We start from the raw sequence: 72,089 nt of genomic DNA, 5'->3' as shown, positions 1-72,089 counted from the left end.
CACAGATCATTCGCCATGTGTCTTCAAGATCGTGCGTTGAGAGAGTTGGCGTCTCTGTTCCTCATCAGTGGAGTCCTGACAGACGTGCTCTCCAGCCCCAATAATCAACCCCAAAAAAAAGAGGGGAGATGTTTTCTCTCTGCTGCTCAGTGGGAACAGAAAAGCGCAGTGGGAAGGGAAGAGGAGGGGGGAGTCAGCTGAAGATTGGAATTCTCCGAGACGTGCTCGGCCCCCACCTCCACGGGCCTTCCCGGGCCAAGTTAGCCGTTAAATCCCCCTTTCTTCTTACTGATGACCCGTGAGTGATGTGGGGGAGGGGTCACAGGGTCAGTGGAGAGTGTGGTGGGGAGGAAGGGGAGGGATGATGATGGTGGTGGAGGGGCTGGGGGCAAAAACGAAGACGAGGCGAAGCCAGGCGAGGAGGCGCACTTGTCTTTCCACTCCTGTAATCCCTCCAATTTGGATTATTAAATCTAAATCTGTGTTCCGGATTCATCAGAGCCCACATTGCTCGCAAATTACTCCCAGGTGTGTCGAGGACATTGCTGCGCATGGAGATGAGAACACGAAGCAGCAGCACGGCCGCTTATGGATGCAATCACACACTGCGGTGCAGCCTGAAAGTTTGAGTTAGTTATGAATAATGAGTTATACAATGTTGCTGTCAGGCAAACCTCCAGTTTGACTATTATTTTTGCTCCCATGTGGATTGAGTAACCTCTGGGTTGGGTTTGTGAAATCTTTTAGATGAGCCGATAAAACAAAGCAAACAGTTATATAAACTCATACATTTGTCGTCCAGTTGTCAGGCAGCTGTCAGCACCTGAAAGAGGTGATAGATTGAGAGGGTTTACCGATACTGCTGGTGTTACTGTGGTAGCTCTCACTGGGCACAGTACTGTATGTGCTGTAATGTAATGTGGTCTTTTGGTGAAAAGGTGCCTTGTGAAACTGAGAAATGAGAAAAGGACAAAGCTAAAATGAAAAACGAGTGGGAGTAGTTGTTGTTTCAGTACCTTCTCTGAATGCTGAGGGACTGAATATCATATAAATATAACTTTTATATAATCAGGTAATCTCACCGAGATCAAGATGGCTTTTGCAAGAGGGACTAGAGTACAGCAGAGAGGAAGAAAACAAACATGGTCAGACATAACAAAACGAAAAATACATACAATAAACATAACCAGACAAAAATAATAGGTACTAAAAACTATTTTTAAACATTAATGGCCTTCACAGAGGGTGTGACAAATAATCGACACAACAATGCACCTGCATATATTTCGTATCAAAACTATTTGCAGCAATGTAAGTTTGTTACAGTTGCTTCGCTTGTTTGATAAAAGGTTTTTATGTGAATAGATTTACCGGCAGCAATGCAAATTTGCGACAACTACCGGGATTCTGTTGCCTGGGTTCAGAGCAGCATCTGGTGAGATAAGGTGTTGTTTACCCTAAACTAAGTTACGCTATTTTGTTGAGTTTTCTTTTAGCAAAAAATGTTGAAAGGAGTAATAAAGTCTGTCGTCTTGGTTCTGACTATGGCTCCTCCGTGTTCCTCACGAATAGGCACAATAGGCACAATGTGATTAGTTTATGTGTTTGTTTGCGCCGAGAAAGCTCCAAAAAATCAACCACGTTCTGCATTTTTGCCACATAATATTTGTGTTGTGTCTTAAAGAACCCATGAAAACAACAGTTCAAAAAAATATATTGACGTGCGAGCTAATCGCCTGAGAAACACCCTTGGTGTGTCAAGGCCATAAACCTGCATTACAGTTTACTTTGACATGTTATTAGCTATTCACTTTTAGCTCTGTTTTTGGTCTTCTCCACCTCCTCTAAACATCTCTCTGCTTGGCTGCTAAATGAGCTGCTATGTTCAGCAGCTAGTTGCTACCTTTGTCTCTCTGTTGTGTTGTGCAGGTTGTGTACACTTTTTTTAGAGCCTTTTGCTTCGAACAGCTGACAGTAATGACACTATGAGCCTGTTTACAGCTGATATTAACACGGGTCTTGGTGATCCGATCACATGTGTACAGCTCTAAATACAAGTGTAAACATCCACCAAGACACATTGTGACCTTATCACTCTAACCACTCGTCAAGGTTGTCCGGGACACCTTTGACCTTATATCTTTTGTAGTGTAAATGCTAATATGTCCTGATACGTCCTCGACAAGAACTGCGTCAACAATGCAGGACGTTATGGTGATTTTGGTGACTGCGTGCAGTGAGTTGGAGGAGACATTTTGAATTCTGCTGACAGTGATATATCTAGGTGTACCGACACAACTGCGAACATGACTAACGAGCAGTTAGTGAGAGTGTGGAAGTATTAATTGTGCATGGGGCCCTTTTACCTCCTAGCGTAAGTGACATAGGCAGTAATGAAATATGAACACAAGTGGTCAGCTGGATAGTCTGGACAGACACAGGTGTGAATGTCAGTGTGTCTCAGCTGCAGTCGACCGAAACACATGTTAATACCAGGTGTAAACAAGCTCTATGATGGTGAACCAAAAAAGCAAAAGTTGCTGACTGTAAAATCAAAACTAGAAGTTAAAACATGCTAAAACACGGCACGTTTCTGTGTCGTCACTACAAGCAACACCTTCCACGAACATGTTGTCACTTGATTACTGTTAATATAAAAATATTGGTTATAGCTTTTGGCCAGTTGGAGGCAGTTTATAAAGTTGTTATGATGAATTTGGTTGGCTATTAAAACATCCAGCAGACACGGAGTATCAATAGGATTCATTTGCAACGTCTTTCTGGCCACCTGTTGAACGTAAGTCCTACATTCACTCTCCGTTTAGCTCTGTTAAAGTTGCACACCGGGAAGTCAAACCAATAATCTAAAAGACACTAAAAGGCTCTGTTTGCTATTGCTGTACTGAAGTACAGAGAGTTGTTACATAGAGATGATACACTGACTCATGTAGTTGCATTAGTGTGAACTGGCAGGTTTTTAGAACGTTGCAGAACAGCGCATTGCAAGTAGTTGTCTGTTTTAACTCGTCTTGTCGTGAATTCCTGGTCTGTACTGGGCTTAAGAATTCAAATTTAAATTTTATTCTGTGTTTTTTAGCCGTTTTATCTCAGCATACATCTCTGCTGTTGCTATGACTACATAATAACGATAGTCATGCATTATAGTTGACACAGAGAATATTATAACATTCTCATTACTAATCAGAGGAACAATAAATCAGTGGTATGTTTGGTGAATTCTAGGTTAATTAGACCTCAGGCACAGCCTTGTCTCAATGTGAATCCACCCTTTGACTTCCTGCCCATCAGTGCTCGTACGATGCGGGGGATTGACACACCTCAGCCAATAGGATCAATGCCAAGGTGAAATGCGGCACACCCCAAATGCCTCCTAGTATTTATAGAGATGAGCATCTATTATTAGAGCTTTCTTAGCACCTGAGCTACCTTACACGTCTCCTTGTTGCTTTGATTTTGTCTCCTTTTAGCCCAAATCTCCACAACGAGGTCACACAAGGATCTAACTAGAAAAGATCCATTATTCATTTCCATGTCGCTCAGCTTTTTCCAAAATAAAATGCATGTGGCTCTTTTGTCTTTATTAGAAAAGGACAATTTGTGTTTGGGGCTATAATTATGAGAAAGTAGTAAACAAGAGCTTTGAGTCTTACGTTACAAAGACTTTTGGTTTATCTGAGCGTTGGCAATCCTCGTTATTCTTTGTTGGTAAATCCTCCGCCACACTTGATTTCTTTTTATCATTAGCGCTGAGATCAGTGTTGTTGTGGTTAATAAACAAAGACTCCAACTGCTGAGTCACCATCAGGCAAATAAACAACAACAATGTAAATGGTTTTTATTGAAGATGCCAGACTTCCATGTAATTTTAAGACGTTTTTAGCCTCCATCAGGCTTGCTGTTGTGGTAAACTGCCCGGGTGGAAACATACCAAGAAGATCTTCAGATCAGTTATTGCATACAAGGAAACACAGTGAGGTAATTAAACTTTTCCAGCAACTGACAGGCACATAATCATTGGCAAATTAAAACTGCACCTAGATTCATTTGAATAGTGAGTTTTGCCCAGAGCTCTTCCTGAAGCAAAGTCGAAATGATGCCAACAAACACGTTTCAGTGTCAGCAGCGTGAGCAATAGCTGAATGCACTATAAATACTGAGACAAAGGACAGAAAGGGAAGAGGGGGAAGAGAGAGACGAATGGGACACAGAAGTCTTGTCCACAGCAGGGTGTTTCATATTTTAGGGGCCTGCTGAATTGAGCCCAGTGTCTTGAGTGGTAGCGCGGCACTGGCGGGGTCAACACTTCTCCGCTGTGACTGAAGGAGCGTGAAATCTGGACGAGTGCACCCACATCTCCCAAATCCTGCTATTGTCTAAACAGAGAAGTGGTTGTGGGGGTGTTTGAATGTGTGTGTGTGTGTGTGTGTGTGTGTGTGTGTGTGTGTGTGTGTGTGTGTGTGTGTGTGTGTGTGTGTGTTTTGTTTTGTAGAGTTTCAAAAGTGGGGACATGTGAGGAAGCTTAAGATGATTCATATGTAGAAGTCAAACTGAAACCAAAATAAAATATGAAAAAGGGACTTTCATTTAGGTTTCCCAAACTCTCCTGCCATCGCAACCAGTAAGCTTTATTGCCCACAATGTGGAAAACTGCCCTTCACTTTCACCGCACAGTAAACATTAAAAAGCCAGTTAAGGGCCCAGTATGTAGGATTTAGGAGCATCTGTTGGCAGAAATGGTAAATAATATTCATAACTGTTTTCATTAGTGTATAATCTCCTGAAAATAAGAATCTTTGTGTTTTTGTTACCTGAGAAAGAGCTGTTTATATCTACATACGGAGCAGGTCCTCTCCCAGGGAGTCCGCCATGTTGTTCCTATAGTAGCCCAGAGCAGACAAACAAAAACTGGCTCTAAATAGGGCCATTTGCATTTTGCATCGGCCACTATAGTTCTCCTACACGCTTGGCACATGGGAGAAGTTTAAGTTTTTCAACCTAGCTGCTAGATGCCACTAAATCCTACACCCTAGATGCTTAATTTAAGATTGGCATTACAGTAGAAAGCATCAGCCCAGAGGAAAATATTGCTGCTCAGAAACAAATGAGCTTCTTAAGCCCTGTTTCCACCAAACACTTTCAGTATGGTACCTTATGAACCCAAAGTAACCCTTCAGACATGGTACCCAGACCCTAGCGTTTCCACTGCAAACAGTACTCTTAAATGTGGGCAGGTATGTTGTCCCTCACTGCTCTGTCCAGCACTCACTGTATTTCCTCCATTATCAGTCCACACACCTTGTTTATGGTCCACAGAACGAGGTTGCACACAGACATTTTCAGAACAAAATAAACAGACTGCAGTGAGAGTCTCTCTCCATGGGAAAGTTGTCACAGTGAAATTGATGTTGATGGATTTACATTGTCAACTCATGCACTGAGTAACATTACAAGTTAACATTCCACCTTAAAAGTCGCTGGCCGTCGGCCGACTTCAGCTGCTGCGAGAGGCAGCAAACAATTTTCATTTTATAGTTGCAGTTTACTAATTAAAATCTCCACGATATGAACAGAGGTCACATGAGCCTTAAAATTTCAGCCTCCTAGGGCGAAAACTGGCAGCCAGAGGGTGGGGAAATTTTTGTGGACCAACCAACAAACCAGTCAACTGGAAGAGCAAGCCGTAGAGCTAAAAACAAATCTGGGGAATAATTTAAGGTACAGTAAGACTATGCATTTGGCTTTAAAATGTCAACAACAAAGACAATGCACTAAAGAAGCTAGTTCTGGCTTTCCTTTTAAAGTGGTGCAATGCTCCGTGATCTTGCATCACACTCCGTCAACTAGTTAAATACCTGCCTAATAACATACCATGTGAAAAACCCTGAAGAGTAGCATTGTGCTAATTAGCTGTTTAACTTGCCAGTATCAAGGTGGAGGACAAAAAAATGATTGAAACATGAGGTGTACAATCTGGCATTAAGCCACTGTGTGGTTGTCTGGAATTTTAATTAACGTTTTACAGACATTTGCTTTGTCCCAACATATCCGCATGACCGTAGCATCTCATGTTAGGTTGCTGCGGTGATGTTTGCAGTGTGTAGCCATTTTCAATACAAAACATATTTAGATATTAAAGGGATACTTTTCTGCTTTTCAACTAACTTTGTGTCACAACAAAGTGAGTAGTATGAGTAAATGAACTATGATAAACTTCCCTCTGTCTCACCAGTGACCAGATCCCCTGCTCAGAATCTGCATATGATATGTAGTGCATTCTAGTAGTTGTAGATTTTCTACCTCTTGAACTGACATTGAATCAACACCACAGCTATGGCATAGGCTCTGCATCGACATGGAGCGTACGCCGCAACCTATGGTGTAGCCTGACGTGCACTTCCCCGTTAATGTAACTACACGTCGCAGTGATGCAGACCTCCAGTCAACTTTTTTAAGCTGAAACCATTTCCCTCAATGGAAATGAAGCTTTTATTTACTTTAATTTCACAGATAAGAAACAATAAATTGTGAAGACAGTAAAGTCTCCACAAAAATATCAAGTCTTGTGTGTGATTTATCCTTCAGAGATTTATACCTCGGGATTTATCCTGGCTTCATACAAGCAGAGGAAATCTCCGCTTGTCACTAGTCTAATTTATACAATGTAAATGCCATAGACTTGTGCTAAAAACGTAGTATGTTGTATTTGTTTGGAAAACGTGTTTAGTATAAGACGAACGTTTTGTCAGTGAACCTTGTGAGTTGTAATGGAGCCAAATTATGTACTGTTACCTTTGTTAAATGCTGCTGTTTCATATGAGAAGAGGAAAAGATCACTGGACACTAGGCTAATTTATACAATGTAAAATGCCATAGGCTTGTGCTAAAAACATTAGCATGTTGTATTTGTGGGGGAAATGTGTCCAGATAGACAAATGCTTTGTCTGTGAATGTTGTGAGTTATAGTGGAGCTGATTTGTGTACTTGTGTTTGAAATTGTCTCTAATAAGCCATGTTTAATGTGTGTTTAATGTGTGTTTTGAATGAACTAAACTTTACAGCACTTCACAGAAACCTCTGTCGTCGACTAGTGTTTTGGAAGTGTAACTGCAGAGTGACACAGACACACCACCACACAAGTATAAATGCTCACAAAGGTGTAGGCAACATGCGTAGGCTACAGCATAGGTTCTGCCGCACGAGTATAAATTCTGCTTAATAGGCACAGTTGAAATTTCAGATAGGTCGGACCACCGGTATATATGACTATATATCTTTAAACATAACCATTACGACTGAAAATGACAACAGTAATAAACAAGTTTGCCGATTTCACATATCTCCGCAAGTCAAATTAGTTGCCAGTTGTCTACCTGGATGTCGACTGTTGTTGTTAGCGCGGCATCACAGTGATTTGGGCTGTAGCACCAATTAAGTATTTGCATCCAGCTACTGCATAGACAGTCCAGCTTTCTGAAAAGACCGTTTATCCAGATATACCTCTTTAACAATGGCTAAATATGAGTAATGTGAAAGGTGTCGCGTGAATCGTTCATCCAGCTAGATAACTTCATCAACCAGGAAAGGAAACATGTTTATAAATCAGTATGCTGCTACAATACAAAGGTTAAATAAACTTACATTACATTACTTTGATTGGCTAATTCTTTTTTTTTAATCACAAAATCTTGAAGTTAGGTTCCTAGATGTTATTCAGCATGTTGATCTGAAACCTGCTTGTTGGCCAACTCATGAACTTTATCTGGCAGTCAACAGTGATGTGGTTTCGATTCTCTTCGATGTCACTGTGTCTTGACTCTCTGTCTCTGTACACTTTTCTATCTCTGTTTAATCTTTCACGCTTTCTTTTCTGTCATCTCCCGTGTGTCTCTTTCCGACCACATCACACTAGCTGATCACAGCGCAGGGTACATGCTGCATCATGGCTACTCTGGCCTTTCTCTGAGTCTTCCTGAAGAAGCTCTTTGAAGGTCTGGCTCTGTAGTGGTGGGGATGGAAACCTGCGTGTTTGGCCATGACCGGGGGCCTCTCTGAGACGTTCTCCATTTGTGGTTTGACCTTTTCAGAAGTGCCCGACACGTCTTTTTCCGTCACAGACCAGAGCTTGATGTTGTGTGGGAGGCCCATTACACTTAAAGACAGGTAGTTATGTATAGTAACAGTAGGAGTGTTTCTGTGTATTATGTACCATATAATGTCTTTGTAAAGTTAGTAGTACTGAATAGCTGAATGTGAAGGCACATGCCTGACAAACTCAAAAATTCATTGGGGGTTTTAATTGAAGGTTCTGATATTTTCTATTCTTTTTGCAACAGTTTTAAATTCACTTATTTGTCCCTTGTAAGCTGCTGTAAGTGAATCTGTGGCCAGGAGATTCTTCTGAGAGCGTTTTGACCCAGAAACAATGTGGCAGATTTTGATCAGAAAACCACTGAGCATGCAACTAAACCAGTGGAAGGAGTTGGCACCGAGCAGCCGACAGTGGAACATAATGCTGACCAACACCCACAGAAACCATTGCATCAACAAAAACAGAACAAACAAAAAACAATGCTCTCCGGCAGTCGTCAAAACAAATACATTCAGCCTACATTTGCCAATAAACAAGCAAACACATAATTTCATATCCTGATTCTGTTTCCTCAAAGCTCAAATCTGTCAGTTTCTTTTAGATTACCAAACATACTGTTATTATATCCACCTGTATTGAGGTCTATTTATAGTTGTTGCTATTGAGCAATGTTGATCAGGTGTACCGGGTTACGCCCGTCTGTTTGAAAATTCCATCAAATTTCTTTACTGCAATTCATTTGTGATTCATTACTTTGGCAGTGGCTGACATTTATACTGTAGCAACAACAACAAAACTATGTTGTCTCTGTTTATTCTATTGAAAATTTAATTTGAAGTTTATTGAGATTCATTGTCTCTTATACAGGAGATAATGGGCCAAAGTGGCAGAGCACAGTGACTAATGCAACATCACATAATAAGCATAGACAAATGATTTAAAATTCACATACAAAACAGTTACGTCCTGCTGTTTGAATGCTTGATGTGAGGGCAGCAGTTGCTAGGCTACTTTATACAATGTAAAATGCCATAGGCTTGTGCTAATAACGTTAGCATGAGATATTTGTTTGGAAAACGTGTTTAGTATAAGACAGTTGTTTTGTCGGTGAACCGAACCGAAATAATGACCAAAGACATTTCAGTTCATTATCTGGGGAACTTAATTGCGTGAACCAAATCTAGCCAATATATTTAGGGATACTGTAATCAAGAAAATCCTCCTAAAGATGTATATCTTATATTCATAGACCATTAAATATACACACACAGCATAATGGTTGGTTAGAGAATGGTCTGGATACATTATATGTGTTAGCAAGCTTCTGCCTTGCTGATGTGCTGTTGAGAAAGTCCCCTCTGGACACCAAGATTCTGCGCTGTAGCTGAACTTGACCTCTGATTTTACTGGAGAATGAAATATGCAAAAAAAAAAATGCAGTACACATAATTTTTGAATAACATTTGAAGGGTGTCAGAGGAGGTGAAGATGGAGGTGGAGGGAGATGTGGGGGCAAGCGGTCTGGACAGGGTTACAGTTGAGGGGGGTTATGTGAGTGGATGACAATGGTCCTGCTGTGTGAGTGGAGGAGAAAGGTGTGGGTGGGATGGGAGAGTGGTTGGTGGTTGGCGGAGAGGTTTGGGAGGATAAGGAAGGTGGGGTAGTGGAGGAGGTGGTGGCAGTGGTGGTGGTGGAGGGGGGTGGCAGGCAGGGTCAGGAGGAGCCCATGGAAATGCAGATTGCCTCTTTGAATTGTATTGCAAGGCTCAGCTTTGATGTAAAGTGAAAAAGAGAGGGATTTCATACAGACTAACTTTCACCATGCCTCCCTCCCCTCCCCTCCTGCCTCCTCCCGCTTTTAGTTCCCCACTGCTCCTCTCTCCGTCACTCTCCTCTCTCCCTTCAACTGACAAAACAGACCCTCGGGCACACTGAGCCGCCCTCTCCAAACATGTCCAGCTCTTTGTGCTCCTCACTTTCTTTGCGCTCCTCTTTTCTCCTCCATCCTCTCTAACCTACAGCAGCGCTTCACATTTAGTTGGGAGGGTTTGAGACCACGTCCATGCTAATATGGATAGCCTCAGAGGAAAGAAAAAAAACTACAACATTTGTCATTTGGTGAAAAATCTTGACAGGTGCCCTCCTGTGGCCACAAAAGTACAAACTGTTTTCTGTCAGAAGCAAATATGGACGCAACATGATGTTGTTTAAGCACAGCAAACCTCAAAGGCCACGTTCACATTACAGTCAAATGTAGCCAAAATCCGATTTTTTTGCTCTCATGTGACACAGAGTAGTAGGGACACAGAAATTTAAATTTTCCCCAGATCTGAGTCATATGTGGTCCTAAGTCCAGTACATGTCCAATCACTGGCCATGAGACAGCTGTGAGAACTATCATATCGGAAATCGTGTGTTTTTTCCACACATCCATGGTTTTTCCAGTTCATACTGTGCAGGTGAAGCTCACTCACCATACAGTGTTGGAACAGTCTGTTGAAACTGCAGAAGGCAGCTGTAACCATACTGCTGCTGTAGTAGGCTGCCCCAGAGCCTGACCGCCAGACGCTTTCTGACAGGGACAGCATGCTTACATGGCATGACATTGTTGTCATAGGGCACAGACAGAGATATGGGAATGTAGCTCTGGACACAACAGCGTTTTAGAGGAACTGTTCCTCCATGAAACCCTCCACATCGAGTCCTGTCCACAACTATGGAAAGTTATCATGATTGCAATGGTTTTATCATTTGTCACAATGATCACAAAGTAAACGCAATGCTAATGTTGATCTGAATGCAGCCTTGGAGTGAAAGAAGGGGTGGATGACTGGGTGGACTTTGACACCATTCATATCCCATTTGCCACCAATATTCAGTGTTTCACAGTGTTTCCTTAACCTCAACCAAACACATTTATTTATTTGCATAAACGTAACCAAACTTCAGTGGGGGAGGTGGAAGTTCAGAAATACTGGTCAACTTATTTTTCCATCACCAAAGCTAATAATCCCCTTCCCCACTGGACAAAAAAACGTACTCACACCAGCTAACATCTGGCTTTTGTCTGTAGTGGGAAAGGTTACCACCGGCATTCTTTTACTGGGACAAATGATTCTGCAGTAGTCACGGTTCAAGTTCATTGGCTCAAGCTCCGATCAGATAGATAGATAGATAGATAGATAGATAGATAGATAGATAGATAGACTTTACTGTCATTCAAATCCACATTGTCAACATTGCACATAAGAGCAAAATTTTGTTGTATTTGACTCTGAATAAAATATGGATAAAGCTAAACATCAGCAGCAAAAGTGCTAGTTCAAATAATAAATATAAAAATACATATAAAAAAAGTGATGGAAACATGACTACCCAGGTGGACACACAAATGTTCGCCCCTTTTTGGCACGTCCATTTGTAACTTCTGGACTCTTTGCCATCTCAACCACAAATTCTGTCCGTCTCCGTCTGAGCAGTGCTCGAACATCGTTTCAAAATTAATCCGCACTGAGTTTGATAGAGAGGCTGAAGTAACCACTGTAACAATTTTACTGGCCTTAATGCTGCTTTGCACTTTACTAACCCTGTATTCTGGTATGTTTGTGACATTGAACGTGACACCAGCCAAAAAAAAAATAAAATAGAAAGACTTACTCATCTACTGGCAACGAAAAAGGAGTAAATTGCCAATTTTAAGGGGGTTTGCCGGTGTTTAAAAATCCTGTATATGATCATTCTGGTAGATAAAGGGTAAAAGTTAACACTTCAAACTCTTCCTCTGGGCATGTACAAACTAATTCAGCCAGAGATTTTACATAAAGTCATAAGGTCATCTGGTTTTGGGAAAGACAGTTTTCTTAAAAGAGTACTCCACTGATGTAGCATTGCACTCCTGTAACATTGTGGGACTCACCATGGACTAAAAAGGATGTAAACCAACGCAGCAGAACCATTTCCCAATATTTTCAAATGTCTTCTCTCTGGATGGCATTCTGTTATGAACATCTGCTTTCAGTGATCATAAACGGTAGCTCAGTGCGGATGGAATAACAAAAATCGAGAGAAACAGATGCAGTTTCCAAAATATCAGCATCACTGGGGCACACCCAAAGAACAGAAGCTACACATTTGTACACACTCAAAAATTTGCTTAGTCGCGTCACTGTAATCTCCTCATGTGGTTCTTCATGCACTCGAGACCTGTTGATTAGGCGCCTGTTAATCCAGGCTGAATATAAAACCTTGCATTGTTTTTGACGGACAATATACTGTAACACCCCTCACCCTCCTTCTCGATTCGAAACGCTTTCCCTCCTCGCTCATCTCAGCCCTTTAGCCCTTCCTTTCACCACAGAGCTGCATTTCTGATTAGGGAAAAGAAAAGAACACACACACACACAAAACAAAACAATAGAGTTCAGGTTTTGAGGTGGTCTGGAAAATGCAGAGTGGGCATATTGAAATACAGATAAAAGAAAAAAAAGGAGAGTGAATGGTGAGCCATGCAGAAACGGTTGGCTAATTAAATCTTTATACCGTCTTTCTGAGGAGAAGCTAATCTGGTGGGTGGGAGCTGGCCTGTCCTGCTTTTAAAAGAGTTCTCAAAAAACTTTTCTTTTCTTGTTTCATGCATTCTGTCTCCGAGCCCACCCCTGGGATTCTTTAGCCTCAGTGAAATATTTTTTTTCTTCGCTGCGTTTGATGGAAGATTGAGAGCGGGGTGGACAATGCCGAGCCTCATTACTGGAACGAGGTCTGAGCAGAGATGTCGAGAGAGAATGGGAGAGGAGAAGTAAATCACACAGCGAGGAGGAGGAGGATTTAGGGCAGAGAGAGAAATGCGAGGAGTTTTATCTTACATTTGAATGTATGAATACAGTGGGTGGTAGGTGCAGGGGCGTGGGGTGAGGGGTGGAATAACAAAAAAAAACAGGAGAGGAAGTGTGCTGTAAAAGAAGCAGTTAGTGGCCAATCTCATGTAAGGAGGACACACTGAGACTGCACTTTTGTCTTCAACCCAGGGAGATGGAGAGGGAGTAGGAGGAGGGGAGCCGATGATCTGAGATCAGATGTTTCCTCCAGATAACAAGCAGCTGTGATGATCACTTCCAGACACAGACTGGGTTTTTTTTTTTTTTTCAGCAGCGGGGCCAGAGGTTGGCGGTCCACGTGCCCTGACCCTGGCCTCCAGAGCCTCCACAGCTCTGCTTTCCCCTCCTCTTTCGTTCCACCTCTCCCGCAGTCCTCTCTGACTTGGCAAGCTCAGCCAGGAGACTGTGAGGCCCAAATGTTATTTGCTAAATTAGATAATGGAGGCTGTCCACAATATATAATGGCACTCTAGCTGTTGAACAATGCTGTGGTGTATCTGGGGCAGGAGCAGAAGTCGTTGTTTTTCAGCTGATTTGATGGTCTATCTACCTTCCTATCTATCTAGATCTTAAATTCTTTAGTTAACCCCTTAAAGCTATACTGATTTATATTTACAATGGATCAAATTACCACGTGTAATGTAGAGAGAAAACCTGATATGATTTCCATCCAACACTGCAGTTCCCCTAAGTTCGAGCAAGTGTTTTAAGATCTTTAACATGATTGTTTTGGTTTTCTGGCCCACAGCTTCACTGTTTTTGTTCAGTCTCGTCAGACAAAGACAGAATTGGCAACTAGCTAGTGAACATGGTGGAGCATTTAGCAGCTGAAAGGCCTGAATTTTTCCTCTGCAGTCCCTCAGGAGTTGGTGGAGAGTGAAGATCAGACTTGCATTCATCAGGTGACCAGAAACAGACATGTTAATGCTAATAGTGCTCATTGTCTCTGTGTCTGGGTTTGCTTAAAGGGCAACTGTTTGCTAACCATAGACTGTATGAATTAATGCTCGTAGCTACAGTGACATCACCAATTGGTTTGTGGACTGCGGTTTGAAGCCTTGAGTTCGGCATTACGACCGTCGACATCTTGGTTTTTTGGAGCCAGAAGTGACCAAATTTAGATGAGAGATAGATCTGACTCACAGACTGTGGTGACACCGCACAGACAGCCTGTCACTCAGAGTGGCTCGTCCTTAATTATACATAACTTTTGGTTGATAGAAAATGTAAACTGGTGAGTTATATAAATATTCAACCCCCTGTACAGTTGTCATAGATGTTTAAATTAGCTATAAAGACCAAAACCGTTTTTTGTACCAGGCTGTAAACATGTTTATATCTGCTTTTAGGTTTGGACATTTTAACATGGGGGTCTATGGGAATTGGCTAGCCCCAAGAGACAGCCTCAAGTGGCCATTAGAGGGATTGCGGTTTTTGGCACTTTGGCGTTGGCGTCATTTTTCAGCCCTGGAGGTTGTCACTCGTTGTAATCTCAGACATCAATGTTGTGTTTGCAGCTATGTTTCGTTGCCCCAAAATCCCACCTTCTTTCGACAACTAGTAGAGCAGCGTGTTTTCGTTTTTGGTTGTTCTTGCACATACCCATATGGACACTATCAGAATTTGATCCATTTGGTGCGATAACATTTCCAAAGTCTAGGAGGGCCATGAGATTAAATCATTTTATCTAAATCATAAGTTAGCCGCTTACTCTATGGGCCTCACGATGCAGAAGATGAGGGTGACCTTACACCCGGGAAGTCAAACTTTTTTGGCCTTCTGCGCCATTAAGCAACTTTCATATGAATGAACGGGGCCCCACCTCCAAAGCTGTATCCAGTTCTCTTTATACATCTTGACACATCATGACTGTAACAATGTATAGCAGCACTTTCTCCTGTGATGAAATCCACAATAAAAGTTTCAAAACCAAGATCTTCACAATCTTACACATCACAGCAGGAATGTGATCTGAAATTGGGGAGGGATTGACAACTTCTGCAACCAAGATTACAGGTTTTCCTGACGTTGGCATGTAACCACATGAAGCAGTGTAGGCTACATAATGTAAACACTTACAGTAATGTGCCTGGAGCAGATGATCACATAAAGAAATTTGTCATGAGCTGACATCTTGAAAGTAGAACAAAATGTTGGAAACAGAGTGTTCAGAACGATCTGAAGCCTGAGGGTTTTTGCCCACAGGAATTGCTTTATTGTACATGTTCTTCATTATTTGGAAATTTGGCCACGTTTAATATGAACATCTGATATTGTAGCTTCATAATCATGTATGACAGAAAATAAGGACAAGCATTATAGGTCCCCTTTAAGAATATCTGCTTTGCAAATGTGTAATGAGGAAGGAAATGCCTTCAACACATTTGCTAGACTTCAATAATACACACATTGTGTTGTGGTGAGTAACAACTTTTGCTTGTTTACAACAAGGCTGGAACAATCATCTTATTTCACTCTGTAACACTTTGGAAGATCAACTCGTTCAAGTCTTCACTGAAGCTTTATGATGTGTACACTGAGTGAAATATTAAAACCCCAGAGTACATTTTTATGGATGCACTGTTCCATCAAATAGAGTTGCATTATTTTATGCACATTTTCCAAAATTCTGAAACAGTACTGATGCAGTACAGAAACTTTCGGGCTCTCCACCAGAACTTAAAATAAAGTTATGCGAGTTTCAACAATGTTTGGCTGCACTGAAAGAGTTTGTAATGGTTGGCCCACGGGCAGGTCGGTGAGCTAAGCTGCACACAAATGAACTGTACTGTACAAATTCACTAAACCAGACAAAAAGGCACACACACACACTGCACAGTTATAAGCCGACTGGGTACAACTCATTAAAACAAGGAGAAGAAGCATGAGGGAGGGAGAACAGAGGCAGGTAGAGAGCAGGGGAATGCAAGGAGAAGGAAGAGTTAAGTCCATTTCCTGAGTATAAATTAAAAGCGTCTTGTAATCACATTGCAGGAATGCAGTCGGTGTACACTGTTAAACACTCCCTAAGCCCTGGCTCCACTTCACTCTCTCAGCACTGCACACAAAGGAGCCTTTGTTCTCTCTGCTCTTGAAAAGCAATGCTCAGTCACTCCCTCCTCCTCCTCCTCCTCTCCGCTCTCTCGCTCTCGTGCTGTTTCTGTCATTCTCCCTCTCTCTCACTCCTCTTCTCTTGCTATCTGTTTCTTTCATTCATTCACAGCCTTCTATTCCTCCTCCCACTCTATCTCTCTAACCCTGTTTCTTTTGTCTCAGCAGTGCAGAGGTTGACTTTTGAGCTGCCGTGTAGCCAGAGGTAACAGAGGCAAACACAGAAACGCACAAACTCAATCATAATAATCATTGAGTCATGGGCTCGGCCTAAACAAATCCACAATGCCCTCAACATCACCAAAAAAACAGGATTTCTCAAAGTGCACTTCCCTCAAGATTTGCTCTGCCCCCACCAACAGCTTTTTCTGGTTAACCACACATTTACGGTAAGAAACTGGAATGGGGTGTGGAAGCAGTGGGAGGGGAGGGGGGGTCCTGGTCTTTCTCTCTCTGCGCTCTGAACCCCTCCACCCTTACTGAAAATATCCAGATAGATACACAACACACACAACACCTACCAGATGTAGCTCACACACACCTGGTACAATGGGAGCCCTTGGGTGTGGAAACTTATTTTGTTTAGCAATCAGGTCAAATGTGACAAGCTTATAAAGTCTCCCGGTCAGGACACGTCTTCCCTGGGAGAAATCCTCGCAGGCTCCTCCTCCTCCTACAAACCTGGCTGCCGTCACCCGTTGATTGATTTTTCTATTATGTCAAAATAAAGGAAACGTACATACACAGGCATGTTTCTGTGCTGAAAACAGCTCGGATTGAGTGTTCTTTGCTTTGAAAAGTGCAATGCCCACTCAAAAATAAACATGGAGCAAAGATCAGTCACTGTAACTGTCTTGGAGCTACTGCTTATAAAATTTAATCACTTAAGCCTGGTTTTTGAGTGAGTAAACAAGCTGATGCTGGTCTTTGCTGCGTCATCATTTCATGTTATTGCCCCATTTATCCTTGTTTATACAGTTTTAATGTGTGCATGTATACATATCTTTCCTATGTATTAGTATATTAACATGAAAGGACGCATGCTTCCTTTTCCTGTTCTATTCTATTACAGTTATTTTATCTTGATGATAAGAGCTAACAGTGGAGCAGTGGTTAGCATTGTTGCCTCACAGCAAGAGGGCTCCAACCCAGGTGGGGGAGCCCTTCTTAAATTGTCCGTAGGTGTGAATGTGAATGTGAATGGTTGTCTGTCTCTATGTGTCAGCCCTGTGATAGTCTGGTGACCTGTCCAGGGTGTACCCCACCTCTCGCCCAGTGTCAGCTGGGATAGGCTCCAGTCCCCCCACGACCCCTAACAGGATAAGTGGTTATGGAAAATGAATGAACAACCTGGTCTCCCCCCAGGTTAACGATGTTAACTGAGTCAGCACTGTTGCCATTGTTAGTGCTGTTTATGTAGTTAGCACTGTTAGCTACTGGCCGTCAGGTCAGCCAACCATGAATTTATAAGGAGAACTGGAAACAGCTTTCGAGGCTGGGCCCCATTCATTCCTATGAAAGTAGCTCAGAGGTGCATGAAGCCAAAAAAGCTTGATTTCGGCAACATTTAATTACCCAGATCTTCTGCATCCTGGGGCCCATACAGCAAGCACACTAGGGGCTAATTTCCTGTTTAGCCCTGTGCTAACTTGAATGGGGATAAAATAACTAACCTCACCCAACCCTCACCTATAGTCATGAGCTCTGGGTAGTCACCGAAAGAATGAGATTGTGAATACAAGCGGCCGAAATGAGTTTCCTCTGTGGGGTGGCTTGGCTCAGCCTCAGAGATAGGGTGAGGAGCTCGAGCATTCCGAGGGAGCTCGGAGTAGAGACGCTGCTTCTTCGTGTCGAAAGGGGTCAGTTAAGGTGGTTCAGGCATCTGATCAGGATGCCTCCTGGGCGCCTCCCGCTGGAGGTGTTTCAGGCACATCCCACTGGTAGGAGGCCCCAGGGCAGACCCAGAACACGCTGGAGGGATTACATATCTCATCTGGCCTGGCTTTGGGGTCCCCCAGGAGGAGCTTGAAAGCATTGCTGGGGAGAGGGATGTCTGGGGTGTTTTGCTTGGCCTACTGCCCCCGTGACCCAGTCCTGGATAAGTGGATGAAAATGGAGGGATGGGTTGATGGATGCAGTTGCTCAGGACCTTCAAGGTGTTATTGGATTGAGTGGATAAAGTCCACATATCTTTCACAATATAAGTCATTGGAAAATAAGTCTTTTGGGCCCAATGGCATCACATGATAGACCCAAGTGTTGTAATTCCACATTTGGCCACTATGTAAAATTGGCTTCAAAGCCTGACGCTGTTCTTGAACGCTTGGTTATTCCCACCATCCAGTCGCCCACCTCCACTCCCACTCCTCCAGAGCTGTTTATGGAGTTCACACTGTTGGCTGCTAGCCATATTGAGAACTGTGTGCAGACATTTCCGCCTCAGATTTGAGTCATAGAAATGGTACGAATGTTGCACACAGCTCCTTTAAAAACAGTAAAATCTAAACTGCAATCTGCAGGCTTGCTAGCAGTTCACAATGGCCATGCTAACATGCTGATTTTTAGTAGGTAAAATGTTTAGCATGGTTACCATCTTTGTTTAGCATGTTAGCATGTTATTTTTAGAGTTCTCATTATCTTTTGTTTTCAGTATTACATGTCATTATTGTATCAGTGCCAGAGGTCTGCACATTAGAAGACAAAGACTTGGTAACGAAGCAGATACCTGAAACTTGAGAACTTGATCGTATCTTTGACTGTGGTTAGATACGCTATGTATCTATAAAAGAAAAAAACAGACACACCCAAGTGCACATGATGTTCTTTTCTAATTTAAACATGCTACAAGCAACAGTGTTGAACTACACAGTGAGCTACACCTGAGGCAGAAAAGATCGATTTCTGCTGGTGTGCACTTGAACTCAGCACCGAACTCCTTTCGAGAGCTGCATTGTTAGATGACCTGATTTTCTGACCCTTCTGGAAAACATATGTGTATCTTTACATATTCCAGCCAGTGTGTATAAAGGCCAATAAGGTAATTATTGTGTTCTCTTTCCTGAGGGCTCAGCATGTCTGATCCTGCCTGACTGTAGCCTCGCCACATTGAGAGGACCTGAGGCGTGAAGTGCAATCACGTCCATCAACTCTTATCAAACCTGTCACAGGGTGTCTGACGCAAGGCTGCCTTGCACAATCACCTCCTGACAGACAAGTACAGGGGAATTTAACCCTGACAGTATATCATTATTTCTAGGTTATTCACTGAGATTCAAGTCAGCGGCTTCTGAAATTTTAAGAATTTGTGTTGAGCACTTACTGGCTCCACACTCTTGATCCCCTTTCACCACCAAATAATGTGTTAGGGTCACCGACCACAGATGTACTTCGCCAAGTTGCTTCTCATAAGATGAGGATGCCTAAATATTATTTCAGCTTTGTTTAACTGAAGACTTTTGGGCCCAGAGGGAAAAAAGTACAGATAAGAACACATGGAGAAAAGACACAGTTATTTAAATTATGTTTTCAGAAGGTAGAAATATTGTAGCTACTTCCTAGTTTGTTCAGTTGTTATGCAATTGTAGATATTCACATTTCAATTTTCCTAGGCAAACTTCATCAGCCCATGAAGACTGTGTGGAGCAAACAGGAGCTCTGGCGCAGCTGCTAAATGCACCGTGTGGTGAGATTGTTTTGTCAACTGCTCGTTTTAAGTTGAAGAATGAACTTTCAATCTCAACTTTCAAGAAGGCCTTAAATGTGCTCAGAAAAACTGAAATTTCAGCATCACAAGACACAGTTGAAAACTCCAGAACTAATAAAGAGACCTGATACTTAGATTGTTTTGCTTTTCATTGTTATTAGCAGAGGTTACTTGATGTCACATCAGTAAATCATCCTCTGAAAGTTCAGAGGAATTTTTCAGATGATTTAACTGATAAGTACAAACAGAAAACACGCCTCTGTAGCTTTTTATCTTTTTACCAAATTCCCTTTGAGTCTGTTGTATGTAAATCACCTCTGCTTGACTGCTGTGAGTTACTGTATTCCTGTCAGAGCTGGGACGACTTCTCTAGACTTCAATTAGCATAAAGTATGAGGAAACATGTCATGCTGCTTTTAACAAAGTTTCCATAGTCTGTCTTTGTACTTTATAAGAGACTTTTCCTCCTACCTGTAGTGCTATTTATTAATCTGGATTGTTTTGGTGTGAGTTGTCGAGTGTTGGAGATATAAGCCGTAGAGATGTCTGTCTTCTCTCCAGTGTAATGGTACTAGATGGCACTCAGCTTGTGGTGCTCAAAGCACTAAAAAAAATTTATTAGAAAAACTCAACTACATCTTTTTCCAGTAATCTTGCCCTGGTTACTCAAGATAATCCACAGACCTTGTTGTGAGCAGTATCATGTAGGAACTATTTTCTTTCTACCCAATTACACTCGCCAACCATACCACTGTGCAGAAGGAAGTGTGCATCTGCTGCTAGCTCACCTAGCAAAACTGAGCTGGCTCACCTGAGAAGGATGCCATCAGTGTTTACATCTTGGTCCATGAGTAGATGCACACTTCCTTCTGTGTGATGATATGGTTGGTGGGTGTAGTTAGGTAATAAGAAAATAGTTAGAGGATGGAGGACAATGGAGGAAGCTATTGTAGCTTATTAGCCATGGTGCACTTTTATGTAACCTCAGTTGGGGTATAAACTGCTCCACAAAAGAGGAATGGTCTGCTGTGGTGTTTAACCTACAGTGTTTGTATTAATGATTTTGGTTTTATTTATATTTCTGTGTCATTATCTGATCATTTTTGTCTTTCACTCTATTATATTTTTATAAATTATCTTTTGATCTATATAAACTACTCGTCTATTTCAAGAGGTGTTACACGAAGATTATTTTACAGTGATAACGTATTGAACAGAGCACAGCAGATCTCAGTAGCATGCAGCAACCTGTCTGGCCTCTCCAGCAAATCTGTCTTACTTTCAACAAACACACAATGACACACACACACACACACACACACACACACACACACACACACACACACAGAGGCAGGAGTCTTTCCACGTCTGCCCATCCTGATCCCAGATGCAGGCCTGTAGCAGCCTGTCTGAAACCAAACCACCTTTACAGGGCAAGAGAAATAGCTCAGGGTGTATATATGCACTGCAGGCAGGGCTGGGCCCATCTCGGCCTCAGCCAAACATCTCTGGTGTCTTTGATGGCAGCTACTCAGATCAGAAGAGTGAAAGGAGACACTGATCTGAGGTGTTGGGGAGAACACCCCACAGGCAGGTTCAACCCTGCAGTCACTTCCTGTTATACTATTCCAGAGCAGGGAAACATTGAAAAGTTTACGTAGAAAACACTGTGTCACAGCACAACATCAGTAGTGTCAAGGTTCAAAACACACACAGATCACAGCCTTGACTCACTGCCTGGCTGCAAGTCCTGAACAAAATGTTCTTCAGAGTACACACACACAGATATACACACACATACACACACACACTCCTACATCTTACAAGGAGGGCGTTTACACCTGGTTCTCTCTGCAAGTCAGTCCGTCCTGTCTCGGGGTTGTTAGCAATCGCGTGTTTACACATCTCCCTACATAAGGACTGATGTCAAGTTGAATTGCATTTGTTTATCTTTTCTGGCGTCTTCTTTTTACTTTACTCTTCCCTTTTGATTTGCTTACATTCTACTCAGAGGGTTTGTTTTGAGACACGGGGTTTAGTGGCGAAGAAACAGATGAGCAAAACATCTGCAGCCTTTACTGGAGCAGAGCTGTATTTATTCAGTTATGATTAATTTATAAGTATCTATCCCTGAGGTCAAACAGTTTGAATGTGGTGTGGGAGTTACTCTGTAACTTTGTAAGAACTTGTTGGTTGCGTGGTGAAAGTTAGCCACAGCATACAGTTCAGGTATATCTTATGTATGTATCATGACACTGACACGCATGCTGTGTGTTGTGCTGCACGGTTACTGCTACTTGAATGAGACGACTCAGCACAGGTGTGATTTAATGCCGCTGCCACCACTTGGTTGGTCCTAACAAAAAGTATTTAGATTGTTGACTTCATGCCCAGATGGGAGTTTTCTGGGGACTTTTGTTAAATGCTTTTATTACTTAATATATTTATGCGTGCTACAAACAACCTTGATGCAGTAAAGTCAAAGTACCCTGGAAGAAATCGATAAACAATCGCTAGATAATAAATGAGGTGATATTAGGCTGATAAAACATGTTGTATCATAAGTCCGATAATTCACACTTGATAGCATATCTTCAAACAGTCTATTTTAGGTTCCTCAATGTCGGTCAATAGTTAGTGGCATTCTCTTCTGCCAGAAAGGCCTACACACACCAAACAGACATTACAGAACGAGTGGCAACAAAGGCTGACTGTTAAGTCGCCTGACGTTGCTTGTGTCTCGGCCAAAAAGTTGCACTTGAACACACTGCAAAGACTACAGCAAACAGCTAACTAGCACGTACATTCTTTGCTTGCATGAGAGGAAGTAACTCTCCATAGCAGCAAGCAGTGGTAGTCTGTGTTCGTCAGTAAAAAAGGTAAACCGGACGACTGACAGGATGGATTCAAGTCGTTAGTTGGCCAGTTAGCACTTTAACAACACAACTCGTTATTGGAAGAACAAAGGATATTTACTGTGCACCAGCTGACAGTAACACAAATGAAGCTCAGTGGCTAAAACCATAATCTTACCGAACTCAAGCCCCCTTGACTTTAGTTTTATTTTAAGAGGTCGACTGAGGTAGAATCATCCAAAATTTTGCAAGAATACACAGGGATGAATAAGGTTCTCTCTATTCTATTCTAGTCGTATTTTCCTCTCTTGTACCTTTAATTACAATGAGACCCTTTAGCTTTATCTTTGGAAACCACTTAGCTTTACTTTATCAATTATGCTGTAGCTATAATATGAATTTCTGTATGAATTCATTTTCAGATTTTATATATAAGGATAAAGGTAACTGAAGGTTTACCGTAAGTCGGCTTGGCCCAGTACTAGACACCTGGCTGTGACCCCTGCCTTAATTTTCCCTATTATTTCCAGTAGGAAATGTCATACTGTCCTGTAATGGCACGTGTTTTCCATCATACAATCATCTCTAAATGTCCAATTACTGGTGCAATTCTTTTACACAGTGTCAGTTCACTTTATTGTATTCATTCAGTGCCAGCTGAGGGTGTACTGCCCTGCCCACCTGCTCCATACTCTGCCGTACTGTGCCATCAGGTCCACATCTTGATGATGAATCACTGTTATCATAATAATAATCCTCTGAGCCTGGATTTCGTCTAAAACTCCTTTTTAGACGTTTTAACCATACTGCAGAGCTGCAGGGATATGGGATGCAGTGAAACGAAGGGTGACAAATCTTCCCTTCCCGTTCCCTTTATTGGCCAATCACTGCATGACCTCTGACCCTGTGTTCACACTGTGAGCCTCTTGGTTGATGGGTTGCTATGTTGTGACCACATGTGGATGGTGCACGAGGGGCTTGAGTATGAGTATTGCATCTGCGGCACTACATAGATTTAAAATCTAATTTCAAGTATACTGCCGGGAGCATTTTTATAGCTGTGATGGTTGCCAGAGCATCTTGTTTGCTGTTAACTACACTGATAGGCGTCTTATTGTAGCTGGAAACCCATCAACTTTGTGGTGGGTGTGTGGAGACAAAAACAGATCTGCGCTTAAAAAAAATAGTCCATGTCCAATAAAAATGTATAAAAACTAACATGTTGAGCCTTAAAAGAAGAGGTCAATGCTGGTTTACTTTCGGTTAGTTATATGTGAAGATTGATACCATTCTCATGCCTATGTGTTTAGTGTGAAGCTGCAGTCAGGAGATCGTTAGCCTATTAGCTTAGCATGAAGACAGGGAAACAGCTCGCATGGCTCTCTCCAAAGTCCAAAAAGTGTGAAGTACTGTTGTCTTGTTGTCAAAATGGTGCCAAGCCATTGTTTCCGTGCCCCACCTCAATAGTCTGAAAAATGTCCTGTAGTTACGAAAGCTCATTTGTCCAACAGTGCATTATCCCGAAAACAGTCATTGCTCTATCGGCACATCAAATGGCAATGCTTTTTTCCTACTATGGAAAAGGCATGACCCGCCCTATTCTGCCTCTGATTGGCTTACCCTGATATTACTACCCTAAGGGCATGATCACACATCAGCGAATGCAGGTGACTATCACCTACGGAGCGAAAATCTTACTGAATATGGGCAGCACCTGATGTGATGGACATGGAAGGCTAGCGTGCAAGCTAATGTTAGCTGGCTTGCTAATAAACACAGCAAAATATGATATTATTGGTACATTTTCCATTTATTTATATAATATATTATTTATTAGTCTTGCATTGAATGTAAGAGAACAGGAGGCGAATATTCACCAGTGTTAATTACATTGCATTGTGTGACTGGATTTAAGACGTCTCAGACAGACTTCCAGTGACTTTTTGATGATGCTGTTCTCACTGTAAACTCTAAGGTTACACCAAATGTGAGGTGATGCTTGTGTTTGTGTACATACACACTGACCACACGCCTGCTGTAAACATGTGTTAAAATGTACTTTCATGTATCAGTTTGCATGTTCAAATGGTTTCACATGCAGAAACTCAAGATGCGTTCCAGGAAGTGGACGGGGTGAAAGGGGACATGAGCACAGACCATATAAAAGCTAATACTCCTGTGTACCCCTCTGGACATCATTGACTCTCAGCATGTATGCTGAACCCCAGGGTAAGGGGTTAAAGGTTGGGGGTCGTGGAGGTTATGACTGATCCTCCCAGTCTTCTCCCCGGAGGGACAGGCACAACATAACACGTCTCTATTTATAACTATTTATAACTCTCTTTGCAAGGGTCCTGTGTATTACTGCACTTCTCTGGAACTTGTTGGCGAGCAGCACGAGGCCGACTGTGTTTGGAGAATGTGGGGCTGCGAAATGTGTTTCTGTGTGTCCCTAATGACAGATAATAGCAGTTTTGAGTTTGGGACTGTGTTTGTGAGTGATTACATCTATGTGTGTGTTGGGTGTGTGTGTGTGTGTGAGAGAGAGAGAGAGAGATGGAAAGGGAGAAGTTTGCAGTGTGATAAAGTGACTGTCTAATTGCAGAGAGCCTCGCTGTGTGGCATGTCAGATTGTTCTTCCCCTGTGGCCTGAGGTCTCCTGCAGGGGGAATGTGTTTGTGTGTGACTGCAAATGTGTGTGTGTGATGGATTTCAACTGCCTGCTTCAAGTCTTGGCAGGCTGCCTGAGCACCAGAAACCCAGTCAACCATATTTCATGCTCACTCAAAAAAAAAAACACCATACATTTTTACCTTTATGTGGTTCGCTCAACTCTGTAGTCCATTACACCACTTTTGTGTGTGTGTGTGTGTGTGTGTGCTGAATGAGAGCGTTTGAGAGAGATGATGGAGAAAACTGCAGAGACTCCACGCTCGCTGGGCCACAATGGCTTGCATTGTTCTGGTGCTATAATCAGAGCGGACATGGAACTTGGCCTGGAGACCAAGAGGTCTCTGCAGCCCTGGACACAGGTGCTGGAGCTCAGATTCACACCAAATCCTGCACTGGAGAGTGAACACAGGGGGTGGAGGTGGTGTAGGATTTAATGATTTGATTTTTGTTTTTAGTTTGAGCTGGAGTCTGGTCTTAATCCAAACAACATTTCTCACTCAGCCTGAGTGATGCTAGGGTGCCAAGTTTTGCGATATCATCTCTGAGAATACTCCTTCCCCCAGTCTGACACAATAAAGGTTAATACAATGTTGTTTTCTTGGCTCACAGCACTGGAAGACTACATTTAAAACGGTGTCCAGACTGTCTTAATAATCCACAGGCCTCGTCCTGAATAGATTTATTTGGAAATACTTTTTATCAGACAGATAGCCCCTCTAGAAACTGCTGAAATTTGAGTGAACTGACCCTTTAAGGCTGATATTGCTTGTGTCAAGTCATTGCAGTTTCAGTGCAAGGGACTTCTATAGCTAAACAGAGCATTAGAATGTCTTATATTGGTGGCACAGCCTGTAAAAATAATATATGTAGCTACTGTGATGTCACCCATTGGTTTATGGACTCCCATTTTGGAGCCTTAAAGTCACCATCTTGGTTTTTTGGAGCCAGGAGTGACTGTATTTGGGCAAGAGGCTGAAGCTGTGGAGGGGCAAGGGGTGGATCTGACTTAGAAGCCGGGGACTCTATCGGCAGACAGTCTGTCAGTCAAAGAGGCCCACCCTTTATTATAGGTAACTTTAAGCCTTAATAAAATACAAACAGTTGTCATGAATATTAAAACTAGCTATAGGGACCAAAACTATTTTTGTACTATTCTGTAAACATGTTTATTTCTGCTGTAAAGTTGGGGATTTTAACATGGCGGTCTATGGGGACTGAATGGCTTCTGGAGCCAGCCTCAAGTGGCCATTCAAAGAACTGCAATTTTTGGCACTTGCCTGTTGGCTTCATTTTTCAGCCCTGGAGGTTGCTGATTAGTTGGTAGGTAGAACTATGAAGAGAGCCAGGCTTCGTGTTTCCCCCTGTTTTTAGTCTTTAGGCTAAGCTAAGCTAATCATCTCCCACCTCCAGCTCTGTGCTGGTATTAATCATCTAACTCTGAAGGCCTTTACACAGGTGCATGTCAGTATATTATTTTAAGCTGATTTTACTTTCACATAGAGGGTGAATATATTTCAATGAAAAAATTTGGCACGCCTTCAGTGTGAAATGGTCACACTACAAGCAGCAACGTAACAGAGTGACCAGCTACTTTATAGCAGAGTTGCCATTGAAGAGTTGCTTAAGTGCGTTAACATAGTTACGCTGTCATGGGCTTATGTGTGTCTGCTATGTGCCACAGAGCACCACCACTGAACGTCATCTGAAGTTTGCATTTGGTCATAAAAATAATCAGTTTCTGAGCCTCATTTTAACTTCATATTTTGGTGCCCCTAGCTTCCTGTGCGCTGCGTGGCAAACAGGGATGCACCCTGTTTGCCACACAGCGCACAGGAAGCTAGCATAGCATCAGCTGACTGCGCTAAATAACACAGTAAAGCAGCTAGAAACAAAAACATGTGGTTAGTTGACGCTTCACCACATCATCGGAGTGCTGAAAAAAGTTGAGGCTAGCTCAATTGTCGTTTGTAGCACGTCACAACCATCGGCAGCTTCAGGTCACCTGCTTCCATTGAAAATTAATTGTAGCCTGTTGCTGTGTTGCTCGTAGTGTGAACACAACAAAAAGTGCACAGCAATCTCATCTGTACTCGTCATATTTCGTTGCTTGGGCAAAAGCCCCAGCTATACTATAATGGCGACGATGGTCAGCCTTCTGCATTGTATCTTGATGCAAAGGAATCAGCGGTAAGAAGGGGTTGGCAGTTAGTTGTAGGCAACAAAACTACTTGGTTTTAGCAGATGTTGCTAAAAAACACCCGGTTTTGGTGGCACAAACATGGCTGGAGAGGCAGCAGTGTGTCAGTAAAAAAGGCTGCAACTTATGTTGTTATGAGTTGGTGTCAAACGCTGGTCTCCTGGGTCAAAGTCCTTTGCTTGTTGGACCCATCCAGCTCTCATCCCACCAACCTTAGGCAGACCTTTGTGCTCTTTCAACTATGCACGTTGCTCTGAAGAGTTTGTGGAAAGCCTGATGCGTCTCACACAGACACTAAGGGTGACCCTGGCGCCATTATAGTGATGCCAGGGTCACTGCCCAAGCAGCATATTTTGATGTCCGGGCAGTGAAACCAGGCTGATGAGCATATTTCCCAAAATGCTGAACAGATCTTTGCATCTTTGTGATCCTGCAAATCCATTTCAGGTGCAGTCCTTCTCATTTCCACTCTTTGCCAACCATGTAAACATGGTTAAATATGTGGCAGTGGTTGAAATTTATAGCGTGGTATAGGCTGAAGTCATACGAGAGACAAAAGGGTCCAGTTGCAGAGGAAAACAATGCTCTATTGCCTTCATGCTACACCAGCCCCCACTATAAGCTGTGTGCAGATGGTCCAAAATATCGTATGATTAGAGGGCAACACAGTTATACTGCCTGCTGTACTTCTTTGCCTTTGTTTACATCTGGATGCTAACATCAGCAATTTCAGATTGTTTGTTTGCTGTAGAGGATCATTGCTATTATCTTCCCTGCTGCTCGGAACTTTTTAAGCAATCAGGTGGTTAAATTTTCGTATTTTCTGAGCTGCCTCTTTCACCACAACTATTGCTGTTGTTGTTTTTCTCTGACTTCCTTTATCACCGCTGTTTCCTGTTTCCCTAGGTTGGGCAGAAATTAGTTCAACAAGCATGATGATGCTGTAGTGATAAATTTGTCTATTCTGCTTTCAGTTAAAAATTATGTGGTTGAAATAAAAACCTGCAGACTTTGGGCCCACTATGGCGCTAAGGCGGAGACCTCTGACCTGAAACGTAAATACACAAATAACACGAAACCACAGAATTAACACACACATTTGTAAACTGTGATGTGTTAAACTTGATGTCTAGTTCGGGCACTTGACTTTAAGTGCTGTGGCATATAGGCCAGGAACTGTGACTTTAGGTTTGAGCAAGGCTGGGCTGATGAAAGATTCAGCTTTCATCAACAGCACAGAAAAGTGTGAAAAAACCTGTGTCACTCAAACGACACCTCAACACCTCTTCGCCCCGTGCTTTTCCACCATAATTCAGATGCCGTCTAAGTGGCATTTTTTTTAAAAGTAAGCCTGAAGTATAACAAGTCCATTTACTCCACTGGAGCACCAGACACAGAACTGTGACTAATAAGCCGGTGGTAGAGCATGCAGGGAGCGGGTGTTCAAAGTGTTATAAGATTAAACCACAAGTTCTCAGAGGAGCGTCGTCTAATAAGAGGCTTATGATGGACCAACAGTCTCCCAGGGGTCCAACCATGTTAATGATACAGCTTTCTCTCTCTCTCTTTATATGGTGGATTAGGAGCTGTGGTGCAGTGTGCTCGATTTTTAATGTGAGTTTATTTCTGGGAGTTGTTTGTGCAAGGTGTGAGATTTATTTCTCTGGACTGGTTTTCTCACGTTTGTTTTAGTGCTGTGTTGTTTTGTGTTGTTACAATAAAGGTGTTTTAGAAATAAAATTCTTTTTTTTTCTCCCGTCAGCCAGCTGTGAGGAGGTAGAGTTGAGTTAAGACCCCTGGCTGGTGAGTCAGTGTTTCCACAGAGCTGCTGCTGGCCCTTCTGGTTCTGACTAGACCTGGCCAGGAGCCTCTCTTATACACTAGCCAGACTGAGTCAGCAGGAGAGCCAGTGCACACTGTGTGTTTATGTGTATACAGATTAAAGAAATGGTTTGACATTTGGAGAAATAAACTTATTTGTTTTCATGCTGAGAGTTACATGAGAAGATCGATACTACACTTGTGTCTGTACACTAGATATGCAACCCAGTTGCCAGAATAGATGTTGACATTGTGCGTTACACTTGTGAATTATTATGTACCGGACATGTTGTAACTTAACATTTCAACAACGCCATGGTCAATGTGTGGTTAAGGCACAAAAACCATTTGGTTATGATTAGAAAAAGATCATGTTGTGAGTTAAAAATACCAGGCTTTGGTGGCACAATCATGGCAGGAAACACAGCAATGTCTCAGTAGGAAACAGTCACTTTTTGGGGACTGCCCATTGCTCCGACAGCCCATAATTCTAAAGTGACATAGTTCGAAAAATGTCCCATTGGACCAAAGGCCTTTTATCCCAAAAACAAATGCCCATTGGTCCAAAGGGCCTTTCTCCGTCAGCACTCTCATAAACAGAAGCACATGGCTAACTTGAATGACATCTGACTGGCTAGTACTTGTTGCTGTTGTTGGTTTGGTTAGGTTGGTTCGGTTTAAACATGGAGCTTGTTGAAAGTCTGGTGCATCTCACATAGATGCTAAAGGGTGCCCCCAGATGTAACATTGCTCAAGCGATGTATTTTGACGTCCTGGCTGGTAAGAGTATTTCCCAAAATGCTAAACAAATCTTTACATCTTTATGATCCCGGCAAGCCATATTTGGTGCAGTCCTTATGATCCCATCTCGTCAGCAACTGTTGTTATTATTGGTGGAAATACAGCAACGGGTTCCTAAGAAACACCCACGCTTTGTAGCTAAAAGGCTGCTGGAAATGCAGCAATGATTAGCTAAAATGATTAGCTTTTCCTTTATGTTTGTTGGTTTTGAACAGTGGTCTACAGCTTGGCAGGCACCTCGCCCAGGTGACATGCCACCAACCATCCCCTCCACCTCCTGATGATAGAGTCATCTCATACACTACATTACTTTAGAAAAGGCAACTAGGATGAAACATGAAGCTACGGCCAACAGCTGGCTTAGCTTAGCTCAAAGACTGGAAACAGGGAGAAACAGCTAGCCTGGCTCTGTCCACTGATCTCAACTCTTCTTACCAGCATCTCTAAAGCTCACTAATAAACATATCATGTTTGTTTAATCTGTGAAGAAACCAAAGTGTAAAAATGACAAGTTGTGGTTATATTGGAGGTTATGTCCCAACTTGTTTCACAGCAGGCAGTCTTATCATCACCATGAGGTTGCCGACACAATTGTTGCTAATTTATGCACCTTTTCCAACACAATGCAATGGCGCTCCACAACAAAATACTGGCCGTCTCTGTCCAAGCCTCCACTGTACATTTTCACTTGGCTCCATGCTGCTTTCTGCTGTTTACTAACTTTGTTTTCCAGCATGTTCATTAAGGCAGACTCATTTGCTGCAAAGCCTTGACATGGTTCTGGTCTACTTGCAATGGGAAAGGAGTCTATGGCCTATTTTTAGGTTTTTGCGTATTTAAAAACTCACAGTTGTATGTTTTTGGTGGAAAAAGTGTATTTGTGAGCTTTAGAGGTGTCGGCAGGCAGATTTTGAAACCTGTTAACAGAGTCAGGCCAGCTGTTTCCCCCTGTTTCCAGTCTTTGTGCTAAGCTAGGCTAACCAGCCACTTGGTGTAGCTTTATATTTAACAGACAAACATGAAAGTGATGACGATCTTCTCGTCTAACTCTCAGCAAATAAACACATTTCACAAAATCTCAAACTATCCCTTTAAGGTTTTTATTGCATGCTTGTTGAAATAGTGCTAAACTTCGGCTCCATCATCAAAAGAAAGTGTTTGGAAAATTCCCCTTTCCAAGCATTGGAAAACACGAGGAACGGCCCTGTAATGATTTGGTGTTAGAAATTTATGTCAAGGTATGCTTGATTCCACTGAGCAACTTCCAAGGAATAATCATCAGGATTACTAATGCGTGTTATATAAAGGATCCATGAGGAAAGACAAATGCTGTTGTGTGTCTTGTGTGTCTGATCACTTAAGTTACAGACATAGCGGACTTCATTCTCGACACACTCATGAGGGGACCGTCTCATGCGGCTTGTCAGCGCCGCGTTAAGCTGTAATAGCCGCACCATAACTTCTCAAAATTGATTTGATTCTGGGTTGTGTTTGTCTTGGCCGGGGCCTGTCGTTGTGGTTGTGGTCTCAGAGTGGAAAGCAGAGGGCAAGAGGAGGAGGAGGAGGGAGGGTGGAAAGACTGGAGGGAGAGAGAAGGAGAAGAGGGTGGTATTCAGAGCATTATGTAAGACATCAAACAGGTCCAGTCTGGCGAGGAGTGTTGATGTGAGAGTTGTGGGCCCCTTGGGTCAGGTGGCCTCTCACATAGCCTCCCATATGGTCCACATTTCCCCTCATTGCCTCCGCCCTTCGTCTAATTGGCAGGTAATGTATCGTCGCTCTGGCCTATCTTCCTCTCCGTCACTGTTATTCTTCTCCTTTCATTAATGGAAGGCACAGCGGCGGTGGTGGTGGAGGTGATAGTGGCTCCGGGCTTGGCACTGCGCCACAGAGAGGCCCCAGCTCTGACACTTTATACAGCGGCAGGTTTTACCAAGGTGTTCATTTCAGGAGCGTCTCCCCTGCTCCGACTTCTTCTCTTTCTTCTCCCCTCGGCCGTGGAAGGTAAATCAAAGCTGGAGCTGATACTGGAGACTTTATTCAATCTGCGGTTACAGCGCTACACCCACCCCGCAGTTGTTATGGACGTACACTCATGCGTACACACACATGACTACAGGCATGTTTACTGTACATGTGTGTTCTCCGCCATTCATCACTCCAGCTCTCACCATGTTATCCTACAGCGCAGGCTTTTCTTCCCCCTCTCCCACTCGTAACCAGCCGGGCGGCTTATTTTACAGCCTCTCTGCTCAAGTCACTGCGAAGCATAACAATACACCAGCGGACATATGTTTGTCATAAACCGCGAGGCTTGAAATTACATTACAATCGTTTACACTTTGAACGAGGTTCAAAAAGAATCATTGTACACCACATTTAATCATGCACTGTGCTTAATGTTCATAATGCTCTTGTGATTTTCCACTGCTGCTGGTCAGTGGAAGCCTAACTACAGCAAAACAACACGGGCCAATCAACCTAAGTAGGCCTGTTAGTAGCAGTAAATGCCAAACCCCTGTTTGTTATGCCTCACAGGCCAAGTCTCGCACTGCAGTGACTCCATGTATGGGCCTGGAGCTCCACCATATCCAGATTCTGGGTTAGCAAGCTGCTTCAGACATGACAGTAGCAACAAGAGCCCAGTCGAGCTCGTCAGGAACATAAATGTCCATAGGATTTCTCTAACATCCTGTGCTGCTGATCAAGCCAACATTACCGTCTGGTGCACATGGAAGAGCTCAATTACATAACTTAAGACTTTCATTAGCCTCTCCGCTCCATTGAGTTCTCTGGGAAAGGTCCAGATGTGACTTCATGAAGGGCCCTCTCTATGCTGAGCCTGTTCGCTCTGTTCCGCTATGCCCCCCCTCCCACCTCCTTCTCCATCCCTGCAGCTGTAAGCACTCAGAGGAAAAGCAGGGAGAGAGGGGAGGGAGTGCTTTATTAAAAAAAATCAGACACCCAGTAGACCCCCCAATCTCCCTTCAAAACAGTTCCAGCCCCACCCAGAGCAGGTCTATGGTCCCTCTGCCTCCCATAGGTCTTCTAAAGTAGGCCAATAAGTCTTTTAGCATGTGGTCTCCCTGTCAGCCCGAGGTGGCTGACTAGACAGGCTGCTGCTCCAGGCGCAGGGGCAGGAAGTGGGAGCCGGCCAGGAGACACTCTCTGAGAGGCTGCCCAAGTAAACAACCCTCCCCCTTTTAGCACACATGCTCATACACATTCGTATGTGTTTGTATGCTCATACACATTCGGATGTGTTTACATATGCGGCCGACTTGTACATATACACACACACTCACTTGATGCGTCACCACCAGAAACACTGACGACCTTTTACTGGGAAGTACTATAAATCCGGATGGCACTGTCTTACTGTTAATATCACGACGGTTTATGGATGACGTTAATTTATTTCAGGCTTTTCGGTTTGGCTGCGACCACAATACCCTTTTAAGACCGAAAACTGGAAATTGTTGAGAGCCTTCTAATCAAATTAATGACTGTGTTGTTTGATCGCGTGTGTGCAAAGCATGAATTTGTACAGCTGTGTGTGCGCCACTGTGGAACGTCATACCAAAATCCTCTGCCAAAACAACAATTTCTGCCTTAAAGGGGTAGTTTGTTCTACACATTGCTGGCGTTTGATATCCGCGACTGCTGATTGGGTGATTCTGTGTCTGAGCGTCGTGGTCATGATGGTTTTCCAGAGCTGGGCAGCTGTTTGTGTGACGCTGTGTTTCTGGGAAGACAGCGGACACAGGTGGGGAATCAGTTAGGGCTGTGATTTACAGAAATCTCCTTTGCCTCGCATTGTGCTGTGGCCTTCCTCTGGGCCTCCGCCTGCTCTCACACATCATGTTCCCCTGTTATTCCCTGTCTCCGATAACAATGATGCCTGATTTGCAGAGTGGAAAACCCAGATGAGTTCCCCTTTGAGAACAAATGTATTATTTCCCCGTAAAGAACTATTGTGTAGGTGGTTGAGGATTTTTCTTGGGTAAGCAAAGCTGTTTGTAAGAGTTTTCAGGCAAGTTCAAGTCTCAAACCTTAATCTGCATCTTTATGACAATTCTAAAAGAACTAGTAAAATGAAATGTTAAAATAGAATTTGAATAGTTTCCTTTCAAAGCTGTGTTAAAAATGATTTTACATAACAAAATCCTTCAGGTGCATCAGCCTGATAATTAATAAGGGGACTCAAGGTCACCAAACAAAGTCTGCCTATTGCCATCCTGTTTGTTTTTAATTGTTCTGGGATTTTATTAAATTAAAAATAAAGACTTTAAAAAAGAGTCTCTTGTTTTTAAGTCACAGTGAAGTTGCAGTTAGAGTTTCTTTTGCGTCTATAATGTGCCATGTTTCAGCAGGTAGATTGCATCATTAGCTAACTTCCTCTGTTAGCCACCATAAGTTAGCTAGCGGTCATACCAGATGGAATAACGCTGCAGCAGCAATATTTACTGTAGGAGCGGTAAAACAGTCATAAAGTGAGAAAAGGTACTCTGTTATCCGACGATATGTAAAGTTAGCTAACGTTAACATTAGCTTACATTAGCCATAAGCTAGCTGTCATACTAGACCAAATGAGGAAGTAAAAACAGCAAACCACATGCGCTAAATTAATCAAGGGTGTGTTTTATTGCTTATCATTCAACTTTGCATTGAGAAGATGTTTATCTGTGATGTGCTAAAACATGGTGTAAGAGTAGCACAAGTTGGTAAGTCATAATAAAATTAGCAGACTGACTCAATAATGTCTCAGCATTGTCATCATAGATTTGGTAACAAAAACTTAGCCTGATAAGGTAGCTATCATACCAGACCAATTAAGGCTGTAGCAGCAAACACCTCAATGTATTGAGTTAAGTAATGTGTTTTATTGCTAATGAATTCAATTCAATTTATTCTTTTACTTTTGTGAATAGAATAAACACTGCAATGTTTATCTGTAACATACTAACATACCCATACCCAGCAGTATCCATCTAAAATTTGTTGATATCCGCTTAAATTAGCTGCGATAAGTTAGAAATCATACAAATAACCAGGCTGTAGCAGTAAACATACCCCCCCCCCAGTGTAAATTGAACAAGAACTTATATTATGCTAATATTGGAGGCCAAAGGCCTTTTTTAAGACACGAGTGGGGTATTTACAGACGTGTTCTATGCTGTAGAACAAAATGTGAAAGTCTCTTTAGCTTGTGTTAACCACAGACCTTATTTTAAGCATCTAACCAAAACCCATTCAATAAAACCCACTGACTTTGAGACAAGGAAATCGAGAATACAAAAATGCTAACTCATTTATGGATTTTAGGACTAATTTTTTGAGCATTGTATTAAGTTTAAATTAGCCCATCAACATTACTATTAGATCTAAATGAGCATTTATTAATATGTTTTAGCAAACCAGTGGTCTATTTATGCTTACGTTGTACTTTAACTTTGCAGAGTTGTCGGTGAAAGCAAACAAATCTGTCCACACATCGATAAATTCTCTATTTCCTTTAAAGACTTTTACTTGTTTTTTCCATAGCTAGCCTAGCTAGCACACACAATGCTAGCCACTGCTATCGAGGTAGTATTCGGTGTATAGGCTACATATTTTTACAGTTGGAGAATGTAAGAATTTCTTTAGGCTTACAACAATGATAAATGAAAATTAAAACTTTTTTAAAAAACATTATTTATATCCAGAGCATTTTTTGTAAAAGCCACAGGGAGTCACTGGAGAGGGGCTAAAGAGCTGCATGTGGCTCCTAACCCATAGGTTGCCCATCCCTGCTCTCAAAGTATAAAGTGCAGGTAGTACAAGTATAGACAGGAGAAAAAATATGAATATACGGTGAGATATATGCATTAGTATTAATATGTATGGGAAGAGCATATAGTACAGGTACGTGCATGCAGGCCCACAGTTTGTGGCAGAAGTAAGTTGGCAGCCAGTGAAGTAGAGACAGTCTTTGTGCAAATGTCATTTCATCATTCAAAAGTTACATGGTCACGTTTTTGTTTGAAAGTCTCAAGTCCAGGCAGTTCTGATGTCCTATTTTTCATAGTTTAAATCTGTCTCAAATCTAAGTTTTAGCTCTGTCACAGCGCAGGTCTCATAATAATAATCTTAATCTGAGTACACTGTCTGTCACCCTCCAATAGAGTTTACAGAAACCCTCAGACAGAAACAGTAAACTGTGGGCACACTGAGTTTGTGATTGTTGGTTTACTAATATCCTGACACCACCATGACTAAAGGCCTTTGTGTAAAGTTACACTCTAATCCTTTTTTTCCTGCCTACCTGTGCGAGTGCATGTCACAGCAGGTAGGCAGGTGAGGCTCCAGGGTGAGTGTAAGACAGGACAGGTTTCAGGCCGGGCCTTATCTTTACCATGGAAGACTTGCCTTGAGAAATCTCAGTCAGACACATCCAGATAATCTCTGCTGAGTTTTTACAGCTAAATTCCTCAATCATGAGGAGCCCCACGCACGTCCCGGAGGGAACCCAGTATCCACTGTTTAATGTGCCTTTTCATGAGCACTGCTGCTCTGTGTGTTCAGGCTTATATACGAGCTGGAGCATGCACACACGTACGCCTTAGTGTGTGTGCGTACTTGTGCGTGTTCCTGTGTGTGCTTTTATGTGTGGGTTGTTTCTGTGTGCTCTTTCTTAGTGAGTGGGTGTGAGATCTGTGGTTTCTCACAGTCAGTTCTTATCTTCGTCTCTCTGAGCCTCAGCCAGCGGATCATTGTGAAATAGACACACACACAGAAAGAGAGACACAGATACAGAGTTCACTTTTAACTATTCCCTGACCTCTCAAGGCCAGATATCTAGGCCTTGTTTACAACTCAAACAAAAAAATGATACAGTCATGGTTATATTAGCAGGAGGGTGACTTTTGTCCATTTGCCTTTCTCTTTGTGTGTCTCTTCGTGTCACCATTTTTTGTGGCCTTGAAGTACTTTATCATGTTTTCACTGTTTTGTCATTTTCATCATGTGAGCGTTGAGCGTTAGATCCCTGATAGACGATAATCATGCTTAGCGCAGACTTGGCCTCAGTACAAGACAGAGCAAGGACTTCCTGAAAAACTATCACTGATGTCATCTTCTGTCTGTCTTTTACTTCTAAAAGGCCAGAGTGACTCAGAGCGGCTGGTTAGTTACAGGTCTATCATGGTCTACTGCATATCTGTAGGGGCGTAGGAGTGTGTTTATTTCTAGGAGTATGATATGTGTGTAGTACGCACGCTGAAGTCATATAAATCAATATTAAACTGGTAAGAAACTGAAAAGTGAGAAAAGAAGTGAGAAAGAGGTTGTTTCCGATCGAAGGAAACAGATGCTGCAGAATCATGTGGGAGGAAATGCTGTTTTTAGCTTTAGCATGGTTCACTGGCTTAATGCTAACCTCATCCACTGTCATCATCACACACACATAGGACATAAGTGAGGAGTTGGCAAGTGGTGTAGTCACTCCCGGTGTTTCAGTCATGGTGTGTTTGTGAAAAGTGTGGAAACACAAAGAAATGTTACACAACATTAGTCATGTTTTTGTCTTTTTCTGCCAACATTTTACTCACCGAGATAATTGCTGAGATCTTGGAACATTGCTAAAATGAAAATAAGAGCAAGAAACACCATCACAGAGGTTTTGAATTTACCTCCAGGTTAGTCAAATGTAGTTTGAAGAGAAAACGATGACAAATAAATGTGAAATTATCACCCAAACTATCCCTATAAACCTCATTTGACCTACCACAGTTACTGTAGTTGTGCAAACACAGTTTTCTTGGGTAATAAGGGAACTTTTGTTTTTACCTCCAAAGGGGTTTGGATTAGTGGTTTAGTAAGGACTTTGGACCTACCTACTATTTGCCCCGTTTTCTATTGAAACCACTGTTCAGGTTATCTCCTCAGGCTAAAATATATTGAAAGATGGGAAATCACTCTGAACTCAGTCTAATTCCCAGGTCATCAAATACTGATGCTTTGTCATGGCATCCGATACAGATGCACAAGGCACCCATTAGTGTCTATATGCCATGCTTCAGGCTAATTAACTCCAATGTAAACCTATCCACAGCAATATTAGACGCTCAGAGCAACTGACAGTATGAAGAGCAAGAACATCTGCATAGGGACAATGGGTCAAACAAACACAGGACTTCACACAAGAGACTACTGTTTGTGTCCCAAGTGAAACTAAGGATGCTTTCACACCTGTCCTGTTTGGTTGGGTTCAATTGAACTCAAGTTCGTTTGCCCCCTAAGCGCGGTTTGTTTGGGCAGGTGTAAACACAACAATCGCACTCGGGCGCACACCAAAGAAGGTCTCGGCCCGGTTGCAAACGAACTCTGGTGCGGTTCATTTGTGGTGAGAACGTGTTCCGACCTCGATCTGAACAAGACAAAAAGCAAGACTACATGTCTTTCATGTTTTTCCTGTGAACACGGAAGTTAATTTGGAAAAGACACTGTATGCATGTAACATGTGGAAACTGACACGTTCAAAACTGACACTAAAGGGGTACCTTGAGCGTCATAAATCACCCTGGACAATGTCTGAACAATCAGGTTGGGACGTTGTCCAGAGTTACCACAAGTAGCACACACCAACAGGAGATTGTCTGCGTCAGAAGCGTTTCACCTACTGGAAATAATCTGCTTGGTCTAGGCAAGGGTTAGTGTTAGTGCCTGGGTAGAGCGTGCAGGATGCAGGACATGACGCAGAAACCACCGCAGTCACATACGCGGTTCGTAATTTGGTCATGAACAACAAAAACTCTTGCCGTTCCTTCAATTTGTTTTGACGATTTTGGCGTCTGTCCTGACCAACAGAAGTCCCTCAATCAGAACTCTTTCCAGATAGACATTTTTGTTTGCATCTTCGTGTAAATGACCCTTAATCTTCACCCTCAGACGTTTGTTTTCTTTTAGTTTCATGCAAGCCTCATGATGGAAATGTCATCAACACGCTCACTTGCTTGCTGTGAATTCTCGGGACATTTGCCTGCTCTTTTCACACATGGGCTCAATCGGACATTACATGGACTTTGAACTGGGGAGCCAGCAAGGTAAAGTCTGTATATTGTCTGATCCAACTGATTCAGATATTTGCTTTCTCACATGCTCTTCCAGGTACGATCTAGATAATTTAAGGTTTTTTAAGGGGAATGTGTTGGAGGGGTCGCACATAGACTTTGCTTTGTATTACGGGGTCACGGGCAAAGAAGGTTAGTAACCACTGGTTTTGATAATCTGGATTAACTGCAGGCTTGTTTACAACCTGTCTGACAACTTGTGTTTCTTTTACGTCACACTGTGTTGTAATGATGTTCCCTGATCTCTACAATGTTATTACAAGCAATGGAATTGGTGGTTAAAAACACAAATAAGATCATGCTGGTTATAAACTAAAATGATCCTGTAATTAGAGCAGGAACACGTCAAAATGCGCAGCAGGTGTTGCCTCACTAATGGAGCCCACTTTCCTCCCATTGGGCCATGATGTTGGGACTCATGAGACAGGAAGTGTTAAGTGGTTCAGTACTCAGGAGAGCTGATGGAGAGACTCACTCGGCCCAGTGGACCAGAAACCCAAAGCACAACAGTGTCAGGTTCGAGACAGGCTCTCCCATTGGTCAGTCCTCGTCTGTTGTTTCCACCGGGCCAGCGCGTCTCGTTAGGAAAAAGTCAGCGCTTGTCCATTAGTGCGGGGCTCAGCGAGAGTTTAGTGACTCTGTGTTTGTTTTTCTGTCACACTAAGGAGTGGAAGGGTGTGTTTCCAAAACCTGTCAGACGGCCATCACCCTGCGCTCTCCTGTGAAGCCTCCTCACCTCTCTGCTCCTCTGCTCAACACATATGTGTTTTCTCTTCCTTTCTTTTGCAGGTCAAGGGTTGCCACTTAGCCCGGAGGGAAGAAAAGCACATGTGACACTGGATCCTGGCAGGGCTAATGGTCATTACTCGGTAAGCAGTGTGTCATAGCCTCAGTCGCCTAGATAATAGGGCTGCGGAGTGCCTGGGTTAAACCCACAGGATCAGGGAGTGGTTGTGACTGTTGTCTTTGTTGATCTGTAATCAGTCTCACTGTGACACATATGGCCCTAGACCTACAAAGATAAAGCCTGCCACTTTGCTGCAGGCAGCAAAGAAATCTGCATGACTAGGAAGTAAAGTGTTACATATACTGAGATTAGAGCAACATGATTACTAACTCTGAGGCATCACAGTCACTGCTAAAGCATCATAATCAGATGAGATATTTCATGAAAATATGCGAATACCCAGAAACATATATGTGCGAGAAATTAAAAGGTTGAATGTAGGACAAGACTGATTATGACAAAGCCACTCTACACCACTGCTGCAACACAAAAGGCAAAGGAGGCAACATTATCAAAAAGTAAATGGAAGTGGCCACAGTGTCGGGGTATTCCACTTCCCTCTGTCACTCAAAGTCAGTAATCTGTATTGTTTTGTATCCAGAAAGTAAACTTCCCGAACAGCGAAATATATATACGCAAAAGGCTCATAATAGTCAGGAAGGGATTAGAGATGGGATGAGAAGGCCCCTTGTTAACACAAATTATATAACACATCCCCATAATTAAGTTAAGAATTTCAATATTTGGAAAAACAAGACTCCTTACTCCCCACAATCCTCCCTGCGAAGCCACAGATAAATCAACCACACAGAGTTAAAAGGGAAGAGATGATAGAGGTGTGCTTTCACTATACATAAGCAGGAAGGGTCCATTAGAGGCAGCGGCAGGTTCAGATGTTTGTCCTGTAGCAGCAAGGTCAAAGGTTGTATCACTGTGACTGACACACGTCTTGCTGAGGAGTATTTTCGCAACATGCTTAAACCCAACCTGCACAAAGATCATATGTTGCAGCATTAATGAAGATGCGTATTCAATCTACGTTATTGTGGTTAGTTTGTCGCAGATAAACATTTGACTCACCGTACTGGTTTTTGCAAAACAAATGAGTCATTATCACAATGCACATACGTTTTTTCTGCTTGTCTGGTGGAGGACAACAAACATGATCCACATGCTTTTATGTGGTATTTCTTGTAGTACTATTTGTTTACGTTAAATATATTACTGAGGAGAGATCAGACATAAAAACAAAGATGTCAGCTCATCACAATATCCTGTCAGTTCTGGTGAAAACTTTATTTTTTTACAAAGTCAGATTTCTAAAGGATAAGGAAATGTTTTGCCTGAGCTGGTGAGGGTTGATAAGATCAGTAACACTCTCATGTCTGTAAGATATATGTTGCTGTAGCCGGTTAGCTTGGCTAAGCATAAAGGCCTTTGCATGCTGTCTAGCTTTTTTTAATGCGTTTCTTTAATCCGTCATCTGAAACCTTGCACACTTATTCTGATGCGTTTTATTGTTCTGTTCGCTGTGAAAATTCACAGTAGGTGACAAAATGAAAAGACACATTTCCTCCTTTGCCTCTCTTCACTGGAGTTACCTATCTGGCTGTCACCTCTCCCTCCCTGTCTTTCATTTGGCACCGCAGCTGCATGAAGGCGCGGAGCTGTCCTCCTCTTCATCATCATCCACCTGAATATTATTATCTGACCTGTTGAACGTGAGCTATCTGAGTTATGAAATGATTCTGTGCATGCTGTTCCTTTGTCTTGTCGCAGCTGTGTCCCGCCGCCACATTTTCTTCACTGGTTCTTGGTCACACATCTCTAAAGGCTTTATACTTACGATTCAAACATGAGAGTGGCATCAATCTTCTCATCTCACTCTCTACCAGAAAGTTAGTATGTCCAAAAATGTCCAACCTTTGCTTTAAATTCGACAACCATGCACTATTGTTCCTTGTTGGCTCATGCTCTCATCATGGGTCTCTCCACAGATAAGCATCTACTCCCCCCACTGACATTTAAAGTGCAGTTTTTACTTGGGAGGATGTTTCTAATGCAGGTTTGTGAGCTCTGGTATGTGCGTCTGAAGGAGGTCAATCATGTGTCTCTGTTGTCTGCAGACAAAGCAGCCTGTGAATAGCCTTACCTCATCACTCAGAGTTGACCTCGGCCCTTGTTTGGTGATTAATATCCCTCCCGCATCACCTGTCACACTGCAGCAGTGCACACACATGCATGCACGCCGCGCTGCAGCCATCCCGCTCTCAGCTGTGAGTGCAGATAAGGGAAATAGCACAGTTAGCACATCCAGTTCTATTTGCTCACCTCTTTCTCAAACAAAGAGGTAAACCTGCCTCTGATAACACAATTACAAAGTGTACATGCCGCCACATTCTCTTGCTTAACCGGCACGGGTTAAAGGTGAATGAAGATACTGAGAGTAAAACTACACACCTGCTTTATCCTGTTGTGCAGGAAGCACGAACCACAAACCTGATCTGTGTCACAGTGTTGTTTCCATATTGGAAAGCAACCTGCTGTGAAGTCTGATGAAGTAATGGAAGTTTTTTTTTCTTTTTGTGCCACATATCAAAGAGCAGACGACCCCCTCCCTCCACCACCCTAAGACCTGCTGCTGGAGGTTCAGAAACCCACTTCCTGGTACTTCGTGTCAAGGTGCCTCGATACACACACACACACACACACACACACACACCACACAAACAGGAAACAGCCCTCTTTCATGTCCCTCAGACTGCACTCTGTTGAAGTTCTTCTGAAGGGTGCAGCAAGAAAGAGGTGAGCTCTAGTCACCAGGTTTAGTTTGAGACATGAAAAGCTTTCCTTTAAATGTTTTATCTTTTCTTCTGACCCCATTAAAACACAAAATGTAGAGAGTTGATTCACCTTGCCACAAACTAGGCTTGCACATTTGATAAAGGTGACAAAATCTGAACAAGGACATTTTCAATTCACCAAATTAAGAAATATTTCTTGTTTTACATGCTATTTAGGCTATGCATGAACACATATATATTCATTTTGTTGGCCAAAATTTCATTCACAGACACAGAGATAGATTTCTGGTCACCTATCTGACCCAATAACACTCTATCACTCTACCAGTGTCTCCTTCTCACTGCCTTTCTCCTACACAAACCTCACCTCATAATATTTTCCATTGAGGTCTCGGAAAAGTGTTTAGGAAAAGACATAGGATGTATTTTTTTACTTTTCAGCCACAGCCCAGATGTTTTGAAAAGCGATTAAGTGTGATCGGAAATGTCACATGAGAAAACGCTGCTTTGTGAAAGACACGATGAGCTGTGTTGCCATAACGAGCCGTACACCCCGTCAGGTCGGTACTATGCATGTGAGAGATGAGAAGGAAGTGAGATGGCTCGCTCATTAGCTACTTTCAGACGCTATATGTAGTTTACATATTTTGTTACACCCGTATATCGGATTTATGTATGCTGGGCAACTTGGAGGTTGCTTCTGGGCAGGATGTGGCTGGTGGGCCGCTAACTGAAAAGGCCTGCTTTGGACTGTAGTGTTGTTACTTGTGTTTGAGGTCAGTTAGACCCCAGAGAAGTCTCTCTGTTCCTCTGATGAACAAACTGTGAAAAACTCCAATAACAGAAATCCAAATAGACGTCACAGATAAAGAGCATGTGAAAATTAATTGTGTTAAACCATGTTCTACAGCTGAGACCCCAAATAGAAGTAATTAGTCATGCTATGTAACTGACTTGTGGAACATATTATCAGTATAAAGGTGACAAAACAATGTTAAGTATGTTTTTCAGCTGTGCTCTGATGAAAATGAAATGCATGTCACTTCAGTAGCATTAAAAAGTTACAGGTTTAAAAGCAGCTCCTTTGACTACAGTTGTATAACCCACTTCTAACACATGCTGTTGCATTGTGGTGTCTTCTTCCAAGTTTGTTGTTGATTACCGCTTTATAATACAATGAGGATTTTATTAACAGTATGTCACGAATACTTGTTGGTTTTCATTTTGTTGCCCACGTTTTCTAACTTTCTCTTCCTCTAAAAGAATGTGTGACACAAAATGAAACAATATGAAGTGGTGAGTAATCCAGTGTGATTATCACAAAAAAGAGCATTGTTTGGAAAGCCATATCCTTGTTTATCTCACTGGTATGCAGGGAAGTAGGTGAAGTAACACATGAGGCTCTCAGCAGGCAGGCTCAGAGATGGGGGTGTAGTGAGGAGGGGGTAAAGGAACAAGACAAGAATCTACCAGGTTCTCTGGAGTAAGGCAACAAGGAGGCCTCCACGGGTCAGCTGTGACGGGTCAGCACCCACCATTGTGTAGAGGGATGGGAGTTCCTGTTCCGGCTCATTTTTTGCAATCTGAGAGAACATAAACACGGACAGACGGAAGTGTCCAGAGAGCGAGAGAAAGCAGAAGCAGTGTGGACGTTGAGAGGAGTGTATGGAGAGGAAGCTACAGTGTGTTTGTACTGAAATCATACACCACTCTGCTTATATTAATAGTGATTGTTATCTACGTTTATTTATCTATGTAAAAATATATAAAATCCACCACGTGGTTCTGTGCTGTATATTTTGATACTCTTATCAGCCTCTGACTCAGTTGTTTAACCCATACTTAAAGAAATATCCTCACAATCACGTCAGTCAGTTTACTTGTAACCTCAGGATTATCGATCAGGTGATAACCTCAGCAAATCACGTTCGTTTTATTCTTGGAAAGGTAACTGTTTCAGCCACCCCTGATCAATACTTCTGCTGAAATCAGGAGTGTCTTGTCTTTGCGTAACCAAACCTGCTCAGTTTGATCATCCCCAGGTCAATACCCCTGGCTGCTCCTCTGTGCTGCTCACCAATCAACTTCCACCACAGTGAAACTCCCTTTAGTTCTGCTTCGTGCACAGAGAAGCAGGGCCAGCTCTATTTCCCATTTTTGACCTTTAAATAGAGCATTTGTAAAAAATATTCTGTCCCTTTATATAAAGCAGGAGCCTGACAGTGAAATATTATGTTGCCATGGAGTCAGTCAAGTGTGGGCTGCAACTTTTTAAGCCTGTGTTTGATTAGAGTTTGGCAAATTAGCACAGTTATAAATTTGCCGAATTAGCTATTAGCAGCTCCTATTTGAAGTGTACCTATAGATGTTCAGACTGCTATCAGTGACACTGGAGAAAACTTTTAAAAGTGATGATTCTCATGCAAGTTCTGCCGTTATAGCAAGTGTCTTTTTGTATGATTTCTAAGTGGATTTAATGGGCGTGCCTCAGTTTTAAAACCTCTGATAAAGAGCTTCAACTTAACTGCCTTCTAAAACCACTGAACTCCCTGAAGGCCTGTTATGCAAATGATAAAATAACCCATGTCCTCTTGTGCCACCCAAAATAAGGTCATATGAAAAGTTCAAGTCAAAGTTGCAATGTTGAACTTTGAATCTTCATTGCACAGATTAAAAAGGACATTATTTTAACCTCATGCAGGAGCATCTAAAATTCAACCCAAGCACACAACTTATCACACGGTTTAACTTTTCAAAAAATACGGGGTTTATTGACTTAACTGCAATCAATACTTACAAAAGAGGGAGAAAAAAAACAGGTTTTCATATAAACTCACAGAAATTACTGTAGTGAAAAAACATGGCTGAAAAAATACATTCAACTGTTTTACTTTCTTTGTGTCAAAAATCTGTTCACCTCTTCCAAAACACGTGAAGGCAACACAGAACAAGTGACTTTAAAAAAAAAAAAAAAAAACCTTAATTGTCCTCCATTTTATCAAATATAAAAAGGCAGAGAAAGCCTTAGCTACCTGGAATGTATTCAAAGAGGCACTTCCAATGGTCAAGAGGGGGCCAAGCAAGTGCATCAAGCATCCAATCAAATTAAAAAGAAAAACAAACTTTCCTCAACCCATTTGGTCACAGCTATTGCTTGTAATAACAGACTGGGTGTTAAGAACAAGACATTTCGACATAACCAGTCGTCTAACGTGGAGACTCTCCTAAACCAGTGATGTGAGGGGTCTGTCAGCACCCCTTTACTTCCACCATCAACCCAAGTACTGTGAGTAAATAACTCAGAAGATCTGAGACGAAACCAGACGAGGTGAATTAATGTGATAACAGTTTGCTACTGTTACTGTCAGATTATTGTAAGATGTGAAGGGGGAAACGTCAGGAATGAATACAAGCAAAATCTACTTTAGATGGAATTGCAGTCCAATAAGAGGGAGTAAGAAAAAAAAAAAAAAAAAAGTACAATAAATAATCAAAACGCAAAACGTCTTTTTTTGCTTTTTTTTGTTGCTTTAAATTAAGTTTCATTTTTGACAAAGTGTAGTTGCAGAACAAAAGTCATTGAAGTACAATATATTAAACTGTGAAAAAAAGGAAAACTGACAAAAACGTCTTCACAATCTTTAGATTAATATGGAAGATCATAATTTAACATAAAAGAAAATATATTCTATTGTTCATTATCCAGATAAATACAAAACAAAATTAACAAAAAAATGCATATGATCAGCAATAAATATGTTCTGATAAGTTAAATAAGCAGTGACAAGCAAACCTTCTGTCTGGAAAGTTTTTTTCAAACAATAATAACCGTAATAATAACATTAATAAAAAATAATTATCAAATAAAGAAAGCAAAAAAAGGGATGTAATGAGTACAGATTGCTCCTCGGAGCAGGTACTAAAGTGGGGGGGGGGGGGGGGGTAAAGTAAAATAGCTTGGAGATCCGATCTCGTCAAGTCGCAGGATGTATAACTGCACCATGGGAATGCTGGAATTCCCCAGATCGGTGAGGATGAAGGCGGGGGGGCAGGGTTGAGAGGCAGGACAAAGTCTTACAGGTTTAATGATCAGTTTGATATCAAGACTTCCTTCCCAAAAAAAAAAAAGAAAAAAAGAAGAGCCAGTGACCAGCAACAGGAGGAGAAAACTCAGGAGGGGGGGGGGACATAACCAACTTCCAGTTCAAAGTCCTTCCTGCAGACTCACCCAGTCCACAATTACATAAGACAGGGCTTGAGAAGAACCGTGACAAGGGGGGTGGAAGGGGGCAAATGAGAAAGAACCAAAAACAAACAGTAGTCCATTCACCCTAAACACATGCAGAAACCGCCCCAGGCACTTTTTTCTCTTTTAAAAACTATTCATATCTTTTCAGGGTCTTTATTTTTTTTCCTTTTTGTCTTAACTCAGTCTGTAAAAACGGCTGCGGTAGATCTACAGTTACGTTAGTGAGCACCCTCTAGCTAGCTCAGGGGAAGTGGTATCGTCAGGGAGGAGGGAGGGAGAAGGGGTTTGGGGTGGGGGGGGGCTAGTGCAATGCACTCCCCTTTCCAAGGCCACTTGTGCTGCTACACATTCAAGAACAAATAAAGAAGAATGAAAGAAAAAAAAAAAACAAGTGGCACCTGGCAAAACAGTCAATTCTTGTTCTTGTGATTTTCATTGTTCAATTTCCTCTCCTTTTTTTTGGCACTATGACACATGGCAGGGTACTTTTTAAAACTTGCTGTGCGGATTTACAGGGGTGAAATGATGAATTTGAGCTGAGAGTTCCCTTAATTGATTACATCCTTACAATGCTAACAAGGAACTAACACGGTGTTGTGTCAGGGAAGCATAGGAAAAGGGCAGAGGTAGAGGGGAGTGCCGTGTTCTCTTTGTGTCATCGAACGTAAAGTCACTGGTGGGTGCGTGCAGTCTAGTCATCAGAGATGGAAAGGCGGCTGAAGATGGGAAGGCGGCGGGTGGTATCCAGCGTGGGGGACTCAGAGCCACTAAGGCTGCCTCCAGAGCTGCTCTGATAGCCCTCTTGGTCTGACAGAGAGTCGGGAGGGCTGGATGGAGACTCGAACATCTGAGGGGACTCCAACATGGGTCTGAAATAGTAAGGCGTGCTTGTTGGAGAGGGAGGTGCAGGGGTGTTGGGCTCTGTGCCTACAGGACCAGCACTGAGGCTGGGCCCGAACAGGTTGGCCAGCTCCTGGCTGGAGTAGGTGAAGGGGTTACTGCTGGGCCAGTCGGGGACCTCATCAGGGAAGAACATGGGTGGAGGGGTGACCGAGGTGGGGCTGTCTCTCAGCCCAGCTGAGCTGGAAAAGCCTGCAAAGCTGTAGCTGTGCTGCAGTCGAGGCTTCTCCATCCTGTTGGAGGAGTTAAGAGGGGAGCACTGCTGGGGAGGTCCACGGCGCTCCTCAGCATTGTGGATGAAATGGCAGCGAGGCCCGTATGGGCAGAAACCGATGGTGTGGAAGGTGCGGCACAGCTCAGTTTTGTATTTGGGATGGCGGCTCAGGCTGCGAAGTTCATGGATTCCATGAGCAAACTGGCATTTGTCTCCGTACTTGCAGGAGCCATTCTCCTCGAAGGGCCTGCAAAGCTCCGTCTTGTAACGGCTGGAGTTCACTTGGCTGCCGCCGCTGGTGGGACTGGCAGGGCCCAGACACTTGTTGAGGGGCCTCTCTCCCGTCTCAGAAAAGGAGCGGTCTCGCATGCGGTTCTCTTTGTTGCCAACCCCTGAGATGAGCGAGGAGTGGTCCGCTGCCTTCAGGCTGTTCAGAAACTGGTTCTGGCTGAACTTTGTGCTGCTGACAGAGTGCCGCCGCTGGTACACGCCTCCCACTGAGGGAGATCCCACCGCCTTCCTGTCCAGCAGGGCTCCGGCGGGGCTGGAGATGGGCACATTAGTGCCAGTGCAAGGGACAGACATGGGATGGGGGGCACCCAAGTTGTTGTTGTAGCTGAGCAGTTTGTTGTTCTGCAGAGACACAAAGAATACACATAATTTAAAAAAAGTATTCATCATGTTCAAAGCTGACAGTTAATGTGGTCCTGATTTTAAAGCGAGCTGGTGGGCTGGAGAGAAAAAACCCAACAGCCTCCTCTTGCATGACTGTGTTCTTTTTGGCTCTGACAACATAAGCGGATACAGGCCTATAGAACAGCAGCTGGTTTGGCAAGTTGCCCTGGTTAGGAATGTGTGCCTGTTTAGTAAATGGAGCAGCAGCACATGAGAGGCCACAGGGCTGCTAGTAGCTACAAAGAGCCTGCATCATTTGAAAGATAATGAAAGTGGCAACGCATCCTGCTGAATTACAAGGGGGGGAATTGATCTGCTTCTCAATACACTTACAAACTAGATGAGATGACTGATTTACATAAGCATTGAAGCCACCAGAGAGTAAAGTATAACAACCACGAGCACAAAAAAAGGCGCAGTTTTAACAGAAATCTGACACTGAAAACATTAAACTGTATGCAAACTAAACAGAGCAGTGACGTGACTAACCAGGGAGCCGCTACGAGTTTAAAAACAGTTATTTTCCAATAAATATCATCGTTAAACTGGGTTTATCATAAACGCAGTTTTATAGGAGCAATAGTAGGTAAAAGCCAGACAAATCTAGTCAATGATTAGCGAGCATGTGGCTGCTTTGTGAGGAGTATTAAAAGTGGCGCAAAACTGCCCTCATTAACAGAAAGAAGCTAACGTTCGGATACAGCACCGTGCCTCGTTAGCGAAACTACTAATTTAAGGTTTGCGTATGTGGCACGTGTTAAATTTAAATTTTAAAGTGTTAAACTTTTAACAAACAGTTAGTGTTAAGTTACAGGCAGGCTTCGGCACACTTTTAAAGCCACTAGTTCAACGTAAATAACCCCAACGATGGTGTTAAAACAGGAAACAACAGGTAAAAGTCAGCAAACAGTCGACGTCAAAGTGAAGCGAAAAACAAATCAAAAACAGCCAAACAACAACAAGCCTCCACACACAGGCGCGTCACGGCAGAGGGCCGCGGTCATGCAGCTCATCATTCCTCCACAGCGGCTAACTCACTGCTGCTAACAGGCTAACACACTCCTATCATACAAAACACCACCACACACACAGAGGAAAAAGTTTTAAAGCTACCTTGTTCATTACTTCGAAGTCGAAGAAAGGCGACACCACGGCTGTGGTCATCTTTGCAGCGACCAGGGTTTAAATCAAAAGTAGTAAAAACAAAAAAAAAACAAAAATAAAAAAAACAAACTGTGCTTGTTAGAAAAGTTGCGCAGGTCTGCTGAGGTCTCTGATTTGCAGCTCCTGTGTATTTTTGACCCTGCAGAACTCCCCCTCTGCCCTGCACCAGCCCCGACATTTGCTTTATAATCCTTTTGCAGGAGGAGCCTCAAAGCGCTGGGCGTTAACTTTCAGTTAACTTTTTTTTTTTTCTCTCCTTCCTCTTCTGGATGGACAAACTTGCTGTGGGTTGTCAGTTTGTTTGAGATTACTACACTGTTGTACGCAGAATGAATACTAAACAGGCTTTATCTGTGAGCAACGTGTGGTAGAATTAACCCAGTTTTTATCTTTTTCTCTGTAGTAAGCCACTTTATTAGTTTATGAGGGGAGTTTAGACATTAAAAAAGTGACTTATTACACTTGTGATACTGTACATGCTCTGTTTATGAACTTTATGTAGGTTTAAAGTTAGAAAGTCAGCTTAATTTCCCCCCTGTCCCATGGAAGTCTGGTACTGGAGCAGTCTGGAGTTGTTTACTGGGAGGCGCTGCACTATCCTCAGGGTTTCAGCTACCATCCACTACTCTGTAATTAATTTACTCTTAATTGCTGGACTGTAACGTCACTTATGGGACTTTCCGGTGAACTCAGGCAGCCAGGGCTTTTAACTCTTTCCCGACCACCACAATTTCTCCCCATTAAACCCCCTCTCCCTCTCACTGTTCCTCACCAGCAGCTCTAACTGCTGAATATGTGCATGGATGTCATTCCATCAGGTAGGCGATAATAACCTGATACACTAGTGACCTCACCAGATTTTCAACCACAGCCGGTGACAATGACACTCGCAGCCACATATGAAAGAGCTGTGCTGCACAGTGAGTGAAACCTATACAAATCTATTGTGGTCCGTCGTCTTCCTCTCTCCCTCCTGCCCTCTCTGAATCCATGACAGAGCAGCCATCGGCCATGTGCAGAGTCAATGTCAGGGTTGGGTTGCTGGAGAATAGAGAAGAGGGGAAAGAATGGCAGGGTAGGGGGAGAAGAAAAGAAGCTGTTAACTAAAAAAAAAGTTGGAGGTGGAGGAGGGGATGAGGGCGTGAGGGGGAGATTTACGGGGGACGTTTATTACTACACAGAGCTGCCCCAGGGAGGTGAGGGAAGAGAGGGGTGGGGAGAGAAGGAGGGAGGCAAAACATTCCCCTTTTCCCTTCCTCTTCTTTGCCTATACAGAAGCCACACAGGGGGTGGAGAGCTTTGTCTCAGCTGTGGAGGAGGCAGGGGATGTTGTTTTTGTCCTGAAATGTTGGATTCAGTCGAGATAGGAAAGGCCTCAGCTTGGATGCAGCATCCTCATTTCAAACAAACATCTTCCTCCCAGTACATTAAGAAAAGTAACTTTCTGAGATTCTCTGGACCCAGTCAAGAAGAGCGAGGGTGTGTGTTTTAACATAAAAAGAGTTTTACGAGCTGGGGCTGTTTGGAGTAATCTCCCCCTGGTGTGTTTTCACAGACGACCGGGTGGGATGACAGACTTGCTGGAAATCACGTCTGCAGTTCAAAGGCCCTGTCGCTGATTGATTAAGTAGATCAGATTGATCGTGTCTCCTCTGAAAAGCAGGGACGTAGGAGGGGAATCACAGCTTCTCCTTTTTTTCGGCACATACAAAAAAACCTATAGCTGGTGTGAAATGATCTGAAGGACTCATAATATGTCACACATTAAAACATAATCAGAGCATGTGTTTATTGAAGTACAATGCACAGAGGGGGCTGTGATGTTGCAGCGAATGGATTCTCGTCCAGATTTGAACCCCACGAGGTCAGCAGGGTTCAAAAACACAACAACAATCCGCTGACTCTGATGTGAAATGTCTTCCTTACTTGGACCCTGGCCTCAAGAAGCCTCACACACACCGCAGTTGTTTACTTTAATACTCTCAGATGTATCGTGCCTGCTTGATATTGTGCGGCGCAGTCATCCTTCCAGGTTTGGGAGGAGGCACCTGTTTCCTGCCAAAATGAAAACCTCTCAGGGGATATTGTCAGACGTGTTCCCGTTTTAAACATGCAGACGGTAAATGGCATCGTTTTGACTCAGTGGCTTGCAGACATCAGCACATGCCACAGGACTTTTAAACATTTTGTTTCACTGAGAGGTTATGTAAGCTGCATTTATACGTCTGGGGTGTACTGAATTCAACACAAATCCTTCCAGTCCTAAAGTGACAAGATTATTGTGCAACCAAGAAAGTTGCGATCAAGTCACTTAGTGGGCTTTGGTGACATTTGAAGGTGTAGACTAGACTTTGCATCAGAATACTTACAAAACAGGATATTCATATTCACTCAAAGGTGACATTTATGACAGTAATACTGAAAGTTACCATGTGAACAATAAGGCTGCAGCTGATAACTGCATTTGATCATAACAGTTATTATTCAGTTTATTGTTTGGCCTATCAGCTGTGAGAAAATAGGGAAATTCTCACAGATGAGAAGCTAGAATTGGAGGATGTTTGACACCTACTGCTTGGAAAATGACTAGTTTCAGATTATTTTTCTGCTGATTGACTAATTGATAATTTGACTAATTGTTTCGACTCTTTATACATATAAATATATTTTCCGTCACAGCTTGTAAAAGTGACGGGTGGAACATTAATGAGAATTTCTGTCCAATTTTTTCCACTGACTTACAAAGTGAAAAACAAAAAAGGAATAAACTAGCTCTCAGCCCTTCTTTAGAGAGGATTTTCCTCTTGCTGTTGACAGAGTCGGGTTTCTCCCTCTGGAGATTTGATTTCTGAGGATTTGTGCTCCTCGAGGTCAAAGCTGTCCTCCTCTGGCTTGTCGGCCCTATCAGTCTCAGCTGGAGCTGCGGTCCGTCACTCCTCAGCCGGATGGTTTGATTTCTGCCTCCTGTGCTGACGACCCCCCTCCTCAGAAGGGAGGACTGGGATGAGGCTTGAGGTCACTGATAACATTTAAGTGGGATGACTGGATGCTAAATCTTTTATCTAACTGAGCAGGAGATGAAAGAAGTCATGGGGAAACTCAACAAATTGGAAGCTGTCTGTGGTGACAGTGTGTTAAAGCAACAGTTTGCTGTAGTTCTTCCTCACAGCCAACAGAGGGCAGAGTTCTTCCTCTTCGCTGTTCCCTTGTTGCAGCATTTCCTATTTACTCCCCTCTCTTTGTACAGCATCTAAAGTGTCTCCATGTTTGCCTGAGGCATAAATTTAGATTATCACAACGGTAACAGCATGAGTGAGAATTTCTAAGATTAGACGCTGGGGTCAGCACAGTCAAACACAGCTCTTTCCTTGTGTGGCTTTGAGGTGAATTAGGACTCAGCACAAGCCTGTGTATTGTGTAATCATCCTTTCCACTGACACACTAACTTACTGGCCTTATATGAAGCAAAGAGACTTATCAGCTGTACAAAACACAAATGCTGACACGGGTTGTGCTGTAATGTCAAGCTGTGCTGCACCACATCGCACTTAGGGCGACCACAAGGTTCATGAAACGATGTCATAAAGGAGAAATAAATATTTTTACTGCCTCATGGTACTTAATGTATACTCAGGGGATTGATAGGGTTGTTGATAAACACCAGTGACACAGCTGTTTGCCACATAATGGCACTTATGATTTCTTATAAACAATTTCCAGCTGAAGTATCTGTTTAGGAAGAAACAGTCCCCCACCCCCCCCCCCCCCCACACAGACACACACACACACATGTATTTTCAATTCCGTAAAACTGAAGGGTATTACAAGCAACTGTAAGTGGAAAGTCACCTCTTCACTAGAAATGTGCTTTGCATCTTGTCAGTGTGGTGAAAACATTATATAATTATTTATGTTAATTCCAGGCGAGCATGTCGTGACTGAAGATCAGATCTTTACTTTACTTTATACCTTATTAACAATCTTTGTTTATATTTTGTTTTTATTTTTTTATGTTTCTTTGTTATGTAACTGCTGCACAATAATTTCCCTCGGGATAAATAAAGCTTTATCTCTCAAGCACAAGTATTATTACCGTAATGTAAAAATACTAAAACAGTTACAAGTTCTGGATTCTGAATAAGTAGAGAAGAAGGATAGGGAATACTAAGTAAAAAGTAAAAAAAAAAACAAAAAACAGTTTTATCAGCAAAATGTACTTATGATGTTTAAAATAGAATTTTATGTATTTTCTCATTATTTAATCATTATTACAAACACCATTTTGCTGTTGTAGTAGTTGGTCAAGTTGGAGCTGATTTTAACTGCTGTAACCATGCACCATGTTTTTTGTTTAAGTTGAAATTAAAGAACTAATTTTCAGGTTAATACTTGTTCTAGTAGAAACCCAAAATACATGTTTACATGCTTTAATGGTCAAAAAACCAAATATTTTCTCATACTATCTGTGCTGGAACACCTGTATTCACCCTCTGTCTGTTTGTTTCTTTAACCTCTATCATGAAAAAGCCCAGTCTGCTCTGATTGGTCCGTATTTCTGGATTGTCTGCATCTCAGCATCTAATAGTGACACTTTCTGCTGTGAAAAATTCCTAGTAGAAGCTTCTAAACACAATCATACATGTTCCAGCAGGAGTATGATCTGAAATCGGGGAGAAATTAACATTTCCCTGACATTAGCATGTAGCTACATGTAGCAGTGTACTAGCAGCCAGGGAATGACTGCACATAGTGGCACTTTCTATCGTTAAAGATCAACAACAAAAGCCTCTAAACACAACTGGACCTGTTCCAGCTGGATTATGGTCCAAATCAGGGAGAATTAACAACATCAGCAACCATGTTTACATGTTGCCCTGATGTTAGCATGTAGCTACATGTAGCAGTGTACTTGCAGCTGGGGAGTTACTGTGTATAGTGGCACTTTCTCCGTTAAAACTTACCAATAAAAGCATCAAAGCACTGGACATTTTCCAGCAGGGATAAGGGGCAATAATAATATTTATATTAATATTATTATTATTATTTATTGCTGTTTCTTGTATTTTTTGTACTTTTTCTGCATGCCTAGTTTTTTAAGTTTTTAAACATTGAAATCTTTAATTTGACTCTTTACCTTTGACTGCCGTAACACTGGAATTTCTCAATTGTGGGATCAATAAAGGTGTATCTTATCTTATCTTATCTCTTAACAACATCAGCAACCAAGATTACATGTTTCCCTGACGTTAACATGTAGCTACGTGTAGCAGTGTACTGGTAGCCTGGGAATTACCTGTTATAGCGGTATTTTTCACTGTGAAAAGCCACCAATAAAAGCTTCTAAAAACAATCAGACATATTGTAGCAGGAATATGATCTGAAATCAGGGCCAATATAGAGTAAGAGTAAATGTTTACCTAATATTAGCATATAGCTACATGTAGCAGTTTGCAGGAATGACTGTATACAGTGGCACTTTCTATTGTTAAAATTCAACCATAAAATGTACATAACACAACCGGATCAGTTCCAGCAGGATTATGATCCAAAATCGGGGAGAATTAACAACACCAGCAACCATGTTCACAGTTAGTGTGTACAGTGGCACTTTCCCCTGTTAAAACTTACCAATAACAGCTACAAAGCATAACTGTTAACATGTAGCTACATGAAGCGGTGTACTGGCAGGAATGACCTGGTATAGCAGCATTTTCTACTGTGAAAACTCACCAATAAAAGCTACTTAACACAATCAGCTGTGTTCTAGCAGCATTATAATACAAAATTAGGGCCAGTATAGCAACATCAGCAACAAAGAGTGAATGTGTCCCTAATGTTAGCATGTAGCTACATGTAGCAGTGTGCAGGAATGACTGTGTGTAGTGGCACATTTGTATTGTTAAAAATCAACCATAAAATGTTCATAACACAACCTGACCTGTTCCAGCAGGATAATTATTTAAAATTAGGGAGAATCAATGACATCAGCAACCATTTTTTCCTGACATTAGCTTGTAGCTACATGTAGCATTGTACTTGCTGGAGAGTTACTGTGTGTAGTGGCACTTTCTCCTGTTAAAGCTTCAAAGCTAGCAAGGGATAAGGTCTGAATTGGAGCGAACTTTACATCATCAGCAACCAAGATTACTTGTTTCCCTGAAGTTGGCATGTAGCCATATGTAGCAGTTTGCATGCAGCCCAGCAATGAGCCAGTATAGCGGCATTTTCTAATGTGAAAATTCACCAATAAAAGCTTCTTAACACAATCAGACATGTTATAGCAGGAGTATGATCTGAAATCAGGGCAAATATAGGAACATCAGCAACCAAGATTACATGTTTCCAGGATGTTAGCATGTAGCTACATGTAGCAGTGTAGGCTACACAATGTAAACACCTAGTAGCAAGCCTGGATAAAATATATAAAGTAATCCAACACAATCTGATGTAATCTTGTAGCCAAAGAAGAAAAAAGTATTTTAGCACAGCTTGAAGCCTGAGGTTTTTGCTCACTGGGAAGACTTCTTCATACATTGAAACTTGTGCCACGTTTTATATGAACATCCATCATTGTAATATATATATATGAAAGAAAATAAGGTCAAGCATAAGACGTCCCCTTTTAAGTTTAAATTTCTTTCTGTACAAAGAATCTAATGATTTGAAATAAAAGTAATGGAATGAAAAGTACAAAATAAACATGAAATAGCATAAAAGGGAAATACTCAAGTAAGGTCAAAGTACTTAAAAATTATACTTGAGTAAATGTACAAGTACATGTTCCTGTCACCACTGAAAGCATGATACATTACATAAAACTGACCTATTAAAAGCCCTAGATTACTTAAGACTCCTATAACTTCCCATTTATTTCCCCAGCATGTGAGCACATCTTTCGTAACACTGACAGGACAGATTGTTGAGCAGTCAGCGGTTAAGGATAGCCAAGTTCGACCTAAACACGCTTTGATTCCATGAATATGTTGTCATGTGTCTGCCCACGTTCGCCGTTGACCCTGCGTGGGTTTTGTTTCTGTATACATTCTCTTCCCCACATCCCAATTTGTGTGATCCTGTTCTTGTCTGTATAAGCTTTGACAGCCAGGACCATCCGTGATTGCCTCCTTTCATGTCTCATGGTATGTTTGCCAAATTCATAAGGGAGGAGTGTGGTCATCATGCGGGGTGAAGCTCGCCTCAGAGGAACAGGGTGAGGGAGAGAGAAAGAGGGAGGGAGGCAGGAAAATAAGAACTAGCAGCGATTAATTGTCCATAAGAGTAGCCACAGCATTGTTAGTGGTGAACCGCCAGCTGCTCTTGCTGATGTTGTTCCCATGATTCGCTCCAGCATGCCCATCCACTCCACTTCCACTGCCCTTCATCTCACACTGGGTGGGATGCGGCATCAATGCGAGGCTTGGCTCATTTTGTGTGGCTTCGACACGTCACGGCATTACAATCGCAACCCGAGTTCAAAACAAACACCACGTTGGAAATGAAAGTCTTTGGCCTCCGTCAGTGGCAATTCACGGGGAAATAGAAGAAGAATAATGATGTTTTGGTTGAATGTGAGGTCGCAAAAATAGCAACAAAACAAGAGAGTGAAGGGGGACGGCGTTTAAAGGAGATTTACTGTCTAATTCTCTGCTGACACGCCGCTCTCTGGAGGACGGTTGTATTTAGAACGAAAGGCCAGCTTCCTCCTCTGACTTCCTGACCCGTGTTTCCTGAGGAACAATCTTTTTGTCTGTCCCGAGGTGGCTCATGGGAAGGGAGAGTTTGGTTTTCCGCTTGCACATTAGGGGTCGCGGCAAAGGTCAAAGCCATCAAGCTATAGAAATGAGACGATGACCGCAGCTATGTGACACAAAGCACACTCAGAGATTGCAGATGACGTGCAGATACACTTAGAGAAGCGAGGAATCTAGTACTTGTTGTGTCCACCCCCTCCCTTGGGCTCAGTGCACCTCCACTGGGGACTGGACAGACCTGACCCTGGTCCAGGTGTCATGACCATGCGGCGGACGCTGAAACGAGATATTCCTCAGCTCCTCACTCAGCGCAGGAGGAAAAATCAATGGGCTTTGTATATCGTAGGAACAGTGGAAAGCATTCTCTCACCAAAAAATCCTGCCCCTGTCCCATCTGTCTCCATTCTCCGGCACTCTCAGACCTCACAACCGGCCCTGTGTGGTCACTCCTGGACTAGAATTACACAGTCCATGTGTCCGGCTCTGGACAATACACAAAGCCAACCGCCCTGTGTGACCCTGCCCACTTTTTCTCACACTTCTACCCCTCGCAGATTTATTGAATTGGACGAGTCTTCTCTCCGGTTATTGATACTTCTCCAGATGCTGTTGACGAGGACGCACTTCTGACATTGTGTGTTTGACGACAGCGTCGCCTCTCATAAATGAGACTCTTGGAAATTAGCGTTTGATGGTGTGTGAATTAATGCAAGCGTGTTTTGATTAAGATGATGTTGAGCTTTGAGAATAGGATTAGTTGTTTGAGAGCCGTCCTCAGTCGACCCAGGGCATATGGTGATGTCAAATTCCTCCTTGTTGTAGGCGTGTGATGATTTATTGTGAAAAACCGTGCTTTTATTGTTGCTGCAGCTCAGCTTTGAACCTTTTTTTGGTGCCTGCCTTTATTGCCAGTAGAACACTACAAATTATCTGCAGATTATTTGATGAAAACACCACTGCAGGTCTGTTGTTTTTCATTACTACTCTCCATGCAGGTATTAACTTCTGGTTAGTGTCAATTATGGGATCCCCCCCCAGAGCTCAGTGCACCTCAACTTACAGAAAACAACAGACAGAAAAAAGCAAACAACACGTGCTCAGCATTTAGAAAAAAATGCTGCAAATAAATAAAACACAGCCAAGTTGAGAAACACATTCATCAACCTGACAACACGTATGTCGCCCAAAGAAACGTGCTGCAATTACAGAAAACACAACACAAATACAGAAACACACTGGTTGTGTTTTCTAGTTGTGTTTTCTGTATTTGCAGCATGTTTCTGTTTTCGGTTGTGCTTCTGTATTTGGTTGTGTTGTTTCTATTTGCTGCCTGTTTCTGTATTTTCAGCATGTTCCTGTATTTGGTCGTGTTGTCTATTTGCAGTGTGTTTTCTTATGCTATATATTTTTGTTTTCCCTCTGTTTGTGTGGTACAACACCACATGTCCTGCCACTGGCGTTGGCTGTCTGCCATGTTTGTACTGTGTGCCTGTTTTTACTGTGTGTGTGTTATATTTTGTGCACTGATTCACCTTAATCAATCATTGTGTTGGGGAATTGGGGAAGACTTTTCTTTGATGAACTTGTGATTTTTCTGCTGCATTTGTTGTCTTTAGTTGCAGTGTGCTGAGCTCTCAGGGCCTCCGTAGCTTAAAGTTTTGAAGGTAATGTAGCTGAAGAAAAGCAGTTGGTAAGTGTAGTGGTGAACCATTACCAGACACCAGAAGAAAATGTTGGCATTGTTGTGCCGGCAAACCAAGGATGTGTTACATTTGCAAGTTTTATACGTATCATATAAGGGTTTCTGAAGTGACGTTATAGGAGCTGAGTTTGTCATCAGGAGGTGGAGAGGACAATGGATGGCTTGTCACTTGGGCCAGATGCCTGCCAAGTTGCAGACCACTGTAGGCCGCCAGTTGTGATGTAGGGAGTCATTGCTCTGTTACCCACTTTTCTTTAGGCACCAAACGTGGTGTTTTGTAGTGACCTGCCACTGGAATAGTGCCACGAAAAACAGTTGTTTACTAAGACACTGTTCCGTTTCATGCTAGGGTCGTGCCATAAAAAGCAGTTGTTATGTATCAAGACATCGCTGTCTTCTCTCTAGGGACAGAATCACGAAAAGTAGTTGTTCTTTTCGAAAAGACATCCCGTGTTTCCTGTCTGGATAGTGGCACGAAATGCTGTTGTTATTTTACCAAGACATCACTGCATTTCCTCCCAGGACAGAGCCACGAAAAACTGTTGTTGTTTACTGAGACATTGCCAGGTTTCCTGCCCAAATAGTGGCACAGAAAGCAGTTGTTGTTTACCGAGATATTGCTGTGTTTCCTGCCAGGATAATGCCACAAAATGCGGTTATTATTTTACCAAGACATCCCTGTTTTCCCTCCCAGAAAAGAGCCACACGAAGTGGTTGTTCTTTTCGAAAAGACATTGCCATGTTTCCTGCCCAAATAGTGGCACGAAAAGTGGTTGTTGTTTACCAAGACAGTGCTGCATTTTCTGCCAGGATAGTGCCATGTAAAGCAGTTCTTTTTTATTCAGACATCCCTGGATTTGATGCTGGGATAGTGCCATGAAAAGCAGATGTTGTTTATTGAGATATCACTGCGTTTCCTGCGGTGATTGTGCTCCCAAAACCAGGTATTTTAAGCTAAAACGTCATCTTTTCCAAACCATAACCATGTGTTTTGTTTTGTTTTTTTGCTAAAATTTAACCACACATTGATCACATTGTTTAACTGTAGTTTCAGTGATTCTGCGACATAATAACATGCAAATGTAAAGTATCTGTTGTTTGCAGAAATGTTCAATGCAAACATATTATTGTGGCAACTGAGCTGTATGTTTTCTGAATGCTCAGCCCTCAGCACCTTAGCTTATGATTTAGGAGGTAGTGTAGCTGAAGAAAATAAGTAGGTGATGGATGAAGTGAACTCAGAGAGCTACAGGTGTTTCAGCTTCAGCAGCAGATTAATTCATCTGTTAAACTGCACCATTGCCTGTCCCCCTGAGATGAAACGTCCCAGTAACGTCTGCTCTTTTTTCTGTGTGACCTGCTGCGACTCCCGGAGGGTCATATGAGCTCGTGAAGTATATCCATCTTCGCTTTAATGGAAAACGACGAGGAAATGAGCAAAACTCAAGCTATGTGGATAAAGATCAAGGAGTCTGTGGTAGAAAGATTTCCTCCGAGGAATATAGACAAAGACTCAAACAGCATTTTATGTTCCCAAAGGGGCCAGAATACGTCACCGTCTTACCGCTTTGATTGTAATTTTTGTAAAAGCGCTCCCAATCACTCAAAGAAAACAACTCTGAGGGATTTTGTGTGATTGCCCACAGTCCAAACAGGGCACAGCCCCAAAATAGAGTTTGATGTCCAAGATGAGTCTAAGCTGCTTCTTTTTCTTCTGTTTTTGTAAAGAAAACAACCCTCTGGGTCTTTGAGGCCGGTCCAGTCCAAATGCCCCCAACTGTTCCCCACTCCGCCTTCCCTTTCTCCTCTCCCTCTTTCAGACTGTCTTCTTCCCTGGCAGTGAAAGAAGGTGCAGCTGTGTGGAGTCCTTTGGGCTGAATGAGAAGAATCAGCCCATTTGGTTGACTTTCCTGGCCAAAGCTATAATTTTCTCCTGCCAGGGTTTAACATCCAGTCCAGAGCAGTTCCTGGGCTCCAGCCGCTTGCATCCAACAGGACAATGGGGATTGTCCTACAGCCATATACCACACAGGAGTCCAACTGCCTGTCTGCCAAAATGTGGAAGCATCTACGTGTCCAGACCAAACCACTACCTTCTTTACAAGTCAATTAGTCCATTTTTCAAGTCTTTAAAATTGCTGAGTCTTCTTGTTTTTGACACAGTTCTACTCGTTTCCAGGGTTCCTGCAGATCCTTAAAAAGTCTTCAAAGGCATTGAATTCAGTAATCTTGAAATAAGGCCTTCACTGGTATTAAAATGTCAAAAAGACTTTTGGTTACATCTATTTTTTGAATAATTGACCCTTAGCTCAGACCTGCCCCTTTCTGATGGTCCGCCTCCTGATTTCAGAGGGAAGCAGACTGTAAATGGGATGTCAAACTAACTCAGCAGCAAAAACAGGTTGAAAAGATACAGAAAGTCAGAGGTTCAAGTCTAACGTACAGATCACAATGTAAACGTGAACGACCACATCACTTGGCAATGAATGTTGTTTAGTGTGAACCCGGCATTACACTTTAGAGGATTTGATTTTGGTTTTGGAATGGGGAAGAAACGTATATCTCCTTTCAACCTTTCCAGGTTAATGATTATTATTGATACACATGCTCCAGGCACAACATTTAGCTCAAAATCCACAAAACCAGCTTGAAAACAAAGAAAATCTGTAACAATTACGTAAGAGTCTCTGGAGCACAGCCGTGTAGTTGTCAGACTCTTGTCAGAGCTGGCCAATGCTGTGTTATGATTGCCCAGTCTGTGTTTGTCGGGGCGGGACTTAGCAATAGATCAGTTGACAGAATGCCTCTTGCATTAATATCACACAGATCACGACAGCAAAACAAATAACACTTATATTTTGTTTCTAGCAGGGATGCTCAGAGGATCCACCATCTGCTAGCTACCCAGCAAGCAATAGTCGTGATTTAAACGTATTGGCTATATTTAGCTCCGATTTAGTCTAGCTACATGTAACCCAAATCTAGCCGATTTAATCTTGAAATTGATTAAATGTAATTTTCACCATTGCAGATGGCGTGCAGTATGATATTCAATTACGTATGGAGAGTCAACAGTAATTGAAATATGTTTATCTCCATTTTTTGGACATGGTCTCTACATAGCCGTATAATTGATGACGTCTACACTTTGGCTATGGTTAGACGTCTACCAAATTTTCACTGACAGCCCAAATTTAGCCATGATTTAGCCTAGACGTCAGGTCTTCATGTAGACGGCTATTAGACATTTTTTAAACCAAAAAATGCTTGCTGGGTAGCTATCACTGTACCCTGGACAACACAAATAAATGAAAAGTCAACCAAAATTAGCTCTATAACCAAGATTTCAAGGCAAGGCTGAAACCAGTACAAGGCAATGCGAACAAAAAAGTCCTGTTTTTTTATTTTACAATAAACATTGAGGCAAGTGATTAATGTCAATTTACATTTTTTATCAGCTTTGCACTCAGAATTTCAGGTAAATAGACTATACGATACTTGTTAAGGTTAGCAACCTCAGACGCAACCTGCCACCATGCTCTTTTAAGCTGGCACAGAAAATGCACAAGAGTAGCGCCCAGCGCCCGACCTCGCGTTTCAAGGCGGTTAAAGATGCGGCATGTGTACGGCCCCTAAATTCCAGGGCTGGTACCTGCGGTTATTCCACAAGCTAGTCAGTAACATGTCGGGCAGGAAATCCAAAGTGTGGGATCATTTTGAGAAGGTGAAGGATGAACTCAAGGTGATACGTAAACTCATCTTCATTGGTCGACTACAAACATGACGTATCATCTGAAACATGGAAGTAGCTACATGCCCATTAGCCCACAGCGTCATTAACAGGCGGCTCGCTCAGTGTGTGATGTGCGCTTGTAGATAAAATATAGGCCTATATTAATAAAGGTTCATTAGTACGGTTTTGTATTTCTCTGTAATGTAGCACAGTGTTAACAATGTTACTGATACTATTCTTTCTCACACCTTCAACTCAAACCATTGTGTTGCCCCGCCCAAATTATATCATTTAATAATTACATTAATATCGTGAACATGCGGGTGACTACTAGACTAATGGTCCTAAATGACGATTATTGGTCGACTAGGAAAATTCTTAGGCGGGGGCAGCCAATCTATAGGAACCCTGTGTTTCAAGAACTCTGAAAATCAAATGTCATTTTTTTCTTCATGCTACTGCAGGATTATGTCTCATTTTCAAGATACTAACACTCATTTTTAGACGAATCCCTCATACAAAAAGAAACCTAATTGAGAACAAGTGGAATTACTTCACCCTATTGGCGTAGCCTTTCTCTCGATTTAAGAACAATGAGATCTGAAGGCTGAATATGAGACTAAATGACTTGTCAAAGCAGATGTTTATTGTAATTTGACCAGTAACATGTGTGTCAGCAAGTTTGCCTGTTTGCAATACGGAGCTTTAACGAGCAAGAAGTGGTATGAATTATGCATTGAGTTTGGTTTCTACTTTTTGTGAGTGGTTTAATGTCATTAGCATGGAAACATACACAGCACTGCCTGTGTGTGTTTCCAGTAAGCACTATTAGTGTCACATCAGGCCGACGTGACTCTGTCAGCCCAGGGGAGTACTCACATTATTGCTGTGTTGTGTGACAGCTGAATATGGAAACACTTTTTGCGCTTGTTAAATACTTTCGGGTTTGCCTCTTTTTTTTTCTTTCCTTGCGCTCTTATAGGTTCTACAAAGTCTAGTAAAATTCAATGGCTTTCCCAGAAATGAAAGTTTATTGTCCCCCTCAGCCCACCCGACTCGTAAATAATGGCGCATTTACCAAAAATCCCAAGCCGACAGCCCCCACCTTCATGCCATTACCAGCACCACTGTGCGCCAAAACCGCTGCCAAAATACACCCAAACAATCCCCCTTTCTCCTCATTGAAACCTTCCAACTGTCTGCTAACAGTGTTTGCTCCATCAAAGCCCTCCAGCTCGACACTCAGAGCAAAGAACAGTCCAAATGCTGGTGGTGGGAACTGTATGTACGCCATTAAACTCCAATCTTCATTTTTTAAACTTTCCTTATCATAATAAAGAACTCTAAGTACTTTAGCAGGCATGCTCATGCATCAAAGGGCTGCCCTTTTGCTGTTTGACTCAAATCTGTGTTGCACCAGCTACAGTATGAGATCCAAGGTTAATAAAACTCACTGCAGGCTTCGCAGCTAGAAATTGATTTGTAATAAGTGACTCACAAAATGAGCTTTTGCTCATTGCTAGTAACAAGTCTTTTTTTAGTGCTTTTCAAGCTAGAAAAAAAAATCAGTTCACCCTGTGTTCATGCTGGCTTTTATCCACACGTACACTTAAGAGAAGGATGCGGTCAATTTCTTATGTGAGACACTCATTCAGCTCTTCCGACGAGGCCAACACGCAAGTCGGCACGTTCCAATAAAATCAAAGATATTATGAAGAGGAGGATGAAATGAGTTCCACATGAGCACCATCCCTACGGGCCGGGGGGAAAACTATTAATATGTTTAATATGGTGACCTCAATCATTTACCTTATTTTCATAAGATCTCCACAGCTGTTTCCAGGCACCTAGGGAGTTCACCTTGACCTGCTTTGATCATCCACTTTGGCCAAAAGTCTAAACAATCATGTTTTAAAGGAGCAGTTCACCCCAAAATCAAAAATACATATTTTTCCTCTTACCTGTGGCGCTATTTGTCAGTCTAGATTGTTTTAGTGTGAGGTGCTGAGAGTTGGAGATATATCAGCAGTAGAGATGTCTGCCTTCACTTGAATGTAATGAAAGTAGATGGCACTCGGCTTGTGGTGCTCAAAGTGCCAAAAAATGAAAAAAACATTTGAAAACTCAACAACAACGTCTCTTTCCAGAAATGATGACCCAGTTACTCAAGATAATCCACAGACCTTGAGCAGTTTCATGTAGGAACTGTTCTTTCTACCAAACTACTCACACTAACCATACAACCTTGCCATATGTACAGTAATTATCGTATTTGTATAATACTTTTTATTATAATAATAATAATGATGCCAAAAAATTCCATAAAGTTTGATAATTTAATCATTTTGTGATGCTTACAATTAGCAGTTGGTTTTATTCTGCGCTGTCTTATTTTAATTCATTTCCCGACGTGATCATAATGGCAAAATGTGGATCCTATGTCTGTGTAACATCTTTCCAGCCAGTTATGCTTGGGGCAGTCTATGTAGGGGATTATGCCCAACGAAGTGTCCATTATCAGGAAATAATGGCTGACATGGAGGCAGCTCCTTAGCGTTGAAAGTAGTCAGTCGAGGTGGTTTAGGCATCTGATCAGGATGCCTCCTGGGCGCCTCCTGTTAGAGGTGTTCTGGGCACGTCCCACTGGTAGGAGGCCCCGGGCAGACCCAGAACACGCTGGAGGGATTACATATCTCATCTGGCCTGGGATCACACATTTTTAAAGCAAGCTAACATTGCTATGAAGTGTAGAAGGAGGTATGAGTCCATTTTTTGACAATTAATAGCCTGCTATTATGAAATTTAATTACAAGTCAACACGACTGAAAGCCTGTTTATAATAGTTAAAGCCATAAACTCAACTTATTAAATAAATAACTGGGCTTATGGGTGCATCCAAAACAACCCAGTATACCTTAGTGACAGAGTTCAACCTCTGGAGCAACAGCCGTGCTCAAGACTCATGCTCATCATAGCCTACACTAAGCATGATTAGCTGGAAAGAGGTCACACAGAAGTAGGATACAAATTTTGCTATCATGATCACATCGGGAAAAGAATTAAAGTGAGACAGCACAGACAAAAACCAGCTACTAATTTTTAATCATCACAAAATGGTCAAATTATCGTACATTAAGGATTTTTTTGGCGAAGTTATTGTACAAATATGATAATTATTGTTCATCTGGCAACACTGTACAGTTGGCGGGTGTAGTTTGGTAAAAGTAAAATAGTTCCTACATTAAACTGCTCACAACAAGGTCTGTGGATTGTCTTGAGTAACCAGGTCATGACCTCTGGAAAGAGACATTACTGTTGAGGTTTTCAGATGTTAGTTATTGCTTTGAGCACCACAAGCTGAGTCCCATCTAGTTCCATTATATTAGAGTGACGGCAGACATTTCAACACTCAGCAACTCACACCAGAACAGTCTAGAGTGATAAATAGCACTACCCCAGCAAGCATTTTTTGGTTTAAAAAATGTCTAATAGCCGTCTACATGAAGACCTGACGTCTAGGCTAAATCACGGCTGAATTTGGGCTGTCAGTGAAAATTTGGTAGACGTCTAACCATAGCCAAAGTGTAGACGTCATCAATTATACGGCTATGTAGAGACCATGTCCAAGAAATGGAAATAAACATATTTTAATTACTGTTGACTCTCCATACGTAATTGAATATCATACCGCACGCCATCTGCAATGGCGAAAATTACATTTAATCAATTTCAAAATTAAATTGGCTAGATTTGGGTTACATGTAGCTAGACTAAATCGGAGCTAAATATAGCCAATACGTTTAAATCACGACTATTGCTTGCTGGTTACAGCACTACTTCACTATTTTGGGGTGAATTGTCCCTTTAATATTGTCTGCTCTGTGAATGAAGAGACAGAATGGAACAGAGTTAGCAGGTGAGGAGCAAAAGATAAGCGGGCTGATGTGTAGGTGGGACCAGTACAGTACTGGAGCTTCCATTGTGGGCACCTTTCTCGCTTCATGACTCACCACCATCATGAGATGGGTACACTAAGTGAAATACCACAGAAAAGTGTCAGCATCTCACTTTAAACACACTCTCATACTGAACATGACATCAGTGTTGACGTACAATGTGGGCCTTCTGTGTTTACATTGAAATAATGTGACATTAGACTAATATCACGCCCCAGAGTGAAGCTCAGAACACGACTTTTGAAGATCATGCCTTGTGTCTGATTTTGAGTCAGTGCCTCATCAATCGACCCGAGCCACAGGCTGTTTTGTTTTTGTCCCCACACACAGGATATGAATCAACAGCTTCCATCACATTGCTGTCATGTGAGATTAAACGCTGCAATCATAAGAATCTTCAGTTTAAGTACAGCTTGAATACTTTGACACGATTAGAGGATGAAGAGTTGTGAAATAATTATGTTGAAACTTTTTTCCTGAGGTCAAAGAGCATCAGAGAGACAGAAGCACAGAGTTGGTATTTGTAGAGCTCAGTACTCAGTCATGATTTATCTCCACTGAGGTAATATCAGGGTCGGCGCCCTGAAAATGTCTTTGCTTCAACAAGATGCCTTGAGCCGGATAAGAGGGCCTAAAGCTCCCAGTTCAGCAGCATGATGGATGAAAGTGAACTATCTTGTTTATGCAACCTGACATAAGGCATCTGCTGGCCTCTGCAGAGCTCACTTCATGCTGTAACAACGGCTCTCCGCTCCCCGTCAGACAGTAAAACACAGATTATCATGGTATTTCAGATGTAGGACATACGATGGAGGGTGTAGGAAAATTACTGCTCGCTCAAGGACTGTAAATTTATTCTGTCTCTTTGGAAACACTACCTGCACTTAACAGATTCTTTATGATATTTTATTTCATACATTAAATCTAATAGCCATCTTTATTTTGGCTTAAATTAGGAATGGCACTTTAAGTTCATATGCAGTGGTGGAAAGTACATGAAGTACAAAGTACATTTACTCAAGTACTAAGTACAAATGGAAGGTGCTTGAGTATTTCTATTTTCTGCTGCTTTATACTTCCACTGCACTTCATCTCAGAGAGAAACATCAGTTTTGTACTTTTTATTCTGCTGCAATTATCTGACAACTTTAGATACTTTGCAGATTCACATTAACAATACAAAAATGTAATCAATACATACATCATATTATTATATTAATAAAGCTTTGTTGATCCCCAGAAGGAAATTAACAAGCTACCCAGCGGTGTGTTAAGTAATTTATTAGAAATATATATAAACAAATATACCAGCTGCAGCATTAAAGTGATGAAGACATTAATGCATCAGTAATTATAATCCAATAATATAATCTACATTATTCTGAAATGGGACATTCTGTATAATGAGTACTTTTACTTTTGGTACTTTAAGTAGATTGAGAAGCTAATATTTTTGTACTTTTATGTGAGTAAGAATTGAAGGCAGGACTTACTTGCAATTTCTGATGTTTGGTATTACTACTTTTACTTGAGTAAAGATCAGAGTAATTCTTCCACTGCTGTTAATATCTGATCTAGAGCTCTGATGCTCTGTCCGGATTGCCAGATTTGTGTAGGGCCAAGCTGTAATTTCTCAAAATTTTCCCAGGCTTGAATCGCTCCAATTTCCTGGTGGGTTTTTTCCCAGACCTTATAGTGTGTGTAATGTAATGAATAATGTATATGGTGTGTTGCCATAAACACATCCCAACTCCAGCCTCTCATTATTGAAGTGAAATGTTTTACAATCTTTATTTAATAAATATGGCCTTTGAAAGTTTTTGGGCTGTTCTGACCATTCAGTAGGAGAGGGCACATGTGGGAGATTGTGTCATAAATGTCTGTTACCACCTGTCTGTTAGAGTGTAATGAGTACAGTGGATATTAGGGTTTTTGATTGGGCTCAGCCCCAATCTGCTGTCGTGGTATGGGCTTGGACAGAAACTATGCTAGTTTATAAAAAGTCAGGCCAGATTTTTTTGGACCCGATCATAGCTCTGATCTGATCATCTAGTTACAGCATGCTAAAACTTTCAACCAAGGACTCGGACTTGATATTTGTGATTGCCTGTAAAATGTCTCGACTATCAGATAGATTGCCATGAAATTTGACAGAAACATGAATACCCCCTTCAGGATGAATCCTAATGACTGTGGTGCTGCCCTGACTTCATTTTGCACCATCACCAGGTCAGTTTTTTTAATTTGGTTGCTTTACAAAACTAAGGTTTGCGTCAGCCTCAGCTGCCTTGTGTTTAGTGCTAATTAGCCATAGACTTTATAGAAGAAGTGGACGTAGCCACTGTGACATCACCCACTGGTTTGTTGACTACCTTTTTGAAGCCTCGAGTTGGCATTTTTGCCATCGCCATCTTTTTTTTTTTTTTTTTGGTGCCAGAAGTGACCATATTTGGACAAAGGGTGGAGCTGGGGAGGAGCAAGGGGTGGATCTGACTTAGCAAATGCTAATTTACCTGCTAACACTAGCTAGATAGCTTGGTTAGCAAGGTGCATCCATGATTTATGAATAATAATTTTGACGTGGAAAAAATGCTAAAAACAACAGGCTACAATTAATTTTCAATTGAAGCCAGTGACACAAAGCTAGAAACTGACGCTTGATACTTGTCGCGTCCGCTACAAATCAAAGTTGAGCTGGCCTCAGCTTTTTTCAGAGTCTAGTGACGCAGTGAGACATCAACCAATCATGTTTTTGTTTCTAGCTGTGGTACTGTGTTACTTAGCAGAGTTAGATGACATTTTGCTAGCTTTGTGTGCATTGTAGTACATACAGGGACAATTGGTTGGAGAAATGTGATGTTAATGCTCAGACATTGATCAAAATCATAGACAATTTTTGACTAAATGCAAACCTTAAATGACGTTTAGTTGAGGTCTTTGTGGCAAGCAGCACACACACAAGCCCCTGACAACATAACTGCATTACTGAGTGCTTGAACAACACTTCAACAGCGACTCTGCGATAATGTAGTTCTCATTGACTTTTATAAAATCTGCCTTATTTTTGCAACTAGTAGAGTCGCCCCCTGCTTGCCATTTGAAAGAATGCAGGTTTAATGCAACTTCACTTTTAAGACCCGGAGAATATGTCTCTTGTTTTTTACAGTCTGTCTAGTTAGCATATGTTAGCATGCTAACAGGCTAAACTGGATGGTGAATGTGGAGCTCATTGCACCTGTTAAACATCAGCATGTGTTGCCATTGTGAATTTATCACAGCTGTAGTCTCATGAGAATAAAAATAAACCCTCTCACTTACCCAGTAAATCAGAGATTATCAAGGTATTTCAGTGCAAGAGAAACAGTTTGGGATGTAGGAAAATTACTGCTTGCTCAAAGACTATATATTCATAAGATCTTTTGGGATTTTTGACTATTAGCTAAAGTAAGTAAACCTGAATCTAGCATATGGCTAACATTAGGAAAGGCAGAGTTTAAGCTCATATCTGATCTCCTACAGTACAATAAACCTTTTAACAAAGCACTGACCTGAATTTATTACCTGTCTTCATGCCACATGTTTCAGACAACAAACACCTCACGAAAACACAAGACATGCTGAGTGATGGAGTCATGTAGCCACATCACCATATCCTGCTGGCAGAGCTATTGTGGATCTTCACAGTAAATCAAGGACCGGGCAGATGCATTAAAATGTTTCATTAAATGTTAAAGTATACTCCATTATTCAGCTGTAACATTTAGGTTTATTGCTCGGATTATGAAACCCTATCTATTAATCCCCTGATCATTTTTCTTGATGAAGAAAATAACTTCCCAGCCAACTATTTTAAGTTTTATGGCGTCAAGATTCTGTTATGAATTCTGGGCACGTTTCCTATTTTCCAGTATATCAGGCAAGTGAGAGCGGACGCAACCAAGGTGGAAAGTTTGGCAAAGGAGCACAGGTGTGGATAGATGTGCTAAAACTGCAGCTTTTTATGGTCTGAAGGCTTCAACAGAGCCAAATCATGTAACAAAACCCACCCAACATTCACTGGTTATGCTTATGTGGTTTTTTGCCTTTTTCAGATTAGACAAATAAATAAGTACGTATGGAAAAATCTGCCAAAACAATGTGTTCTTGGACGTGCTGTAATCATTATATAGTCATGTAATGTACCATAAACGTCATAGCATGAGGCAGTGATGGAGTGCGTTTGCTCTTGTGCGGGCTCGCTGTGTTTTTTTGCTCCATATGTGAAGAAGCTGTCGACCGGCGCTTCAGTATCTCTTCCATCTGTCTCTGTCGTATGACTAACTCAAACATAATCTCCCATTCAATTTTTTCCCCTCTTCCACCCTCAATGCCCTCGCTCCAGCTCATTTTTAAAACATCCACTTCTGCAGGACACAAATCCCCTCAAACAAACAGCTGCTTGCATAAACTTTACCCCTTTTCTTTGCTCTCGTATTGAAATGGGAAAACAACAAGAGAGAAAGAAGTAAAGACAGCTGAAGAAAGACAGAGGGATGCAGGAGGGAGGGAGTCAGAGACGGGCCGGGAACCAGTATAGGGAGAAAGTGCGGAGTCATGCTGTAGGAATGCTGGAGGGGGGGATTGCTGGCGTGACTGCCCCATTTTTCACAGCCATAATCAGAGCCAGCTGTCAGTGAGAGGGCCCATAAGATGAGGGGGAGGGGGAGGACTGGGTTTTTGGAAGTAGTTAGAAGTCGAGAGAGGAGGAGGGAAGGCGAGGAATAAGAAGGAGAAGTTGGTAAAGATTTTTCGTGTTGTTCGTGTATTTCCTCTGCGGGTGTCACCGGGTTTAAGAGTTGTGGAAAAGAAAATGCCAGTAAATGACATCTGCATGTTTGTGTAGGGACGCCTCCATGTACG

The 72,089-nt window shown here is 42.2% G+C and overlaps 1 protein-coding gene across 1 annotated transcript; it reads right to left on the bottom strand.

The window, feature by feature from the left end:
• Nucleotides 1-45,589: 45,589 nt before the first annotated feature.
• On the bottom strand, nt 45,590-50,223 carry zfp36l1a (zinc finger protein 36, C3H type-like 1a). The gene is made up of 2 exons (XM_050061722.1): nt 49,998-50,223; nt 45,590-48,842 (listed from the first exon to the last, which is right to left on the bottom strand). Exons 1-2 carry the CDS (start codon nt 50,046-50,048, stop codon nt 47,787-47,789), a joined length of 1,107 nt encoding a protein of 368 aa, XP_049917679.1. The 5' UTR covers nt 50,049-50,223; the 3' UTR covers nt 45,590-47,786.
• Nucleotides 50,224-72,089: the final 21,866 nt, after the last annotated feature.

Source organism: Epinephelus moara, chromosome 14 (assembly GCF_006386435.1).
Source record: "Epinephelus moara isolate mb chromosome 14, YSFRI_EMoa_1.0, whole genome shotgun sequence".
Lineage (NCBI taxonomy): Eukaryota > Metazoa > Chordata > Actinopteri > Perciformes > Serranidae > Epinephelus > Epinephelus moara.
Note: the sequence above shows the minus strand (reverse complement) of the source record. Positions and strands in the feature narration are given on the sequence as shown.

What these genes read in the sequence shown, in the direction of transcription:
- zfp36l1a (XM_050061722.1), bottom strand. Translation starts at nt 50,048, where the DNA reads ATGACCACAGCCGTGGTGTCGCCTTTCTTCGACTTCGAAGTAATGAAC. An exon ending in ACTTCGAAGTAATGAACAAG is followed by an intron (nt 48,843 to 49,997) that starts GTAGCTTTAAAA and finishes GTGTCTCTGCAG; the next exon opens with AACAACAAACTGCTCAGCTA.